The sequence below is a fragment of the Notothenia rossii genome (genome assembly GCF_949606895.1).
Source record: "Notothenia rossii genome assembly, chromosome: 1".
Taxonomy (NCBI): Eukaryota; Metazoa; Chordata; class Actinopteri; order Perciformes; family Nototheniidae; genus Notothenia; species Notothenia rossii.
Genome location: NC_136912.1, coordinates 1,482,375 through 1,545,117, shown reverse-complemented (window position 1 = coordinate 1,545,117; position 62,743 = coordinate 1,482,375). Strand labels below are relative to the sequence as shown.

Genomic DNA, 62,743 nt, shown 5'->3' with positions numbered 1-62,743 from the left:
GTTCATCCCTCTCATCTGCGCATGCCCACTAGCCACCTCCTTTACAGGAGCTACAGCTGGGGCAGCGAATGGGGAATTTGTACTGTTAACATTGTGTGTAAGTGTAGCATTTGTGGAAAGAAAAGACACTCAGGTTTGGATACAGATCAACCTCATTCTTATTAGAAAACGTAGTGATCTGTGCATTATACAGGGAGGAGGCGGATTTTCTCCCCCCGCCAGGCCAGTCAGATCCGTGAAGACGGGCAGGCAGCCAGTCCCCGTGAGTGAGTGCCGGCACGCCGGTTCCACGGGGTGGAGGGCGCCGCGGGCACGAGATCTCCGTACCGGTGTTGTGTCAAATGATGCACCCCCGTCATGAAATACGCCCCTTATCACGGGAACGCGCATTTCTAAATGACACGTTTCCACCTTAAAACGATGTTTAAAACGAAAAGTAAACGTTCAGGGTTTTTATTAATGGTCATTTTCAGACTGTGAGTTGTTTAGTGGTAGCTCATATAGTCTTGATTATTCTGGTTTAACTTTTCGCTCCGTATTTGATGGTAGTGGTGTTGAAATTCATTTGTCATTTCCTTTCCAGTTTTTTTTTTTTTTAATCTTTCTTTTTATTATTATTGTTACGTCCTGTCTGTATAAAAGTGTTTGAAAATGTATTGTTTAATTTTACATACTTGTCATCTAATAATCAAAATATATGTTTATGTTACATAGTCTTTGTCAGCATATTTTTGCCACGCAATGCACCCCTTGCTATCTTACATAATAAAAGTGTCACATACATGAAACTTGCTCCATTTATTGGTACCAGTCCTAGAACCATACCCTGAAAAATGCTTTAGGGTGGGAATAAGAGAACCATCTTTTTGGGTGGGGTGCATTTTATGACAGGCCTGGCCTGCGGAGGTCTCTGAACGCAACGCGGCAACTCTCACGAGGGCCGCGCACCCACGTATTAACGCTGTATTTCCCATTCAACGGTGAAATGCATTTATCGGAGCTATTATACCAGGCAAGGTGTGTTTTCTGACAACAGCACGCCGGCAATAGCATCTCTTGAACCCGCACAGTGCTTTGACAGCACTCGGTTTATTCCACTCACGTGCACACGCCCACCTGCTGGCTCCCTTTACTGGGGTTTACAGCGGGGGCAGGGTGTGTAGGACAGTGTTTCTTCCTCTGGGGATGGGCAAGAATCAGCCACGCTGCGATTACTCCTTATCCCGTGAGCAAGGAGATTGATAAACATAAGATCTCTAGCATCTAAAGCAATATTGGTAATATCAGATTGATTTAATATCAGATTATAATATTGATGCTGTCTCACTGAAACTTGGTTGAGACATGAAGAATATATCAGCATAGATGAGGCCACTCCACCCAGCCATATCAATACTCATATTGCCCGAGGCATGGGCCGAGGAGGTGGAGTTGCAGCAATCTTTGACTCAAGTTTACTTATCAATACTAAACCAAAATTAAATGATACCTCCTTTGAAAGCCTCGTTTTTAGTCTTACGCATCCGACCTGGAAAACTTTGCAGCCAATCTTATTTGTTACAGTGTACCGTGCACCAGGTCCTTATTCAGAATTCTTATCAGAATTCTCTGAGTTTTTATCAGCTTTGGTTCTTAAAACAGATAAAGTAATTATCGTAGGTGACTTTAATATTCATGTTGACGATGATAAAAATAGCTTTACTGTTGCATTTAACTCTATATTAGATTCTGTTGGTTTCTGTCAAAGTGTAAATAAACCAACCCACTGCTATAATCACACTCTCGACCTTGTTCTGACTTATGGTATTGAAATTGAGCAACTATTAGTCGAACCGCATAATCCTGCTTTATCCGACCATTTCTTAGTAACTTTTGAAGTACTGTTACTAGACTACAAAGCATTAGCCAAAAGCTCCTGCAGCAGAAACCTATCTGTTAGTGCTATAGCCACATTTAAGGAAGAGATTCCACCAATACTTAACTCGATAGCATGTCTGCATGTAGGGGAGGAAACTTATACAAAATGTACACCACCCCAAATTGATCGTGTTGTTGATAGTGCTACAGATGCGCTGCGAATAAAATTAGACTCTGTTGCTCCTTTGAAAAAGAAGAAAATAAAACAACATAGATTAGCTCCATGGCATAATGCCCAAACCCGCAAAATAAAGCAAAAGTCGAGACAACTTGAAAGGATATGGCGTTCCACTAAACTTGAAGAATCTTGTTTAATTTGGGATATTACTCTCAATGAATATAAGAAAGCACTGCGTAAAGCGAGAGCAGCCTACTACTCTTCATTAATAGATGAGAATAAGAATAATGCAAGATTTCTTTTCAGCACTGTAGCCAGGCTGACAGAGAGCCACAGCTTGACTGAGCCTTCTATTCCCATAGCACTCAGTAGTAATGATTTGATGTGCTTTTTTAACGATAAAATTGTTACTCTTAGAAACAAAATCAATGACCTCTTGCCTTTGACCAGTATAGTGTTATCAACAGCTCCCGGAAACTTAAGTTCTAATATTACACTAGATAGTAAACTAGAATGCTTTTCAGCCATAAACCTTGAACAATTAAATTCAATGATTCTCTCTTCTAAACCATCAACGTGTATCTTAGACCCGATTCCAACTAAGAAATGTTTCCATTAATTAGCACTTCTTTATTAAATATTATGAATATGTCTTTATTATCAGGCTATGTTCCACAATCATTCAAAGTAGCAGTGATAAAACCGCTTCTTAAAAAGCATAACCTCGATCCAGAGGTTTTAGCCAACTATAGACCTATTTCTAATCTTCCGTTCCTCTCAAAAGTTCTTGAGAAAGCAGTCGCAAAACAGCTGTGTGATTACTTAAAAAACTATGATTTATTTGAAGATTGTCAGTCTGGCTTTAGAACACAACATAGCACAGAGACAGCTCTGGTTAAAGTCACAAATGACATTCTAATAGCCTCAGACAAGGGACTTGTCTCTATTCTTGTCTTGCTCGATCTTAGTGCTGCATTTGATACTATCGACCATGATATCCTATTGCAAAGACTAGAGCACTTAGTTGGCATACAGGGAACTGCTTTAGGCTGGTTTAGGTCCTATCTATCTGAACGCTCTCAGTTTGTACGTGTCAACGATGAATCTTCCATGCAAACCAAAGTTAGCCATGGAGTGCCACAGGGCTCAGTGCTCGGACCTATTTTGTTCACACTATGCTTCCGTTAGGCAATATTATAAGGAATCATTCTGTAAACTTTCATTGTTATGCGGATGATACTCAACTATATTTATCAATCAAGCCTGATGAAATTAATCATCTAAATAAAATTCAAGACTGCCTCAAGGACTTAAAAACGTGGATGACCTTACATTTTTTTATGTTAAACACGACCAAAACTGAAGTTATTGTACTTGGCCCGAAGAATCTACTAAACAAATTATCTAAAGATATACTAACTATGGATGGCATTAATTTGACCTCCAGTGAGACTGTAAGGAATCTTGGTGTTATATTTGATCAGGATTTATCCTTTAACACCCACATAAAATCAATTTCAAGGACCGCCTACTTCCATCGACGTAACATTGCAAAAATCAGGCATATCTTGCCTCAAAACGATGCAGAGAAACTAGTCCATGCATTTTTTACTTCAAGGCTGGATTATTGTAACTTCTTATTATCAGGGTGTACCAAGAAGTCAGTCAAGTCGCGTCAGCTGATTCAAAATGCTTCAGCTCGTGTACTAACCAGAGTTAGGAAAAGGGACCACATTACTCCTGTTCTGGCTGCCTTACACTGGCTCCCTATAGAACACAGGATATCATTTAAAATTCTTCTTCTCGCCTACAAAGCCCTTAATGGGCAAGCGCCATCTTACCTTAAAGAACTCATTATACCCTATTGTCCTACTAGGGCATTGCGTTCCAAGAATGCAGGGTTGTTGGTTGTTCCTAGAGTCTCTAAAAGTACAATGGGAGCCAGAGCCTTTTCTTATCAAGCTCCACTTTTGTGGAATCAGCTTCCAGTTTGTGTTCGGACGGCAGACACCCTATCCGTTTTTAAGAGTGCGCTTAAGACCTTCCTTTTTGATAAAGCTTATAGTTAGGGCTGATTAGATTCAGCCCCTAGTTTTGCTGATATAGGCTTAGTTTGTCGGGGGACATCTTACTTCTTCCTTCTCTCTGTCTATACCTGTGTACTCTCATGTTCCGATTAACCCAGCTTCCCCAAATTTCTTTCTTTTTGGTGTCTATATACGCCGGGATCCGGAGTCATGGATGATCCTGTGGTCCTGTGTCATGGATTGCGAGTCCTGGATCTTGAGTCGTGGCTGTGGTCCTGGATCATAAGTCCTGGATGGATATCCTCGTGGATTCATCTTCCTATTATACACACATGCATTTCCAAACATTTGGACTACCTATGTTGCAAATGTATTATCTTTTCAATTTACACACAGCATCTATTGCACGTCTGTCCGTCCTGGGAGAGGGATCCCTCTTCTGTTGCTCTCCCTGAGGTTTCTCCCATGTTCCCCTTTAAACTGTGGGTTTTCTCTGGAAGTTTTTCCTTGTACGATGTGAGGGTCTAAGGACAGAGGGTCTAAGGACAGAGGGTCTGAGGACAGAGGGTCTAAGGACAGAGGGTCTAAGGACAGAGGGTGTCGTATTGTCATACGTATATTCTGTACAAACTGTGAAGTCCACTGAGACAAATGTAACATTTGTGATATTGGGCTATATAAATAAACATTGATTGATTGATTGATCGATCCAAAGAGCCCTTCCGTAAAGACGGGGGCTCCCAGGATATCAACACGGTCCTCTTTGGAAAAATACCATGCCGTGATATCCCAGGGACATCACACGGCAGGCAGCGGCGGCGGCCTGTGATGAAGTAGGGTCGACCCTATATCATGTGAAGCCACCGAGTACCGGTCCTCGGGGGAACCGGGCCTGGGGAAAGGCTCGTGGACCAAGCTACTTATTCGGCCTTGCGGCCCAATAATCGCTCTGACCTGGTGAGGCGGGGGCATCTCTAGCAATGAGCGAGTAGCCCACACACCCGCCGCCATGATCATCATCCAGGGAGAGTACAGCCCTGGGCGGTGGACTTCCATGGACGCCGGACTCGGAAGGAATGGCGAACGTGAAATGGCACCGCCTCGGCCATATCCTGGTCCCCCAAACACTCGAAGCAGAGGTGTATTGGTCTTTTGTAGAGGTTTTTCATTGCCAGCTAAAATCTTGCCAAGGGCAGCAAATTGGTCAGAACCAGCTGACCACCATCTGGTCACGTTAAATATTTGACCATGTTTATGTGCAAATGAAGAACCTTTTTCCTTAAGTGAGTCTCTTGTCTTTTCTGACTTTATGGATATTTGACTTTATATTAAAGAGCATCTTGCAGGTTTTTATTTTTTCTAAATTTATGCTTAAACTTGCTTGAAAATTACAATTAAAAAAGTGAATGCAGGATTTGATACGTTTTACGAGACATAAGGGCAGGAATTCAGAGGGAAAGGAGCAATTTTGAGCTCTGCTCTTAAAAACTGCTTTTTTTTAAGGTCATACGTCAAACGCATCATATTACATCACAAAGGGTAAACATCTCCGCTCTCTGACCGCGGGTATAGTAGAGTTGCGTTGAGTTGAGCGGTTGTGTTTTAAGGAGCTGGTATTTTTCGGTAGTTTTACATTGTATTTCTCCATTTGTAATCATGGTGCAGTATTGTGTTTGTGCAGGTTGCACAAATACCAGCCTGTCAGGACATCGAGTCCACAGTAAAAAGGACCGGAGCTAGCATTCGTTCCTGGGTGCGTTGTGCATCCACCTCCCTGCAGCACATACTCTCCACAGCTTTATCAGGAAACCGTATTACTTCTCTCTCCCCCCCCCCCCCTTCGCTGCTCTCTCTCTCTCTCTCCCCTCCGGTTCACGGCACAGTAAGACATAGTGTGGAGTTGCATTAGGTAACGCTGTGGTGGCTGCACTGCTCCAGCCGTCTCCTTTGTGTTTGTTTGTTTCCCCCTGTCTGTGTTGTTTGTGTGTGCGTGGTGGCTGTCACTCCTGGCTCCCGGCTCAACCTCCACTCACCTGCTGCAATCAGCTGTGCACCCTCCCCGACTACACACCTGCTTTCCATCAAGCCATTTACAACGGCATATCAACGGAGGCTGCACAACCTTTCTCTGCCAGATCGTCAAGTATCAGCCGTATCTCGCGTCTCCCCTCCGGTACACATCACCGTAGTGTGTGGTTGCATTAGGTAACGCGAGATACAGCTGATACTTGCTCATTAGTTTCTGTTATGGATCAGTATCAACAGTCCTGCCCGTAACGTTACTATATTATCAATGCTACGTTAGTTATGGCCTGATATATGATTGCTAACTTCACAATGTTGTGATGTGACGTTAGCTAACATTCTGTAGCTAACACCGGTCACTCACCAAGATAGCTGCCCAGTTCTCCACTGGTTCTCCTCACACCACAGCTCCATTTCTCTCCGATGGCCGTTATTTCTTCTAATCCTTGGCTGCTCCTGGTCTCTTGGACGCATAGCAGGCTCATAATTATAAGGTTGTGGTCCGTCATATGCATTCGAATATTCATGTTCAACTTCTTCTGTGTCTTCTGTGTCGAAACTAGCATTGGGATCCATGTTTATTAATACGTCACACCGGCCGCTCTCCCCCTTGTGTCCCCCGTGTTAAGTCACACGCGGGAGGTCACGTGCCGAGGCTTTTTTATGCGGAAGTGAACATTTCTTACAAAAACGACGCCAGACGTCACGTAGTGTATATTTCTGTATATTGTTTTGAAAATCTAGTGTATTCATCATTTTCCTACACATTTATTCACAGGTTTCTTTAACCTGGAAGTTGCTCTTTAAATACATAACAATAAGAGTGCAGAACATCTAATACTCTTCACTATGAATCCAGAACAATACAACTGCAGGAGTATGGATAAAGCGAGATGTTTGCATGCATTTTGAGCCGATTTGGGCAGAATCCAACAGAGTGGATCGTGCTGTTTATCCTATGTAATCTATATGTAAAGAAAACAGTCTAAATATTTAACATAAAGCTGTGAAACAGTCTCAATAATTGGCTGCACAAATGTAAGGTTTAATTGGAATAACTCTAATAATAATAGCTCTATTCAGGGTTTTGGATTTTTTTCTAGCTCTATCCCTGATCATTTTCAGAACCTGAAGGCTCTATACGGACTATCTTCTGGTTCTCATTTGGATCCATCCACTATCTCTAGTCTGTCCAGTGAATTACACTTGTGTTACTGGAGCAGGTAAAGCATACAACAGATACTTTCAGCATTATCGGAGCACGAAGTGGAGGCTTGGATGAAACACAGCAGACTTCTAAACAATGAACACCCGCAACTTGGAAGAAATAAAGTTGGGTTTTATGTGTTCTAATATTGCAATGCAAACCCATGATGTAATGACAGTCATTCAGAATAATTGAGTCATTGAATGCTAATTTCAGTAGATTTAATCAAACAAAGCATAAACATATTGGACATGGCCTCAAGACTGTAACCACATCACATTCTGTTGAAATAGTCAATTAATAGCCATATCTTACACATTGCGGTTTTGAATCATTAATGTGGGGATGACAGTTGAACTGGATGATGTAACATTTATGCCATCTGCTGGAAAGAAGACGTATCGCTCTGTTGGATTCGTTTAGACAACAAAAACAGAGTGAAGCTCTCATTTCATCAACAATCTTTGAGTACAGACACCGTCCTGCAGAGAACACACAACCCAACAGCACGTCTTTGGTCTAGCATCACTTTACAAAACGTTTGCATTAAGACACTAAGACTAGCTTGTACCTTGTCCTAGGTCAGTCCACCTTAAATGAGCAGTGGGTGATCAGCAGGTGAAAGGCAGGACACGTATTACATGTAACGGCATTAGGTCATCAGGATACAAAATAGACAAATGTATTCCCTTACAGTTGCAGACGCAGCTGACGGCCAACACACTTGTGTCTTTTGAAACGATTATGCCATTTAATTATTTTGTCACAAACATTGCATCTCTATTCTTCCTCTCCTGTGTGGACCCTCATGTGTGACTTTAAATGATCACTCCGTGAAAAAGTTTTGTTACAGACTGAGCAGCTGAAAGGTTTCTCTCCTGTGTGGACTCTCATGTGTGTCTTTAAATTTCCACTATGTGAAAAAACTTTCTTACAGACTGTACAGCTTTGTGGTTCCTCTCCTGTGTGGACTCTCATGTGTGTCTTTAAATTTCCACTATGTGAAAAAGCTTTCTTACATAATGTACAGCTGTGTGGTTTCTCTCCTGTGTGGACTCTCATGTGTTCCCTTAAACTTCCACCATGTGAAAAAGCTTTCTTACAGACTGAGCAGCTGTGTGCTTTCTCTGCTATGTGGACTCTCATGTGTTTCTTTAAATTTACACTCCTTGAAAAAGCTTTCTTACAGACTGAGCAGCTGAATGGTTTATTTTCAGCACTAGGTCGTGAATCACTGAAAGATTCATGTCTATTTTTCAGTGAGTTTGAGCCTGATGCAGGTTCTCTGGTCTCCTTCCAATCAGCACTGTCTTCAGTGTCAGGTTCAGAAGAGTCTCCAGGTTCAGGTTCAGGTTCAGAAGAGTCTCCAGTGTCGTCCTCAGTCTTTAGTTGTAAACTGCTCTCTGGATCTGAGTTCCTGGCTGGTTCTGGTCCTCGACAGTCATCTCCATCAGCTTCTGTTTCCAGGTGTTCAGTTTGTCTTTGATGAGGCTGAGAGGACTGAGGTTTCTCTTCATCATCTTCACTCTTCACAGGGTCAGGAGTGAAAGTGGACTTGGTGATCTCAGCCTCCTCCACCTCCTGAAGCTGCTCTCCCTCCTCACTGACCCTGAGTTCCTCCTGTTCCTGCTTAATGTGTGGGGGGGGCTCTGGGTCCTCCTGGTCCAGACTGGTGCTCCACTCCTGCTGGTCAGGGAGAAGCTCTTCTTTAACCACCACCAGCTGCTGGACGTCTGCAGGAAACAGGAAACACACAGTCAGAACAAACTGTTAAGTGTTAGCATTTAAAAATCTAATCACCATTACAATGGGAGACATTTTTCAGCCCTAATTAATGCCTTTGTTTTTATATTTTCACATTATCTTTCTTTTTCCCACTTAATGTATATTTTTGTTGTCTCAATTCACCTTATGTAGCCCAGCCCCTTTGAAAATGAAAAAGGTTTTTTTCTTCTGGCGTAGCACTAGCTGCAATAAACAAGGAATTGTATTTGGGATCGTTCACAGATACACTACGCCTACAGTATAGAATTAAAATACTCTGTTACAAATTAAAATCCTGCATTCAAAGCTTATTTAAGTAAAAGTATGCAAGCATCATCAGAACATTTGACGGCACCTTCTTATGTAACAGTAATGATGGTGCAGTAAAATGTTCCCTGTCAGTGTTTAATTTATGATGTTTGATTATTTCGTATGTTGCATTTCACTGTGGTACATGTTCAAAGTTGCTTGTATAAATGATTATAGATGAGGGAACCTGCTAAATATTAAAATATGTGTGTTTTTTATTTACAGTACCAGTCAAAAGTCTGGACACCTTCTCATTGAATGGTTTGTGTTTATTTTAATTTGTTTCTACTTTGTAGATTAATACTGGAGACATCAAAACTATGAAAGAACACATATGGAATTATCTAGTTAACAAAAAAAGTGTTAAAAAATCAAGAATATGATTCTTGGCTTCTCTCAGTCAGCTTCATGAGGTAGACACCTGGAATAGTTTTCAATTAACACGTGCGCCTGGTCAAGAGACAATGTGTGGAATGACTGGCCTTCATAATGTGATTGGGACCATCAGTTGTGTTGTGCATAGGTAGAGTTAGTGCACAGTGGAAAGCCCTATTTGACTGCTGTTGTAATCCATATCATGGCAAGAACGACTCAACCCAGTAAAGAGAAACGACCGTCCGTCCATCGTCACTTTAAGAAATGAAAGCCAGTCGATCCGGAAAATGTCAAGAACTTTGAATGTATCCTCAAGTGCAATTGCAAAAACCATCGAATGCTATGATGAGACTGGCTCTCATGAGGACCCCCCCGGGAAATGAAGAGCAAGAGTTACCTCTGATCAGAGGATAAATACATCAGAGTTACCAGCCTCAGAAACCACAAATTAAAGCACCTCAGATTAGAGCCCACATAGATGATCACAGAGCTCAAGGAGCAGACAATCTTAAAGGTACCATGACATGGGACCTTTAACATCCAATCAGGACAGACTGAAAACTCATTTCTTTCGACTCCACTTCGAGCAATAGAATTACTAACAAAGCACTTTTACTTTTATACTAATAAAGGGCTGGCTTATCTAAAGCCAGTTGAGTAGCACTTGAAAGTTTTGGCTCTATGAAACCTGATGTACTTATATGATTCTGTTTTTTTCAAGTTTGTATCTTCCTGGTCGAATGTACTTATTGTAAGTCTCTCTGGATAAAAGCCTCAGCTAAATGTAATGTAATCCACTGTTCAGAGGAGACGGTGTGAATTAGGCCTTCATGGTCCAATTGCTACAAATATCCACTACTGAGGATGAACAACAAGAAGAAGAGAATAGTTTGGGCCAAGGAACAGAAGGATTGGACATTAGGCCAGTGGAAATCTGTACTTTGGTCTGATGGGTCCAAATTAGAGATTTTTGGTTCCAACCTCCGTGTCTTTGTGAGAAGGTGAGCGGATGGTTTCTGCATGAGTGGTTCCCACCGTGAAGCATGGAGGAGGAGGTGAGATGGTGGTGGGGGGGGGGGGCTTTGCTGGTGTCACTGTTGGTGATTTATTCAGAATTCAAGGCACCCTTAACCAGCATGGCTACCACAGCATTCTGCAGTAGCAGCAAAATATAAATCATTCTGGATTTTTTAACACTTCTTTGTTTACTAGATAATTCTAGTTAATGTGTTATTTTATAGTTTTGATGTCTTCAGTATAAATCTACAAAGCAGAACCAATTTAAATAAATAAAAAACTTAAAATGAGAAGATGTGTCCAAACTTTTGACTGCGTCTAATACTAGTGTATATCTCTCTCAAAATATATATTCAGGACTCGACATTAACGACTGCCCGATGGCCCGGGGCCATCTAGTATTTATCTCGGGCAATGAAGCCTCACCTGCTGGTTGCAGCTCGCGGATCCAGTAATGAGTGACCCGACAGTAAAACTAAACATATCTATAACTAGTTACGGTAGTTTGAGAGGTAATTAAAATAGCTACGTTTGATATTCTAACCTGAAGTGTGTGTTTTGTCCGCTCACCGCTGCATGTGATTATGCAGAGCTGCGTGTCGACTCATCAGCAGCAGCTGATCTCTCTCTCCTGTCAGATTAGACTTCACTCGCGTTTATGTCCATATCGATCAGATCCAGCTAGTTCTAGCTAATGATATGACTACCTGCTTATTAAAAGACACCTAAACAATAAGTGTCGCTATGCAACCGGGTGAGGCCACAAAGTATAGCGCAGCATTATGCATTTGTTTACATGCCCACCGGAACCCCGAGGCATTACCAACAGATCAACGCACAATCAACCCATACAGGACATCTCTTTCTCCACATTAAGTGTTAGACATTAGAATTGACTATTCTTGTCTGTCACATACTCTTCTTGTCTGTCACATAAGTGGAGCAATTTAAGCGGTATTGCGCTAAAGGGAAATTATTTTGACCGAAGAGATTTAGATTTGCCGGCTAACGGGAACTCCGACGTCACCATGTTGTGTGCTTCGCGGATGCACCCGGCTCCTCTCGACTGCTGCTCGGGTCTGCTCGGTCAGCTTCCGGATGAGGAAGCATTCATTCGACCAACTTACAGTAGATAACATTACAAACATTTTTAACAGGGGCCATAATAGCGTAAATAATGTTTGCTTTGGCAGTTATAACTGAATGTAATGTTTTCTACTTTTTTACATCTGGGAAGGCATTTGCAAAAACCTAAAGACCTGCAAAAATCTAAATGTTCCAGGGGGAGGCCCGCCAAACCCTTGGTGCCATTTCGTCCGCGCGCATTTTTCAGGGCAATCTCTATTGGGCTCAGGGCCATCTGTTAATTAGCTTAGATGGCCCACAGGGCCACTCCCAAAATCCTTAATGTCATGCACTGTATATATACAGAATATATTATAAATACATGTTGGCAATAATTGATTGATGAGATTTTACATTAATTTATATGAACGTTTTAATTATTTAATGACCTTTGTACTAGTTCCCCTATTCTTTATCAAGTAACATTTTAGATGTGTTTAATTTATTATTGAACATATTTATTTATTGATTTCATTTCAATTAATCAAAAGTATTTGTTTTTAATTATTTGCTTTTACACATTTAAAGTTGAATAAAGAAGCACATTAAAAATGTATGTCACATTTCACCAACTAGTGCCTACATGTATGGGTAATTTTTAAATCAGTACATTAAATGGCATATTATTCAATCCATGTATTTTTATAAATATATTTATTATTTATTAAATGCTTTTAACTTGTAATGGAGGATTTTCACAGTGTGGTGTTTGTACTTTTACTTACCTGCAGCAAGTGCTGATAAAGGGTCTCAAGTGTTATTAATGTGATAATAAAGTGCTACTGAAGAGTGTAAAGTGTTAATTAAGGGTAAAGGGAACAGACCTGCTCTGTGTATCCGAAGCTGAGGCTGTAAAACAGCGTCCAGTAGTTTCTGGAGTCTCTTGTTCTCCTCTTTGGAAAGAGACAGCTCCTCCTCGAGCTCTGCTACTGTTTGTTCAAACAGAGCAAATATCTCTTCAGCAGTGAGTCGCTGCTTCTTCAACGACAGCAGCATTTGGACTTTACTCATGTTTCCTAGATTACCTTTTCCTGCAGACTCCGTTAAACACACCGTTTCTCTCTCCGTCAAAACTCTCAATCTGACTAGCGTTGCTAACGTGTTTCCAGCTAGCATGCTAAGCTAGCTCCTATAGTCCGAGGTAAACGCTACAGAAAAAAGAGCACAGAGTCCATTCGGAGGTTTATCCAAACACAGAGATGGTGGATCAGTAGTGCTGGAGCTCACACACACTTTCTCAGGAACACACAGAGAGAGAGAACCGTAGCGATGAGACGCCACCTCGATCCAGGTTAGAAAGAGCTGGGAACTTCACTTCCGGTGCGGTTTGAGGACGTCAAAATAAAAGCGGGAAGGGATTCTTCTTTTTGGTTTTAAGAACGATTGGCATCCGGACCATGGTTAGTGCTAGATCGTATACCTGCTGAGTTTTAGGCGGAAGTGACGTAATCATAGGACGTAATCTGCCACCGAGGACAAGAGACGCCCTTTACTTTACTGGCTGCTGCCGTCTTCACACAAATAAACCCCTTACAATCTGTATGATTTAGTTTTCACATGTTTATTGAAATCAATTCGTCCATCTCTTTATATTATAGTATTAGATGTATTATTTTCGGTTGTGTATTTGTGTTTTGAACTTTTTTTTTGGATGTTGCGATTTAATTTCTCCAAGAGAGACAAAAATCACTAAAGATCTGGTGGATATCTGACCAGTATTTCGTCATGGAAGTTAAATCAGAATCATTTCATTATCCTGTGGAGGAAATGTTGTTTTGTGACAGTTGCTAAATTTTAGAACAAACAAAATAACATACTTAATACATAGCTAAATGTATATACACAAGAAGTAAAAGTGTGAATTTCAAGACAATACAAATATAATATAAAGATGAATGTAACTATAGGAAGTAAAATCAAAAATTGGCAATGCAAGATAAAATAACCATATGAATATAAACGTATAAAACAAACAAGAAATGAAAGCAGAAATGTTCAATATGATTTTAAATAACAATATTTATGTTGAAATAAGAAGTGAAAGTAAAAGAGGGCAATACAACAAAGATATATTAAAATACAATTAAAAGATGTACATTAACATAGGAAGTAAGAATAACAATGTGCAATACAAGATAAATAAAAAGGCTAAAAGGATAATTTAACCTTATAGAGTTAAAGTAAAAATGTTGCAATACAAGTTGTAATTAAATAGAATAAAAATATGTATGGATAAATAAGTTAAAGTTAAAATGTGCAATAAAATAACAATATTTACATAGAAAGTCAAATTCCACGTTGTACAATATATAACAATATGTGATATAATAATAAAGATATGAATGCCGAACTGTACAGTTAAATGTTTTACAAAGTTCATTTCAAATTCATGCTGACCCGGAAGTTCAACCTCATAGCTTCTGCAAAGCAGCCTACCCTTTTTGTGAATGGGTGCTTTTGTGGCACGGTTTTCACAGGTAGGTTGGCCATCTCCTTCTTCCTTTTCTTAGGTGTGAACGTCAGAGGAAGGCTCTGATCATGTGGAGTGTGTAGCTTCACATCTTCCAAGATCTCGGTCAGTTGGTCATTTAACGTTTTAAGGTAATCTTCATCTTGCAGATGGTATGTTAAGTCAGTAATCTCACACAAGACACTGGCACATTCCCTTCTTTGTTTAACCTTTCTTGGTCTTTTCCTTTCGGGCAAAGCGTTACAAGGTGACTGCATTTCCACTGATATCGGTGTATATGTATGATCTGTGATGTTTGATCTGCCGCTGCCATCCCTATCACAAGAAGTCTGTCCCAGACATGCATTATCCAGGGAGAAGAGGGGGTTATCCCTGTAATTAGATGCCAGTTTCTCCGAACCCCATTCATGCACATGATTCAAAACAGCACAGAAGTGCTTGCAGGGTAACTTGTGCTTTGCCCAGTCTTTGCAGGTGCACGATGGCATGATGATACTTTCACCAAAGTTGATGTTGTGCTGTGTGCAAGGATGACTTTGGCTTTTGACATGGAACATGCCATTGCCCTTTGCAACAACGTCATTCGCTTCATAAAACTGGGCTTCTGTAAGCCTTGACATCACATGGTCTGCTACACTTCTTGGTCTGTCTTTTAAGAAGTTTGGCATGTTCTCATTGTACCTTCTGTAGAATGAGGAGTACTTGACGTTCAGTTCAATGTACCTTCAATAAGAGAAGAGAACCATATCTTAGAAGTCTCTCTGTGACAGTTTGCTTTCTCTGACATAACATATGGTATTTGATAATACAATTGTCTCAGAAACATGCAACAATGAACAACATCAAACAAATATGTTGGAAACGAAGCTATCGAACATTACATTTATATATATATAAAAATGTGTGTGTGTGTATAATCATAGTAATTATTTTTTAGCTCACTTCCGATATTTCCTTGATAGGAAGTCAGTTACCAACACTGAGCATTTCACTGAGGCTGCAGTTCTTATAACCTTCAAGATGAGAATACTTTAGGGTTTCATTTTGTCTTTCCACCCCATTGTTGGTGTAGATGGCCACCTTGAGATCTTCCTCCCGAAACACGTGCACCTATCTCAACACAGGACAAAAAAAGAAAAAACAATTCAAAGGAAGACTTCAAATTCAACACATTATATAATAAATATAATATAAAAGTAACTATAATATTTCAACTTGATACACACCTTAGCCTCTGGGAGCCACTTATTTGAAAACCACGCCCTCACTTTGTCATTGTCTTTACAGACTTTGGCCTCCTGCAGGTTGCAAAGGCATGTGCTGAACTCCTCTGGAGTTGAAGCAGCTGCAATGCTTCTCAGAAGCGGTAGGAGACTGTCTTGTGCGTTGCTCACTCCATGATCTTTCTTCCTGCACCATTCAACCCAAGCTTTCTCCCTATGGAAGTCGCAGAGAAGCACCTTCGAACCTGGATCAAATATAAGAGATATATTACCTGCACCATGTTGTCATTTTATTTTGTCGCGTTGCTACCACATAGAATACGCGACAAAATATAGGCCTGCTTTTTATACATCTGTCTGTCAGTGGAGGTGATGACTTTATTATATTTTGAAGTAGATTGTTGCATACATTTGCATGTAAATGATTATATTTTGGAAGTTGGTGGAATACTATGTAAAATGTATCCTTTTTTTTAATTAACGTTTCATATTCTGTGAATTAACAGATTTCTACAGTTACTGCAATTTCACCTTGAAACTCTTCCTCCAGGGCACCAATCTCTACCTCTGAGAAATCAACCATGAAGCGGCTAGGGCTCCAGTCAGGGTTCCACTCCTTAAACACCTGGAGGGCTTCTTTGACATCTGCTGTTGTCTCACTCTGGGTCACAAAGAGGTCAACCACTGCATAGCACACATTTGTACGTACACATAGGAAGAAGAGGGGAACAGAGTAACAACACGTCCGGTAAGTAGCATCAAGCAGGCACATCTGTTGTCCATACAGGTGGAGAAGCCTTCGCTGCCCGGCTGTCTGGTAACAAAACAGCAGCTTTGTGACAGTTCCGTCCTCCTGTAGCTGGCTTGGCCTGTACTTGATTTTGCAGTCATCAACTAACCATCTGGGGGTCAGAAGCTGTGAATGAAAGTGTAACTGGACATTATCATCTTGTAGCCTCATGACCCAAACATTAGGAACATTTGTTGTCATATCAGGGCAAAAACAGTTTTGAAGTTTTAGTTGCATTTTGAAAAATGGTCATACCCTGCATATGAACCAAATACTGCTACTTTTTTTGCTTACTTACACCTGCATTCAGAGGACAATGTATCATGTAAAAAACTGACCATGCTTGGTGAAGTCACAAACTCTGTAAGTTGTGCATTAACCACCCACAAAAATGTGCATGGCTAGAATAATATGAATACTGTTCTACTCTCAGTGTATTACCTGCAGATTGACCTGGTCATTTTTGGATTCACGTATTCCCTCCTTCGTTCTTGATAAGATATTCCTGATATCCTTGGAGGTGGCTGCTCCCCCCGGAACAGCTCATTTACAAAATTGAACAGGTGACGTCTAATCTCGCTGAGCATTCTGGCACCAGTCAAGGTGAGCTTCACTATTTGTTGTTCAACTCCGGAATCCATCGGTTCACGCAGTTCAGCTACCTGTACATGACGTTGAACAGGGTAATTATAGATGTTTAAATCTTTCTAAAAAAAGTCCTCTTTGTACAGCACAAATTGTACCTCACGTCTTGTTTCTTACAGCAGCTAAAGGAATAGATGTTGCATGGTTACCTCTCCAACAGTTGGGTGGTTTTGATGGTCACTTTCTGGGGTGAAGCACGTGTGGTACTCCATGACCACTTCAACTGTTGAAGGATCAGCTGCAACTACAGCCTTTAGTGCTGCGGAGAGCTCCCTCCTCTTTGTTTTACTGTTCTCTGCAATCTGGGGAACATAAAAATGACATGGCAATTGGGATCATGACACGAGAACAATTATAGCATTGAACGCACTTATGCTGTGCTTGTGCTGTACCTTGAAACCAGGAAATGTCATGACCTGACTGACAGTTATCTGGGCAGGGCAATCCATCTTCTTCGTATTTTGTACAAGATGGCGTCTTGCATTGAAGACATGGTCTTCAAGCTAAGAGAAAAAAGGTGTATAGAAATACAATATTAATTTATGTAGACATTTTCAAGGTCTGTAGTATAGTGGGACATTATGTCATTACCCCTGCATCTGTACTGTTTGCGTCCATTTATTTTTGCAGATATCCCCTGTTAAAATAAGTAAACAGGAAGAATTTGGTGCCAGGTCATGACCGTGAGCTGGTTGGGTTCTGTAGGTGAACAAAGGAAGGATATCCCCCTTTATTTTGTCTCAGAAGAGGCCATTGAATTGTGTTTCCTATTCCTCTAAAGTTTAAACGACTTATGTATTTACATAATGCTGATTCCTATGTTGTTATGTGTCACAGTGTTATGTGTCATAGAATGCCATAATGCATGTCATATTACGAATAGTTGTTTAATTTTGCTTTACCAAATATTTAAAGTTGTTAATGCATCTCAATTCATAAATATACCGCTTGTTTCTCTTTTTGTGCATGTTACTTCTCCTTTTGCAGAGTACACCTGTCCTTTCCCTGGTGGCATCCATATATCTTGGTGCCCACGAGTTGGAATGGCACCCCATCATATGGTACACATTTCAACTGCCAGTATATCTTTTTCTCTGGTGAAGGTTTCACGTCTGTATTGAAACATTTGTGAGAAAAATACATATTTTATCCATAAAATCTACATTAACACTGGTCAGTTTAGATTTGGAAAGAGACTCGGAATTTGAAATGTCTTAAGTAACTTTACGCCTGATAATTCAACCTGTTGCTGAATGTACAGTAAAGTTTCACGTATTTTTTGCTTTTATCAATCTATGGGTTATGTAGAAAGCTGAAACTACCAACCTATAATTCAGTTGTTGTAGGCATTAAAACACAGAACTCCAAAATAAACATTTTAGTGGTGTGAACGCTCGTGAACTGTCAACAGGAGGGCGGGGGAGCCTCGCTGCGGGGAAACTGTGGACCTCTGTCAGCCGTTTAAAAGATGAATAAATTAACGGCTCGAACCGAGCCGGCCGGCACCGGCCCGCTGACGACCGGCCGTTCAGTGAGCCTCTTATACTACTTAGCTACTTATATACAAAAATACTTATTCTTAGCCTATATACTTATACATTATTATACGTATATACTTATTTGATTACTGACACAATGTAGGCTACTTGGTCATCGTTGTTTCTTACATTTCCGATCTAACCTTACAAACGTACTATTTTCCCCGAAAACCTGTTCCTTTTTGTAAACAATATACTTTGTGATCGTTGTTTCTTCCACGTCTGCTAACGCTTCCTCGAAATCCTTCAGTGTTTGAAATATTTTATGTAAAAGCATCCTGTTTGTTGCGCTTTGGCATCCTTGACAGACTTGTCTTTCTGTTGTCTGTTGGAGCGCGAGCGCAACAAAAGTTGCCGTCTCATCCACGACCACTATTACGTCACTTCCGCCGCATAAAACCCAGCAGGTATACGATCTAGCACTAACCATCCGGACCATGGATGTATAAGCTGTGTCCCAATTCCCAACTTGGGTCCTCTGCGGACTGCGAAATGAGACGGTCTACGGAGCATGTCCTTGTACGTCACCGGCAGTTACCCCTACATTTTGCCGCCCCCGTCACCTAGCAACCAGCTGCAGTCACAAGTGCCGGTAATAATTTCTGACACTAGGCAAAATATTTTCAAACTGTTTTCAAACTGTTTTCAAAACTGTTTTCAAAATTGTTTTCAAAAGTGTTCAATATGGAGTCAGATCTAGCTGTACTTATTTTGGTGCTATATAATATGTATAAATTATTTTCCCGAGGTCGCAACAGGCGCACCATCTACTTCCGATTAATGGAAGACCATTTCCAGTTAATGATACATATATCTATTATCATATGATAATAGATATTATATAAATATATATGTACTGTATTTTTAACTGACAGTAATGTTAATATTAGGCTATAATACATGTTTAAAATGTTATTTCTCAGGTTGAGTATAGCTTGTGTATGTATATATATATATATATATATATATATAGACATATATATGTCTATATATAACATGTCTATAGAGATATATTTATACACAAACACAGAATATATGTATCTGTATTTTTAGCTAACAGTAATTTTAGTAATTTTAGTAATTTTAGCTAACAGTAATGTTATTAGCATATAATACTGATACAAATTTAATTTCAGGTTGAGTATAGCTTGAGTGTATATATATATATATATATATATCAGTATATATATATATAAATATAAATATATATAGTATATATTTTTGTAAAAAGATCAAACAACTGACAAAAGAAACTCTGGCTTTGGATATGTCATCTCTCAGTAAATGGGAATGGTTTAAATTTAGTGTGAGACAGATTGCGATAAATTCCAGTAAATACTCCTCTAGATTAAAGAAACAAAAACAACAAGAGATGACAAGTGAAATTAATAATATATACCTTAACGCTGAGTTATCATTGGATGAGCAAATTAAACTGAACAATTTACAAACTCAATTAGACAATATGTATTTGGAAAAAGCTAAGGGAGCTTTTATTCGTTCGAGAGCCCGATGGATTGAGCAAGGAGAGAAAAACACTTCTTATTTCTTCAATCTTGAAAAGCAAAGACAAGTGAAAAAGAAAATCCAAAAACTGAGTGTTAATGATGTCACTATTGAAAATCAAGACCAGATAAACGAAGAAATTACTTTTTTATAGCAATTTATATAACTCAAAGTTTTCTAAAGAAAATTGTGATAACTTTTTTAGTAAAATTACAGAATTCAAAAAGACAATAGATGATCCTTTTAAACAGAATGTGGACGATCGACTAAAGATTGAAGAATTAGATAGTGCATTACTGCAAATGTCTGGTGGCAAATCACCAGGGCTGGACGGTATAACCATAGAGTTTTACAAATGTTTTTGGTCAGATGTGCGAGAAATGCTTTATAAGGCTTTCACAGATTGTATTTCAGCAGGAAACCTTTCGCCAATCATGAAACATGGCCTTATTACCTTAATTCCAAAACCAAATAAAAATAATCTTTTGTTGGATAATTGGAGACCTATTACCCTACTATGTAATGATTACAAACTGTTAGCACAAGTTTATGCTAACAGGTTAAACTCAGGTCTGAAGTAGATGAATGTCAATCAGCCTTTATAAAGGGCAGAAGTATTCATAACCATACCAGACTGATATTTGATATGCTCGATTACCAGGAGTTTATTGATACTGAAGGTCTCGTACTATTTCTGGATTTTTATAAGGCTTTTGATACTGTTGAACATTCCTTTTTAATGGAAACTCTGACATTTCTGGGTTTTGGTGAACATTTCTGCAACATAATTAGGATGCTCTATTCGGACATCTATAGTTCTGTGTCTTTGAACCCTGGAATGAGCCTTAACGTTTTACGTGGTATTCGACAGGGTTGCCCTATTTCCCCCAAATTATTTATTCTGACCACTCAAGTATTAACAACGCTTATTATAAAGAATCACGAAATATTAGGCATTACCCTCTTTGACAAAGAATTTAAAATTAGTCAATTTGCGGATGACTAAAGAATAAATCCATGCTAAAGGAAACTCTTAACACAATTTCAATTTTTTCAAAAGCATCAGGGTTATCTCTTAATCTTTCAAAATGTGAATTACTCCCTATCCATTCATGTGATTATTCCATTATTGACTCTATTAGAGTGGTACCTGAAGTGAAATATTTAGGAATAACATTATCTAAAAATTATATCAGGAGAGAAGATCTTAATATTTGTAACCGTATCACAGATAAGAAGAAATCTCTCAGTCGTTGGTTAACTAGAGATCTTACTATCTTTGGTATTTTTGAGTTCTTCTTACTAAAGCAGAAGGTATATCTAAACTTATTTATCCATGCCACTCATGTTTTGTCTCTTCGGCTAATATTAAAAAAAACAACTCAATTATTTTCCAATTCTTGTGGAGAAATAAAACTCACTACATTAAAAAGTCACAGCTTGTTAAAGAATATGATAAAGGCGGAATTAAAGCTTTAGACTTTGAATCGATGATTGGAACAATTAAAATAAAATGGTTGAAAGCTTTTTTGTCCCAGCCAGAATCCATGTGGTTCCATATTCCAAAGGCCATATTTAAACGTCTCGGAGGGTTTGATTTTATTTTAAAATGTGATTTTGAGGTTAATAAGATTCCGACCAAATTGTCAAATTTTCATAAGCAGATACTTCATTATTGGAAAATGATATTTACCCACAATTTTTCTCCTAATGGATCTACTTTATGGAACAATAGAGTGATTATTATAAACAGAAAATCCTTGTTTAGGAGTGATTGGCATGAGAGGGGTATTTTGTTTGTTAATGATTTACTAGATTGCAATGGTAAACTGCTAGATGTTTTGTCTTTTTCAACTAAATACAATATAAAGTGTACTGCTAAAGATTATAACAACATCTGTAAAGCAATTCCTGTACCACTTATTGAAATGATTCATAATACTTTACTCTACTCAAATGTTGTATCAGTTTGACCTAATTTAGAATTTATTGGTGATACTCTTAAGAATAACAAATCTATTAATGCTTCTCTGAAATCCCACATTTTTCACAATTTCAACAGAGGCTTATTTCCACAAGGGACCGATTTAGACACTTTATATGTATTGGAAAAAGCTCTATCTCATTTTATAAAATGGCCTATTTCTCCTAAAGCAAAAGAAACTCATTTTAAAATTGTTCATAAAATCTACCCGGTTTCTACTTTTTTAAATTCAAGATTTAAATTTGAAGTGGAACAATGTTCTTTTTGTAATTTATCTGATGAATCATTGGAACATTTATTTTTCTCATGCCCTTTTTCTGAATTGTTTTGGTCGAATGTGAGAGATTGGTTGTTACTTAAAATAACAAATATTCCAGCCTTCAAAATATTTCACATTTTATATTATATTGATAATTTGGACTCTCCCATATCTGATTTGGTAAATATAATTATTATTTTGGGTAAATACCATTTACATTGTAGTAAATGGAGAGGAGGCAAGCCCTCCTTTCCCTGTTTCATACATGAGTTCAAGTCTTTTTTTCTGTCCCTTAGGAATATACAATCTTGTAACATGTCTATAAAGATTTGCAATGACATTTCCAAATGGTTATTATTTTAAGTAAGCTTAATGCCTCTTAAATGTTTTTGTGCCTTTATGCTTTTCTCTCCCCCGACTCTTATTGGATGTATTATTTAGGTTTTTTTTGTCTTATTGTGAATTAATGTCTTGCACTTATGTTGATAAGTTGATGATATCCTCACCGAGCTTTTGTATGTTTTAAAAATGTTCAATAAAACATAATATATATATATATATATATATATATATATTTGTATATATAAGTTAATAATTAGTGTGAACTTCCGTTTTTTTCAGAATAAAACTGATTTAAATTAAAAAGTGTATTTAATTCAAATTACGCCATATCCATATTGATTTTCATTTCTAACACTATACAGATATTTGATTTGTTCACTGCGACCTGTTTAGCTTAATGATGTTTGTTTATTTTCCCTTTATGAGTATTTTCTGTTAGTTATAATAGTTTTGTTTTGAAAGAATAGTTTTATTATTGATCCAGTAGTAGGTGTTAAGGCAACGTCCGGATGCCAATCGTTCTTAAAACCAAAAAGAAGAAATCCTTCCCGCTTTTATTTTGACGTCCTCAAACCGCACCGGAAGTGAAGTTCCCAGCTCTTTCTAACCTGGATCGAGGTGGCGTCTCGTCGCTACGGTTCTCTCTCTCTGTGTTCCTGAGAAAGTGTGTGTGAGCTCCAGCTCTACTGATCCACCATCTCTGTGTTTGGATAAACCGCTGAATGGACTCTGTGCTCTTTTTTCTGGAGCGTTTACCTCGGACTATAGGAGCTAGCTTAGCATGCTAGCTGGAAACAAGTTAGCAACGCTAGTCAGATTGAGAGTTTGACGGAGAGAGAAACGGTGTGTTTAACGGAGTCGGCAGGAAAAGGTGATCTAGTAAACATGAGTAAAGTCCAAATGCTGCTGTCGTTGAAGAAGCAGCGACTCACTGCTGAAGAGATATTTGCTCTGTTTGAACAAACGATAGCAAAGCTCGAGGAGGAGCTGTCTCTTTCCAAAGAGGAGAACAAGAGACTCCAGAAGCTACTGGACGCTGTTTTACAGCCTCAGCTTCGGATACACAGAGCAGGTCTGTTCCCTTTACCCTTAATTAACACTTTACACTCTTTAGTAGCACTTTATTATCACATTAATAACACTTTAGACCCTTTAGCAGGAATTCAGAGGAAAAGGAGCCGTTTTGAGCTCTGCTTCTAAAAACTGCTTTTTTTAACGTCATACGTCAAACGCGTCATATTACGTCACATGGGGGGGCAACTTTCTCGGACTCGTTCTCTGCCCAATCCGCAGTAGTAGTTTGTAGTTGGTTTGAACGGTTGTGATTTAGTGAGCAGGTATTTTTTCGGTAATTTTACATTGCATTTCATCATTTGTAATCATGGTGAGCTGGAGTTTGTGCAGGTTGCAGCACATACTCTCCAGAGTCTAGCAGGAAACCGTATTACATCTCTCCCCCCCCCCCCCCCCCTTCGCTGCTCTCTCTCTCTCCCCTCCGGTACACGGCACCGTAAGACGTAGTGTGGAGTTGCATTAGGTAACGCTGTGGTGGCTGCTGCTCCAGCCGTCTACTTTGTGTTTGTTTCCCCCTGTCTGTGTTGTTTGTGTGTGCGGGGTGGCTGTCACTCCTGGCTCCCGGCTCAACCTCCACTCACCTGCTGCAATCAGCTGTGCACCCTCCCCGACTACCCACCTGCTTTTCATCAAGCCATTTACAACGGCATATCAACGGAGGCTGCACAACCTTTCTCCGCCAGATCGTCAAGTATCAGCCGTATCTCGCGTCTCCCCTCCGCTACACAGCACCGTAGTGTGTGGTTGCATTAGGTAACGCGAGATACGGCTGATACTTGCGCATTAGTTTCTGTTATGGATCAGTATCAACAGTCCTGCCAGTAACGTTACTATATTATCAATGCTACTTTAGTTATAGCCAGTGATATATGATTGCTAACTTTACAATGATGTGACTGACGTTAGCTAACATTAACTGTAGCTAACGCCGGTCACTCACCAAGACAGCTGCTCTGTTCTCCACTGGTTCTCCACACACCAAAGCTCCATTTCAGGGAGGTCACGTGCGGAGGCTTTTTTATGCGGAAGTGAAAATGAATGAAAATGTCTCACTAAAACGACGCCAGATGTCACTAGTGTATTTTCTGTATATTTTTTGGAAAATGTAGTGTATTCATCATTTTCCTAAACATTTATTCACTGGTGTCTCTAACCTGCAAGTTGCTCTTTAAAGCATTTCATATCTTTAAGTGTATCTTATTTAAGTAAAAGTATATAATATTAGTATTATTAGACACATGTACTTTATTATAATAATTCAAATGTATTACGGAAGAGCAAACCTACCAAAATAAATATATTTATAAAAATACATGGATTGAATAATATGCCATTTAATGTACTGATTTAAATATTACCCATACATGTAGGCACTAGTTGGTGAAATGTGACATACTGATACTTTAGTTTTAATGTGCTTCTTTATTCACTTTTTCTTTTTAAATGTGTAAAAGCAAATAAAAACAAATACTTTGGATTAATTGAAATGGCGCGAGAATAATTCATAAAGAAATCAATCAATAAATATGTTCAATAATAAATTAAACACATCTAAAATGTTACTTGATAAAGAATAGGGGAACTAGTACAAAGGTCATTAAGTACGTAAAACGTTAATATAAATTAATGTAAAATCTCATCAATCAATTATTGCCAACATGTATTTATAAATATATATTCTGTGTGTGTATATATATATATATATATATATATATATATATATATACACACACACAGAATATATATTTTGAGAGAGATATACACTAGTATTAGACGCAGTCAAAAGTTTGGACACATCTTCTCATTTGAAGTTTTTTATTTATTTAAATTGGTTCTGCTTTGTAGATTTATACTGAAGACATCAAAACTATAAAATAACACATTAACTAGAATTATCTAGTAAACAAAGAAGTGTTAAAAAATCCAGAATATGATTTATATTTTGCTGCTACTGCAGAATGCTGTGGTAGCCATGCTGGTTAAGGGTGCCTTGGATTCTGAATAAATCACCAACAGTGACACAAGCCCCCCCCCCACCACCATCTCACCTCCTCCTCCATGCTTCACGGTGGGAACCACTCATGCAGAAACCATCCGCTCACCTTCTCACAAAGACACGGAGGTTGGAACCAAAAATCTCTCATTTGGACCCATCAGACCAAAGTACAGATTTCCACTGGCCTAATGTCCAATCCTTGTGTTTCTTGGCCCAAACTATTCTCTTCTTCTTCTTGTTCATCCTCAGTAGTGGATATTTGTAGCAATTGGACCATGAAGGCCTAATTCACACAGTCTCCTCTGAACAGTGCATGTTAAAGGTCCCATGTCATGCTTTTCCGGTTATTACCCGCCCCCTTGTGTGTTATGTATCTTTTTCTGCAAACGGTCTGCAGAGTCACAAACCCTCAAAGTACACCCTGTAGCGAGTAAAACTCTAACACAGAAAAGATGTGTTTATTGTTACGACCCGCCCTCTACTCCATGGTAGTGAATCGTGGAGAGACCCGCAACATCAAATAATACACGCAAAAACCAGTACTTGATAACGATCATTTATTGAAGTACAGCCGTTTACTCACACAAGCAATCCGGCATACGAAAGGAGGTCTGGAGGACTGGAGGGGAGCACGTAACTTCTATGCTGCCCCACAATGCCTCGTTGGAGATTTTTCTTTTTGCATTTTTTCCTTCCGGGGCATACTGACGTAACGAAGTCCAAATGGACAAATCCGCGGAGCTCCGCACTAGGGATGCCAGAAACTGACCATGATCAAATTCGAAAATCGGACAGCCCTGGCGAATATTAATAGATTATTAATATATTTAAAAGAACTTGCATCTTACTTCATTTGCACTTGTCAGTTCGAAGTAGTTCCACGAGGTACTCTTCTTTGAACGTACCGCTTTGTTCATCTTTAGTTGTGTTGTTCTCACTGTTCTGTATATCGGCAATAAATCAATTGCACGTGTGACGGAGAGGGGGGGGCGGGGTCGGTGTGTAGCAGTGCATTCTACGCAGAGTGCAGCAGTCTGCACTCTGCGCAGCCTGCGCTGCTGGCTTCCTCCAAGTTCACAGTAAAACAAACTGGTGGTGTGACCAATGGTCATTTACAATTATTAATACTATTACTATTATTAGCATTAGTCTATATTTTGGTTGAAACTAAGCCAGGAAAAAAAAGAAAAAAAGATATAAATAAAATCGAATTAAAAAAATAATTTTCGATTATAGAGACTGTAACGAATATTCAAAAAATCGAATAATCGCTGGCATCCCTACTCCACACACACACACACACACACACACACACACACACACACACACACACACACATTCACTCAACCTTATATTTTCTCAGCCGCGGTGCTGTCTCGCAGACCCCACGCAGCAACCAGGGAACTACACCAGTAATCCAGCTCACACTGTCTGCTCCTTGAGCCTCAAAGGGCGGAGCAGCGAGCCCCGCAACGTCCCCTCAACATGGCATCCAGACCCCACGCAGCATTCTCATCTGTTTGTCATTACTGGTGTCATTTTCTGGTTGCTAACAAACGCCATTGTAAAACATAAACACTGATATTCAGCTGTAACGGTGGTGGACTCATCAAAACAGAGTGGGCGAGCTGACCAGTCAGAGCACAGTGGGCTCATAGGGAGGGGGGGGCAGGAGCTCCAACAAGGCGTGTAGGACAGAGTGAATACACATACTATACAGAGATGCTGTATGAGAAACCAATGTGAGTTTGGAACATTGAACAATGTGAATCTATTCTAGTAGACCTCAACAATGGAATTATGATCAGTAGAAATGGCCATGTCATGGGACCTTTAAGATTGTCTGCTCCTTGAGCTCTGTGATCCTCTATGTGGGCTCTAATCTGAGGTGCTTTAATTTGCGGTTTCTGAGGCTGGTAATTCTGATGTATTGATCCTCTGAGCAGAGGTAACTCTTGCTCTTCCTTTCCCGGGTGGGTCCTCATGAGAGCCAGTCTCATCATAGCATTCGATGGTTTTTGCGATTGCGCTTGAGGATACATTCAAAGTTTGACATTTTTCCGGATCGACTGGCTTTCATTTCTTAAAGTGATGATGGACGGTCGGTCGTTTCTCTTTACTGGGTTGAGTCGTTCTTGCCATGATATGGATTACAACAGCAGTCAAATAGGGCTTTCCACTGTGCACTCACTCTACCTATGCACAACACAACTGATGGTCTCAAACACATTATGAAGGCAAGTCATTGACTCTTGACAAGGCGCACGTGTTAATTGAAAACCATTCCAGGGGTCTACCTCATGAAGCTGACTGAGAGAAGCCAAGAATCATATTCTTGATTTTTTTAACACTTTTTTGTTAACTAGATAATTCCATATGTGTTCTTTCATAGTTTTGATGTCTTCAGTATTAATCTACAAAGTAGAAACAAATTAAAATAAACAAAAACCATTGAATGAGAAGGTGTCCAAACTTTTGACTGGTACTGTATATAAAAAACACACATATTTTAATATTTAGCAGGTTCCCTCATCGATAATCATTTATACAAGCGCAACTTTGAACATGTACCACAGTAAAATGCAACGATATAATCAAGAAACATCATAAATTAAACACTGACAGGGAACATTTTACTGCACCATCATTACTGTTACATAAGAAGGTGCCGTCAAATGTTCTGATGATACTTGCATACTTTTACTTAAATAAGGTTTGAATGCAGGATTTTAATTTGTAACAGAGTATTTTAATTCTATACTGTAGGCGTAGTGTATCTGTGAACGATCCCAAATACAATTCCTTGTTTATTGCAGCTAGTGCTACGCCAGAAGAAAAAAACCTTTTTCATTCTCAAAGGGGCTGGGCTACATACGGTGAATTGAGACAACACAAATACACATTAAGTGGGACAAAGAAAGATAATGTGAAAATATAAAAACAAAGGCATTAATTAGGGCTGAAAAATGTCTCCCATTGTAATGGTGATTAGATTTGTAAATGCTAACACTTAACAGTTTGTTTTGACTGTGTGTTTCCTGTTTCCTGCAGACGTCCAGCAGCTGGTGGTGGTTAAAGAAGAGTTTCTCCCTGACCAGCAGGAGTGGAGCACCAGTTTGGACCAGGAGGACCCAGAGCCCCCCCCACACATTAAGCAGGAACAAGAGGAACTCAGGGTCAGTGAGGAGGTGGAGGAGGCTGATATCACCAAGTCCACTTTCACTCCTGACCCTGTGAAGAGTGAAGATGATAAAGAGAAACCTCAGTCCTCTCAGCCTCATCAAAGACAAACTGAACACCTGGAAACAGAAGCTGATGGAGATGACTGTCGAGGACCAGAACCAGCCAGGAACTCAGATCCAGAGAGCAGTTTACAACCAAAGACTGAGGACGACACTGAAGACTCTTCTGAACCTGACACTGAAGACAGTGCTGATTGGAAAGAGACCAGAGAACCTGCGTCAGGCTCAAACTCACGGAAAAATAGACATGAATCTGTCAGTGATTCACGACCTAGTGCTGAAAAGAAACCATTCAGCTGCTTAGTCTGTAAGAAAGCTTTTTCACACAGTGGAAGTTTAAAGGAACACATGAGAGTCCACACAGGAGAGAAACCCTTTAGTTGCTCAGTTTGTACAAAAGCTTTTTCACAGAGTGGAAGTTTAAAGGCACACATGAGAGTCCACACAGGAGAGAAACCACACAGATGTACAGTCTGTAAGAAAGCCTTTGCAATGAAAAGAGATTTAAAACGACACATGATAGTCCACACAGGAGAGAAACCTTTCAGCTGCTCAGTCTGTAAGAAAGCTTTTTCACAGAGTGGAACTTTAAAGGAACACAGGAGAGTCCACACAGGAGAGAAACCACACAGATGTACAGTCTGTAAGAAAGCTTTTGCAATGAAAAGAGATTTAAAACGACACATGATAGTCCACACAGGAGAGAAACCTTTCAGCTGCTCAGTCTGTAAAAAAACTTTTTCACGGAGTGATCATTTAAAGGAACACATGAGAGTCCACACAGGAGAGGAAGAATAGAGATGCAATGTTTGTGGCAAAACGTTTAAATGGCATAATCGTTTCAAAAGACACGAGTGTGTTGGTCAACTGCTTCTGTAACTGTAACGGCCCGTCTACACTACAGGCATCGAAAAATGCTTTCAACGCTTCGCCCATTCACTTGAATGGAGTGACGTAGAAGATTTTTAATCTTCGCCGAACTGCATTGTGGGGAGCATGGCATGGCTTTGCAAGCCTCACGAGCATCTATCGGCATCAAAAGTTGAACAATGTTCAACATTTGAGGCTCGATGCTTGGCATCAGCCAATCATATCCTGTTTATGCAAATCCCGCCAGTGCAAGCGCTAGCCAATCAAACCGCGTGCAAGCTGGGAGAGCCAGACCGCAGTTAATTTCCTCATATTCCAAACGAGATATTACGGTAGCAAATCACCCAGTTCTTTACGACCAGAACTATTTACCGGGATACAAACCGGAGGAACCAGGCATGGAGGGAGGTGGCAGAGACAGTGGGGGAAACTGGTAGGTTTTTCGCCTGTTTGAAGAGTTTATATCCAGTTTACTTTGTTTTAACATTGCTATTGCTTTGTATGTCGGGGGCGGGAGATTCATGTGATTGGTTGTTGGTCGCGTTGCTCGCAAAAAATCGCCAAGGTTCAGACAAGCCCAGCTTCAAGATTTTTTTATGCCTGTAGTGTAGACGGGCCGGGCCGTAAGGGAATACATTTGTCTATTTTGTGTCCTGATGACCTAATGCCGTTACATGTAATATGTTACTCCCTAAGCCTGATTTCACCAACCTGCAACCGATTCAGTAATAATCACAAATGTTCATTTCTTTGACCCCTTGACTCAACTATTTCTTGTTTAATAATCGTTACATCTCCTCAGGACCAAGTTCCCGTGTCCTGCCTTTCACCTGCTGATCACCCACTGCTCATTTAAGGTGGACTGACCTATACAAGGGACCAGCTAGTCTTAGTGTCTTAATGCAAACGTTTTGTAAAGTGATGCTAGACCAAAGACGTGCTGTTGGGCTGTGTGCTCTCTGCAGGACGGTGTCTGTACTCAAAGATTGTTGATGAAATGAGAGATTCACTCTGTTTTTGTTGTCTAAATGAAGCCAACAGAGCGATACGTCTTCTTTCCAGCAGATGGCATAAATGTTACATCATCCAGTTCAACTGTCATCCACACATTAATGATTCAAAACAGCAATGTGTAAGATATGGCTAGTAATTGACTATTTCAACAGAGTGTGATGTGGTTACAGTCTTGAGGCCATATCCAATATTTTAATGTTTTGTTTGATTAAATCTACTGAAATGAGCATTCAATGACTCAATTATTCTGAATTACTGTCATTGCATCATGGGTTTGCATTGTGATATTAGAACGCATAAAACCCAACTTTATTTCTTCCAAGTTGCAGGTGTTCATTGTTTAGAAGTCCGCTGTGTTTCATCCAAGCTTCCACTTCGTGCTCCGATAATGCTGAAAGTATCTGTTGTATGCTTTACCTGCTCCAGTAACACAAGTGTAATTCACTGGACAGAGACAAGAGATAGTGGATGGATCCAGAGGAGAACCAGAAGATAGTACGTATAGAGCCTTCAGGTTCTGAAAATGATCAGGGATAGAGCTAGAAGATAGCCAGTACAAAGCCAAGAAAGACCCAGTAGAAAGACAGGAAGGAGCCAAAAGAGTTTGTATTTTTTTTATATTCAATCTCTTCTCTTAAGATATAAGAACTTCCTATCTCAATATGTATCCCTTTATTCCAATTAAACCTTACATTTGTGCTGCCAATTATTGAGACTTTCACAGCTTTATGTTAAATATTTAGACTGTTTTCTTTACATATAGATTACATAGGATGAACAGCACGATCCACTCTGCTGGATTCTGCCCAAACCGGCTCAAAATGCATGCAAACGTCTCGCTTTATCCATACTCCTGCAGTTGTATTGTTCTGGATTCATAGTGAAGAGTATTAGATTGCAAACTGGAAGCTGATTCCACAAAAGTGGAGCTTGATAAGAAAAGGCTCTGGCTCCCATTGTACTTTTAGAGACTCTAGGAACAACCAACAATCCTGCATTCTTGGAAGGCAATGCCCTAGTAGGACAATAGGGTATAATGAGTTCTTTAAGGTAAGATGGCGCTTGCCCATTAAGGGCTTTGTAGGCCAGAAGAAGAATTTTAAATTCTATCCTGTGTTCTATAGGGAGCCAGTGTAAGGCAGCCAGAACAGGAGTAATGTGGTCCCTTTTCCTAACTCTGGTTAGTACACGAGCTGCAGCATTTTGAATCAGCTGAAGCGACTTGACTGACTTCTTGGTACACCCTGATAATAAGGAGTTACAATAATCCAGCCTTGAAGTAACAAATGCATGGACTAGTTTCTCTGCATCGTTTTGAGGCAAGATATGCCTGATTTTTGCAATGTTACGTAGATGGAAGTAGGCGGTCCTTGAAATTGATTTTATGTGGGTGTTAAAGGATAAATCCTGATCAAATATAACACCAAGATTCCTTACAGTCTCACTGGAGGCCAAATTAATGCCATCCATAGTTAATATATCTTTAGATAATTTGTTTAGTAGATTCTTTGGGCCAAGTACAATAACTTCAGTTTTGGTCGTGTTTAACATAAAAAAATGTAAGGTCATCCACGTTTTTAAGTCCTTGAGGCAGTCTTGAATTTTATTTAGATGATTAATTTCATCAGGCTTGATTGATAAATATAGTTGAGTATCATCTGCATAACAATGAAAATGTACAGAGTGATTCCTTATAATATTGCCTAACGGAAGCATATATAGTGTGAACAAAATAGGTCCAAGCACTGAGCCCTGTGGCACTCCATGGCTAACTTTGGTTTGCATGGAAGATTCATCGTTGACACGTACAAACAGAGCGTTCAGATAGATAGGACCTAAACCAGCCTAAAGCAGTTCCCTGTATGCCAACTAAGTGCTCTAGTCTTAGCAATAGGATATCAAGGTCGATAGTATCAAATGCAGCACTGAGATCGAGCAAAACAAGAATAGAGACAAGTCCCTTGTCTGAGGCTATTAGAATGTCATTTGTGACTTTAACCAGAGCTGTCTCTGTGCTATGTTGTGTTCTAAAGCCAGACTGAAAATCTTCAAATAAATCATAGTTTTTTAAGTAATCACACAGCTGTTTTGCGACTGCTTTCTCAAGAATCTTTGAGAGGAACGGAAGATTAGAAATAGGTCTATAGTTGGCTAAAACCTCTGGATCGAGGTTGTGCTTTTTAAGAAGCGGTTTTATCACTGCTACTTTGAATGATTTTGGAACATAGCCTGATAATAAAGACATATTCATAATATTTAATAAAGAAGTGCTAATTAATGGAAAAACTTCTTTTAACAGCTTAGTTGGAATCGGGTCTAAGATACACGTTGATGGTTTAGAAGAGAGAATCATTTAATTTAATTGTTCAAGGTTTATGGCTCAAAAGCATTCTAGTTTACTATCTAGTGTAATATTAGAACTTACGTTTCCGGGAGCTGTTGATAACACTATACTGGTCAAAGGCAAGAGGTCATTGATTTTGTTTCTAAGAGTAACAATTTTATCGTTAAAAAAGCACATAAAATCATTACTACTGAGTGCTATGGGAATAGAAGGCTCAGTCGAGCTGTGGCTCTCTGTCAGCCTGGCTACAGTGCTGAAAATAAATCTTGCATTATTCTTATTCTCATCTATTCATGAAGAGTAGTAGGCTGCTCTCGCTTTACGCAGTGCTTTCTTATATTCATTGAGAGTAATATGCCAAATGAAACGAGATTCTTCAGTTTAGTGGAACGCCATATCCTTTCAAGTTGTCTCGACTTTTGCTTTATTTTGCGGGTTTGGGCATTATGCCATGGAGCTAATCTATGTTGTTTTATTTTCTTCTTTTTCAAAGGAGCAACAGAGTCTAATTGTATTCGCAGCGCATCTGTAGCACTATCAACAACATGATCAATTTGGGGTGGTGTACATTTTGTATAAGTTTCCTCCCCTACATGCAGACATGCTATCGAGTTAAGTATTGGTGGAATCTCTTCCTTAAATTTGGCTATAGCCCTAACAGATAGGTTTCTGCTGCAGGAGCTTTTGGCTAATGCTTTGTAGTCTAGTAACAGCACTTCAAAAGTTACTAAGAAATGGTCGGATAAAGCAGGATTATGCGGTTCGACTAATAGTTGCTCAATTTCAATACCATAAGTCAGAACAAGGTCGAGAGTGTGATTATAGCAGTGGGTTGGTTTATTTACACTCTGACAGAAACCAACATAATCTAATATAGAGTTAAATGCAACAGTAAGGCTATTTTTATCATCGTCAACATGAATATTAAAGTCACCTACGATAATTACTTTATCTGTTTTAAGAACCAAAGTTGATAAAAACTCAGAGAATTCGGATAAGAATTCTGAATAAGGACCTGGTGCACGGTACACTGTAACAAATAAGATTGGCTGCAAAGTTTTCCAGGTCGGATGCGTAAGACTAAAAACGAGGCTTTCAAAGGAGGTATAATTTAATTTTTGTTTAGTATTGATAAGTAAACTTGAGTCAAAGATTGCTGCAACTCCACCTCCTCGGCCCGTGCCTCGGGCAATATGAGTATTGATATGGCTGGGTGGAGTGGCCTCATTTATGCTGACATATTCTTCATGTCTCAACCAAGTTTCAGTGAGACAGCATATATCAATATTATAATCTGATATTAAATCATTTATCAATATTGCTTTAGATGCTAGAGATGTTATGTTTAAGAGACCACATTTAATCTTCCTGTTTTGTTGCACTGTAGTAGTTGTTACATTTACTTTTATTAGGTTATTATGTATGACACCTCTATTAGGTTTTACCTTAAATTGTCCTTGGGCAGACACACACACCGTTAATATTGGATATTTTATTGGGTTCGGGATTCCTATGGATGACTGCCTAGGAGAGAGCGCAGAGAAGCGTGTAAGACTGCGACTCTGCCTCCTGGTCTCAACTCCAGTTTGTCATGGATTAAGTCCACAAAGCCCTGAAATGTTTGCCGAAATGAGATCTGCACCTTCCAAATTAGGATGAATGCCGTCTCTCTTAATCAGACCAGGTTTTCCCCAGAAGGCTGTCCAATTATTTACGAAGCCCACATTGTTTGCTGGGCACCACCAAGAGCACACCAGCAGTTTCAGCAGAGGACATCTCTACCGCAGACACGGACACAGTGTGATCTTGGGCTGCCACATTGCCTCACTAGGTGAAACACCACACCGAACCATCAGACGGCAGAAGATGGCCTGGAACTGGCGTGCAGATGGATTGTTATTCCAGCCACCTTGCATGGAAAATAGGCACACAATACATACATTACTCATGTCATTTTCAGAATGTATTGGAATTAAAAGAACATCAACCCTACCTGACGCTCTGATGGAATTAAATAGGAGCTCCAAGTGATCCTGGCTGAACCTGTAGGTGAGAACATACCGCTGAACTTGGAGCAGTTCAGGAATCATCAGCATCAACGTGTCGATGTTAATGACAAATCAGATGACTGACAAGTACCTGCAAAAGAAAAACATTTTATTACTCTGATCATGGCAAAACATATACAGTATACTTGTAGGACACTTAGCTAACTAGGAACAATGTAATTGCAGAACTGGGATAACTTGAGAACAAGAACACATGCAAGAACACATGCAATACATACCATTTTGACACCTACATGTGCTTGATGTTGTGTAATACGTACCATTAGAAGCATCTGGGACCTCAAAAACACTGAATACAAGATCATTCAAATAGAAACAAAACTGCAGATTGAAAAACATTGAAACAAGAGAACATCTTTTCAACATACATACCCTCCTTCTGACAGCTGCAAAAATTGATGTTGTGTTATAGAGAGGCGAAGTCCCGCCCATCTACTTCCGACCCATGGGACCTCGGAAGCGGAAAATTATACATTGACGTCGATGGAGAGAGAAAAGTCATCTTTCGATCCCATTTGAATTGTGCCACGAATGACACATATGATGTTTGTCAAATTAAAAGAACATTTTGCAAGTCAAAAAAATAAAAATGTGTCGTAAAACTGTGAAGTCACAATTTTTTTTGTGTGAAACCGCTCAGTGAACTACAGGTCTCTGGTCTCGCACAATACGCGTCACCATCACAAAGATGGCTGTCACGTTAGTAAATTTCTCCTGTTTCTTTCAGAATGAGGCGAAAAAGTATAAAACGAGGTGAAAATCACTACAAGTCTGGGCATGTTGAGAGCTGTACATACACGAAAGGGAGCGGTTCTGGCCAGCATGCGGGACCGGCTTTACAAGGTTCAAACTTTCAGTGAGTAATATGAGTGCAATGTTTAATGTTAATGTCAGCTAGCTAACAAGGTACACTAACGTGTTTTGTTTTTGCAACTAGTTTTCTCCTTAAGAACTTTGTGGTGTCTGTGTATGCTGTGGATAACATTAGTGTTCACAAGAACAAGATACACTCCCGTGTTTTGTTTTAGTTGCTCTTCAGATTGAAGCGGCCAGTTTTATATCGACTATATGTGTGATCTCCTTTTTACATCTCGTTGTGTCATTTGAGTTTATTTGCTGTGTGTAGATTCAAGGATTTGGGTTATCTTGTCCAGGGATGCAAACTTGTCACCTTTCGGCGAAATTCTCCGTTTTGAATCCAAAATAGGTCGTTTGTGTGATTCATGTAGATCTGCAATAAAAATATTTTGGGGTATGGGAGGGGGTCTGGGACCCGGATTAATGTGTGGCCGCGAGCTTTTTTTATATATTATAATGAAGTGCGAGCTGTGTGCTCGAGTCTTCCTGCCTGTCGGCTCTGCTCATGGATGTATAATAAGGCTCTGCTGCTCGGCGATGATGGTCTAGCTTCAGCAGCTACATTACCTACGGTGCGTTCGTTAATATTAACTGTGCGTCCGGAGTCACTGTGGCACAGACTGGACCGCTGGTGAACAGCTGTTAGAACGGGCCGTTCAGGTGTTCACAGTAGAGCTCCCTGTCGGAGCGGCAGAGCGTGATGTGCACTGAAAAGTCTTTTTTTCCCATCGCAATATTATCGTTGAGCTAGCTAACTAGCATACATTGTCACTATCTGCTAACGTTAGCTTTAGCCTTTGTTTTCTAATCGTTTTTTTCATAGGCTATAAACAGAGGTGGTATAAGTATATATCTTGCCCTTGATTAAAAGTAGAAGTACTCAGTTCTTGTACTTGAGTAAAAGTAGATGTAGCCTACTCAGATCGTGTAGGCTACTTGAGTAAAAGTAGAAGTAGCCTACTCAGATCATGTAGGCTACTTGAGTAAAAGTAGAAGTACTCAGATCTTGTACTTGAGTAAAAGTATAAGTACCAGAGTGTAGGAATATTCTGTTACAGTAAAAGTCCTGCATTCAAAATGTTCCTCAAGTAAAAGTAGAAAAGTATTATTATCAAAATATAGTGAAAGTAGCGACAGTAAAAGTAGTCATTTTGCAGATTGGTCCATTTCAGAATAATAGATATGATATGTTTTATAATGATTGATCATTAAAGTGTTATCAAGGCTGGTAAAGGTGCAGCTAGTTTGAATGACTTTGTATACTGCAGGGTAGCTTTTGGATTTACTCCAGGTGGAACTAAAGTCTGATTTAACACTTGATTATATTTCACTTAATTAATCCAGATCTGTGAAGTAACTAAAGGTATTAAATACACGGAGTGGAGTAGAAGTACAGCATGTACCTCTGAACTGTAGTGGAGTAGAAGAACAAAGTAGCAAAACATTGAAATACTTAAATAAAGTACAAGTATCTCAAAATTGTGCCCAAGTATAGTACTTGTTGAGTTTATGAACTTAGTTACTTTACACCATGTGGCTATGAAGATAGAAAGACTAAGCCTTGCACAGAGGCATGAAAATACATTTTCAAAATGCTCAACAGTGCTGCCAAAATTATAAACTGCATGCTACACAATTAAAATAAATGCTTTTATATATTTCTATTAGATGTGACTCTTTGGCGTTTCTGTTATTATTAACTGCTTTAGTTGTTCTGCTAAAATCCTCTGTTATTCCTCATTTTAAAGCCGATATTCTGTGGGGTCAGGGGGCTCGGATCCTTGTCACCTTTTTCATACCTGATGAGTTTGCATCCCTGTTGTCAATTTGTTTGGTTATCTAGGCACAGCTGTGTGTGACTCCCTCTGGTACACTGGTATGTGTTTTCCTAATGTAGAGAGCATTGATTCATTAATAAACTACACACTGACTATAGATCCTGACCAAATCCTTTTTTGTTGATCAAATGTTTTTCAAAAATGTATTGTATATTATATAACAGCTGCACATCACAGACCGGAGTCTCTGCTACTGTGGACCACAAAGGAGGCGATCATCATCCCCATCCCCAAAGACCCTGCATGGCATGGAAATCTCCTCCTCCTGGAACAATTCTACACCCAGCATATGCTCCCTGTGTTGGCCAGTAGAGAGGAGGACATTTAAATAAACATACTCTGAACACCCTCGGACTCTGCGTTGTGTTTCGTATGTGTGATGGGGTGTTATGCAGAGGGGAGGGAAACAGGACACAGCAGATTGGGATTGTGGTGGAGATGCTGAGCAGTTATTTCATTGTTGCATGTAATTATTATTATACTGCGTGCTTCTTAGTGATTCCATCTTTCGCTGTAACATAGATCTGCTACATGGATGTCAGTGCAGTCCACAATAATTTTGCAATTGAAGGCAAAATGAATTTATTATTGACTCAGAATGAAGCAAAACTTCATGTCATACAATACATTGACTTTATTTGTAATTGTGTAAAAACATATGAGCATTGATTAGCAAGCAGGACCTGCAGGAACAGAACGGTGATGGATGGAGCTGGGGAGAGAGAAGAATAAAGAAAACAGATCAACTTTATTATCGGATATTAAAAATTCAATTTCAAAACAAGTTGCCGCTCCTACAGTTTTCTAGTATGTAAAGATGATTTCACATGACCAATGCAAAATATCACACTCAATACATGTGTGTCTCTGGGGGGTGCATTGTGCCTTTGATGTATATAAATAATATACCATAACCAAATACTATTGCGTACAGTGGAAATCAGGTTGCCATAGCAGGTCAGTGTGCATGTTCCTCAGGGTCTCAGCAGTTACAGGTGAGGTAAAGAAAATAAAAGAGAAAAAGGTCAGTAACAACACTTTAAAGTAACAACACTGAATAATTATCTCTTTTAATAATTTTCTCTCAGTAATCACTCAACTACTGTCTTTCCAACAAACAGATTGACTCACTCTCACTATCATCACAATGAAACATGTCCAGAAGAATGTCATGCAAAGCAGTAGCGTGGCGTGGGGAAAAATTTAGGGGAAGCCAATTTTTTTGGAGGGGGGGGGGAGGGGGGTGGTCAATAACGTAACCAGATGAGTGATTTCATTTTAAAGTTCCACCTCACAGCAGAACCCCCTGGTACACGCACAGCTCGATCAACTTCAGACAGTAGTGCTGATCTCTTACATGAACGTGAGAAAAAATTGTGGAAGGCATCGAGATTGGCAAAAAACAGTTTGGCTGCTTGAATGTTGTTTGTGCCTTAGCATAACAGTGGATGAATAGCGCATTGGGGCAGTGTGCTTTCACTAAAGCCTGAACGCCACCGTGCTGTCCGCTCATGCAGACATGAGCTCCGTCATAGGTCTGACAAATCAATTTGTTGGACTGTAGTTCCCGATGGCTCTCATGACAACTGATGTTACAGCTTTTGCGTCTCTTTCTAAGCCGACATCAAAAAAGCAGAGGAAACGTTCACACACACTGCCTTTTTCATTCACGTATCTGATTATGATAGTGAGTTGGCACTTATTGGAGATGTCTGATGTGTCATCCACTTGTACAGCAATGAAAGGACAAATCTTTATTTCTTTATCAGTCTCATCCTGGATACAAGGAGCTATGCTCTCAATGATGTCATTTTGTATGGAGTTTCATCTGCTTTAATTTTGAGTTGCTGCTGTAGCGGAAGTTTAGTGAAGTTATGCTTAATTAAGTATGCCAAATCTCCTCCCTCCATCATGCTTCATTTGCTTGATCATTTCTAACGGCGGTGATGACAGTTACAGTACTACGTAGTAAAACTGATGTCGATGCGATTTGATTGGATTGTGAGGAAAGGGATTTTGCCTCACAATCCAATCAAATCGCCAGCCTCCAGGGGAAGCCGGAGGCGGCCTGCTTCCCTTGGCATGGCCCTGACCAATCACAGATTGGCAGGGGCATGAAGTGGGCCTCATCTGATTGGTCAATCCCTCCATTTTTTTTCACCAAGGGAAGCCAGATTTGGCTGGCCTCCTCTCGCAACACTGAATGCAATCTACTGTTTCACCATAACATCTAGAGGGGCGCTGTTTCACTCTTTGTAAAATACTCAATGAGAATGGGAGAGAGACGGAGAGACGGTCCGGCAGGAACACACAGTAAAGGAGAATTACCGAAACAAAACAAAGTGTTTTTATTTATTTATTTAAATTATAACTACAATCAGAAAAAACAGGGGAAGCCTGGCTTCCCTTGGCCTCCGGGAGAAAACGCCACTGATGCAAAGCTGCCTGCCTTCCTTCCTTCCTTCCTTCCTTCGACTCTCCCTGAACTGCCTGATCTTTTAATGTTCAATGTTAACCATTTGTGCAGATAGCATGAAGTAGAAAAGATCCCCGATGCTAATGTGGCGTTAGCCTACCTCCCGCCCTCTTAGCACATGGTGGAGGGGGCGATAGGCTACTCTTCAAATGTTTCACAAAATACTTACCATCATGACTACTCTTACTGTTTAACATTTTGGTTTACTTAATGTTAAGGCTAATACAAATGACAAAGCTAAGTAATGTAATGTAATGCTAACTAACGTGCTCGCTACTAGCTAGGTAGCTAACTTGACTATGTTCCATGCAAAACATGTATATTACCTGATATGTTTGGTCCTGGTCCTGGTCCTTTCACCAGACGGGAAGCGATAGAACGAGCAAGTGGTATGATCACTTTTGTGTTTACAACCTGGTACAAAGCACACAGGCATCTTGTAAAAGTGAATTTATTGGAGCAATCTCTTATATTTATTGGAGGGAATAAATCAGTTATGAGATGTTCTTCTTCTTCTTTGCTTTAATTGCGAGTCGCAACAACCAGTCTTGGAGCATTATCGCCTATGACATCACTTACGCGACCCAGAATGCGATTTGGGATTTGTAGTCTTTCTAGTTGCGTATTATTCATAGTCTTATATTTTAACAATTTTACTACAAACTGTGACTTTTTTTTACATGGAAATGATTGTTTAAGATTGACAAACATCATATGTGTCATTCGTGGCACAATTCAAACGGGATCAAAAGATAACTTTTCTCTCTCCATTGACTTCAATGTATAATTTTCCGCTTCCGAGGTCCCATGGAGGCTCCCGGAAGGGGAGGGACTTTGCCCCACTATTTAAACATTCCCTGATAAACGTTATTCAGCGTAAATAAATGAGTGCTAATCCCAGTGTGTTTAGTGTACAACATCACATGTCATTTCACCTTCGATTCACTGTTTGAAAACGTAGCATTTCGCCACATGCTAATGCTAACCGGAAATGAAGAATGTTCAGAATAAAAGTGTTAATAGTTAGTTAGTGTGAACTTCCGGGTTTTTCAGAATAAAACTGATTTAAATTAAATAGTGTATTTAATTCAAATTACGCCATATCCATATTGATTTTAATTTCTAACACTATACAGATATTTGATTTGTGCACTGCGACCTGTTTAGCTTAATGATGTTTATTTGTTTTCACTTTTTCCTTTATGAGTCTTTTTCTGTTAGTTATAATAGTTTTGTTTTGAAAGAGTAGTTTTATTATTGATCCAGTGGTAGGTGTTAAGACAACGTCCGGATGCCAATCGTTATTAAAACCAAAAAGAAGAAATCCTTCCCGCTTTTATTTTGACGTCCTCAAACCGCACCGGAAGTGAAGTTCCCAGCTCTTTCTAACCTGGATCGAGGTGGCGTCTCGTCGCTACGGTTCTCTCTCTCTGTGTTCCTGAGAAAGTGTGTGTGAGCTCCAGCTCTACTGATCCATCATCTCTGTGTCTGGATAAACCTCTGAATGGACTCTGTGCTCTTTTTTCTGGACTGTTTACCTCGGACTATAGGAGCTAGCTTAGCATGCTAGCTGGAAACACGTTAGCAACGCTAGTCAGATTGAGAGTTTGACGGAGAAAGAAACGGTGTGTTTAACGGAGTCTGCAGGAAAAGGTGATCTAGTAAACATGAGTAAAGTCCAAATGCTGCTGTCGTTGAAGAAGAAGCTACTCACTGCTGAAGAGATATTTGCTCTGTTTGAACAAACGATAGCAGAGCTCGAGGAGGAGCTGTCTCTTTCCAAAGAGGAGAACAAGAGACTCCAGAAACTACTGGACGCTGTTTTACAGCCTCAGCTTCGGATCCACAGAGCAGGTCTGTTCCCTTTACCCTTAATTAACACTTTACACTCTTCAGTAGCACTTTATTATCACATTAATAACACTTTAGACCCTTTATCAGCACTTGCTGCAGGTAAGTAAAAGTACAAATAAAATAAATAAATAAAAACAAATAGGTTGGATTAATTGAAATGGCGCGAGAATAATTCATAAAGAAATCAATCAATAAATATGTTCAATAATAAATTAAACACATCTAAAATGTTACTTGATAAAGAATAGGGGAACTAGTACAAAGGTCATTAAGTAATTAAAACGTTAATATAAATTAATGTAAAATCTCATCAATCAATTAATGCCAACATGTATTTATAATATATTCTGTATATGTGTATATATATATATATATATATATATATATATATATATATATATATATATATACACACACACACACACAGAATATATATTTTGAGAGAGATATACACTAGTATTAGACCCAGTCAAAAGTTTGGACACATCTTCTCATTCGAAGTTTTTTATTTAAATTGGTTCTGCTTTGTAGATTTATACTGAAGACATCAAAACTATAAAATAACAAATTAACTAGAATTATCTAGTAAACAAAGAAGTGTTAAAAAATCCAGAATATGATTTATATTTTGCTGCTACTGCAGAATGCTGTGGTAGCCATGCTGGTTAAGGGTGCCTTGGATTCTGAATAAATCACCAACAGTGACACCAGAAAAGCCCCCCCCCCCCACCACCATCTCACCTCCTCCTCCATGCTTCACGGTGGGAACCACTCATGCAGAAACCATCCGCTCACCTTCTCACAAAGACACGGAGGTTGGAACCAATAATCTCTAATTTGGACCCATCAGACCAAAGTACAGATTTCCACTGGCCTAATGTCCAATCCTTGTGTTTCTTGGCCCAAACTATTCTCTTCTTCTTCTTGTTCATCCTCAGTAGTGGATATTTGCAGCAATTGGACCATGAAGGCCTAATTCACACAGTCTCCTCTGAACAGTGCATGTTAAAGGTCCCATGTCATGCTTTTCCGGTTATTACCCGCCCCCTTGTGTGTTATGTATCTTTTTCTGCAAACGGTCTGCAGAGTCACAAACCCTCAAAGTACACCCTGTAGCGAGTAAAACTCTAACACAGAAAAGATGTGTTTATTGTTACGAACCACCCTCTACTCTGTGGTAGTGAATCATGGAGAGACCCGCTACATCAAATAAAACACGCAAAAACCAGTACTTGATAACGATCATTTGTTGAAGTACAGCCGTTTACTCACACAAGCAATCCGGCATACGAAAGGAGGTCTGGAGGACTGGAGGGGAGCACGTAACTTCTATGCTGCCCCAGAACGCCTCGTTGGAGATTTTTCTTTTTCCATTTTTTCCTTCCGGGGCATACTGACTAGGGATGTCCCGATCACCTTTTTTTGCTCCAGATCCGATTCCGATCATTTGATTTTGACAATTTGCCGATACCGATTTTTCCCGATCCGATCTTTATGCAATGCATTAAGAGAAAAAAAATAAAAAAGCATTCAAGTTGTCCCTAAAGGTTATTTTTTTATTTAAATTGGATATTCTATCCAACATGGATATAGCTTCTTTCTTTCACAGCAGCATTGGATCAGTTCAGTTGTGCAGCATTGGATCACAACAAAATAAAGCTTATCAGTACTCGTTAGCTGACTGCTACAATTAGACACTGCGCCCACTCTGTAGCCAGATTTGAGAGAAATAAGCAGGTCTATGAAAACAAGCCCCAAAGAAGCAACACATACATGATGTTGTGTAATTTGAAACCAAAACTAAGGCCTCAGGATGACTTTAAGACTTGAACATGGTCATTTTTGTTTTGTAACATTGAATACAAAATATTTTAAAAAAAATCCCGATCTCCGATTTTTTTCTCTCGATTCCGATCTTTTGAAAATCACGTGATCGGCTCCGATCCCCGATCACGTGATCGGATCGGGACCTCTCTAATACTGACGTAACGAAGTCCAAATGGACAAATCCACACACACACACACACACACACACACACACACACACACACACACAACCTTATATTTTCTCAGCCGCGGTGCTGTCTCGCAGACCCCACGCAGCAACCAGGGAACGACACCAGTAATCCAGCTCACACTGTCTGCTCCTTGAGCCTCAAAGGGCGGAGCAGCGAGGCCCTCAACGTCCCCTCAACATGGCATCCAGACCCCACGCAGCATTCTCATCTGTTTGTCCTTACTGGTGTCATTTTCTGGTTGCTAACAAACGCCATTGTAAAACATAAACACTGATATTCAGCTGTAACGGTGGTGGAGTCATCAAAACAGAGTGGGCGAGCTGACCAATCAGAGCACAGTGGGCTCATAAGGAGGGGGGCGCAGGAGCTCCAACAAGGCGTGTAGGACAGAGAGTGAATACACATACTATACAGAGATGCTGTATGAGAAACCAACGTGAGTTTGGAACATTGAACAATGTGAATCTATTCTAGTAGACCTCAACAATGGAATTATGATCAGTAGAAATGGCCATGTCATGGGACCTTTAAGATTGTCTGCTCCTTGAGCTCTGTGATCATCTATGTGGGCTCTAATCTGAGGTGCTTTTATTTGTGGTTTCTGAGGCTGGTAACTCTGATGTATTGATCCTCTGAGCAGAGGTAACTCTTGCTCTTCATTTCCAGGGGGGTCCTCATGAGAGCCAGTCTCATCATAGCATTCGATGGTTTTTGCGATTGCACTTGAGGATACATTCAAAGTTCTTGACATTTTCCGGATCGACTGGCTTTCATTTCTTAAAGTGATGATGGACGGTCGGTCGTTCCTCTTTACTGGGTTGAGTCCTTCTTGCCATGATATGGATTACAACAGCAGTCAAATAGGGCTTTCCTTTGTGCACTAACTCTACCTCTGTACAACACAACTGATGGTCTCAAACACATTATGAAGGCAAGTCATTGACTCTTGACAAGGCGCACGTGTTAATTGAAAACCATTCCAGGGGTCTACCTCATGAAGCTGATTGAGAGAAGCCAAGAATCATATTCTTGATTTTTAACACTTTTTTTGTTGACTAGATAATTCCATATGTGTTCTTTCATAGTTTTGATGTCTTCAGTATTAATCTACAAAGTAGAAACAAATTAAAATAAACACAAACCATTGAATGAGAAGGTGTCTAAACTTTTGACTGGTACTGTAAATAAAAAACACAAATATTTTAATATTTAGCAGTTTCCCTCATCTATAATCATTTATACAAGCGCAACTTTGAACATGTACAGCAGTAAAATGCAACATACGAAAGAATCGAGAAACATCATAAATTAAACACTGACAGGGAACATTTTACTGCACCATCATTACAGTTACATAAGAAGGTGCTGTCAAATGTTCTGATGATACTTGCATACTTTTACTTAAATAAGCTTTGAATGCAGGATTTTAATTTGTAACAGAGTATTTTAATTCTATACTGTAGGCGTAGTGTATCTGTGAACGATCCCAAATACAATTCCTTGTTTATTGCAGCTAGTGCTACGCCAGAAGAAAAAAAACCTTTTTCATTCTCAAAGGGGCTGGGCTACATAAGATGAATTGAGACAACACAAATACACATTAAGTGGGACAAAGAAAGATAATGTGAAAATATAAAAACAAAGGCATTAATTAGGGCTGAAAAATGTCTCCCATTGTAATGGTGATTAGATTTTTAAATGCTAACACTTAACAGTTTGTTCTGACTGTGTGTTTCCTGTTTCCTGCAGACGTCCAGCAGCTGGTGGTGGTTAAAGAAGAGCTTCTCCCTGACCAGCAGGAGTGGAGCACCAGTCTGGACCCGGAGGACCCAGAGTCCCCCCCACACATTAAGCAGGAACAGGAGGAACTCAGGGTCAATGAGGAGGTGGAGGAGGCTGATATCACCAAGTCCACTTTCACTCCTGACCCTGTGAAGAGTGAAGATGATAAAGAGAAACCTCAGTCCTCTCAGCCTCATCAAAGACAAACTGAACACCTGGAAACAGAAGCTGATGGAGATGACTGTCGAGGACCAGAACCAGCCAGGAACTCAGATACAGAGAGCAGTTTACAACCAAAGACTGAGGACGACACTGGAGACCCTTCTGAACTTGAACCTGGAGACTCTTCTGAACCTGAACCTGGAGACTCTTCTGAACCTGACACTGGAGACTCTTCTGAACCTGACACTGAAGACAGTGCTGATTGGAAAGAGACCAGAGAACCTGCATCAGTCTCAAACTCACTGAAAAATAGACATGAATCTGTCAGTGATTCACAACCTAGTGCTGAAAAGAAACCATTCAGCTGCTCAGTCTGTAAGAAAGCTTTTTCACAGAGTGGAAATTTAAAGAAACACATGAGAGTCCACACAGGAGAGAAACCACACAGCTGCTCAGTCTGTAAGAAAGCTTTTTCAATGAATGGAAATTTAAAGGCACACATGAGAGTCCACACAGGAGAGAAACCACACAGCTGTACAGTCTGTAAGAAAGCTTTTTCAAATAGTGGAAATTTAAAGGCACACATGAGGGTCCACACAGGAGAGGAAGAATATAGCTGCAATGTTTGTGACAAAAGATTTAAATGGCATAATCGTTTCAAAAGACACAAGTGTGTTGGTTGTCAGCTGCTTCTGTAACTGTATATACATATTCCAAACGAGATATTACGGTAGCAAATCACCCAGTTCTTTACGACCAGAACTATTTACCGGGATACAAGCCAGAGGAACCAGGCATGGAGGGAGGTGGCAGAGACAGTGGGGGAAACTGGTAGGTTTTTCCAGTTGCGATTCTAGAGATTTATACATGGGGTGGCAGAGGGGTGGCAGGCATATATTGTAGGGTGGCAATTTTTTTAGGAAGCCCACCTTACTTTGTACTTTAAATGCACCCATATACAACAGTTTTGTCAACACCCAAGTGTGATAAATTCAATATTTGGTCTACATACATGAGCATTCCACTTTTTAGTACATTAAAACAGTGTTTCCCTTGGGATTATTGTAGCAGCAGAAATGTTGCTCATCCCAAGCAAGCCTTCTGGGGGGGTATCCGGGGCATATCCCCCGGGTCAAAAATGTTGAACATTGTTAATTCAATCTAATCAATCTGAGGCACTTTGAAAGCAAAATCAAGCCATAGGAATGATTTAGAAATTTGAGGACTTCCCAGCACTTTACAAAATTCCAGCATTATCCTAGAAGCAAAGCCCTCCCTCAAAGGCCTGCCTGCCAAAGTGTTTTGTGAGTGCATGTGTACAGAATAGGTTAGACAGGTTTGTGAGAACAATTTCTGTGTGTGTTAAAGTCACAAAATATATACAAGTATTTACATTATCAGTTATTGATGAAATTTCACATTGTAAATGCAACCAAAAAAATACAAAGCAGATTAGAATGTTTTTTGACTCCGTTACATATATCATCTGATTGCTACAGAAGCTGTATGCGACGATTGCTATGCTGTGCAGCAAATCTCTTCACAAACTCATCCAAATTTAAATCTTTCGCACGTTTAGACTCAATACTGAGAATTGCTATACTTGCTAGTCTGTTCTCAGTCATGGTAGAACGCAGGTGATTCTTGATCAGTTTAAGAGCTGAAAAACTCCTCTCACATGCTGCACTGGTAACAGGCAATACCACAGCTATTTTACATAACCTGAACATCTCAAAGAATACCTCCTTGTATGGTTCCAAAAAATTAACAAATTCTATTAAACTGGACGGACTTTTTCCATGTGTTGCTTGTCGATCTAACAACCTTCTAGTCTGGTGCAGTTCATGTTTCAGATCCTCTACATTTGACCCATATGCATTTGCTAATAGAAAAACTGCCTCCTCATTTAAAAAGCTGCTGCTGGATGGATTTAGGGCCTGGACACCCTGCATGATGTCACAGTTTACGCTAGAGAATCGTCTTCTCATTTCACCAACCATACAATCAATGATGGGATAAAATACCTTGGTGATAAAAGACCTCTTACTGTCCGATTCTGTGTGTTGTCCTAATGTTGACATGATAACACTACCTTGAAGTCTTTGTGTTATTTGCCTTGCCCTTTTAAAGGTGTGAGTCGTTGAAATGTCAGACTTTTTACAGGTGGCTAGTACCTCATTCCACAGCTCATCAAAGTATGTCTCACTGCGATAGTCTTCCAGATTCTGTCTGAGGGTCGCAATTAACTCTACAGCTTTAGTAAGGTCAATCTGTGTTGACTGAAGCATCTCTGACAAAAAGTGTGTGTCCTTTAGTACCTTTCTAAATAGTACAAGACATCCAATAAAATTTAGATCGATCTGAACTAGTAGACCTCTTGCTTCAACCGCTCTGTCCGGATTGTCCTCCTCTGAAATATCTTCCAGTACTTGCATTACAGCAGGCAACCTATCCATGACATTGCGACAAGCTGTATGTCTGCTGGCCCATCGAGTCTCGCTGAGACGTGAGAGTTCCCTTACTTGACCATCATACATCTCTCTCTGCACATCCAACCATTTAGGATGGACATAAGATCCTGACATAAAAATATACAGTCGCTCTAATAATGAAAATAAATTTCTTGCATCAGGAACAGATTTCACACTGTCTACCATCACTAGGTTTAAGCAGTGGGCACTGCAATGAACGTAGAATGCATGCTTGGCTACTTCTCTTATTCTGGCTTGGACACCAGCATGCTTCCCACTCATAGTTGAAGCACCATCATAGCCTTGCCCAACTAGGTTTTTTTTATATTCCAGCCCATACTTCTCTAAACAGCCAATGATCTTCTCTGTTAAACTGGCAGCATCCAGTTTATCTGCCTCTTGAAACTCTAGAAAACTCTCCTGAACTACACCATTATAATAGTACCGAAGAACAAAAGACATCTGCTCCATTTTCTTTACATCTTTTGTTTCATCAACAAGAACAGAAAATTGTGCACTCTCTTTAACCTCTTTGATAATCTCCTCTTTAACCATATCTGCTAAACACTGCAGTATTTCATTTTGTATCAGGCTACTTGTGTATTTTGCATTTTTTGCTTGATTTTCCATTCGTTTTTTTAAAAACGGATCATGCTTGCTCAGGAGATCCAACAATTCTAGGAAATTTCCTCTATTGTCCGCCTCGGATGATTCCCGGTGACCACGCTGGGAAATGTTTTGAGTGGCAGTTAACAACAGGACTTCACCAAGTGTGCGTATATATTTCTGGTTTTCGATTACTTTTTTACTTGACTCCTCTTCCATCATTCCTAACATTGATGAGTTTCTGTCTAGCATTTTCTTATTCTCTGTCCATGCAAACATAGCATTAACATGGCTCTCTGATTTAGCATGTGAACAAAATCCACTGTCCTTAAATGTAGCTTTCTTCCAGTTAGAATAACCATTCATAGAGGTAAACACAGTCCTAGAGGCATTAGGTAAAGAAAAGTGTCTACAAGCAAAGCAATATGCTGCGTCTTTTGACTGTGAGTATTCCACCCAGTTATGCATTTTGTACCAGTCAGCATGGAAACTTCTCCTTGCACAACCTTGCATCGTCTTGGGAAAGCTCTCCAGCGATGGTTGTGTCGGCCCATCCCCTCTGTGTTTGGAAATGTCTGGAAAAAGATAAAATAAGGAGGGAAAGTTACTCTATAATAACTACCCTGATAAGCCCCAAGATGTATTTAACTTCATTGATACATTGATTAACTACATTGATTCATTGATACATTGATTGATCTACATTGATTCAAATCATACATGGCATTTACTGTACTGTGGCTTTGATAAAATGTCACTAATTCTGTGCTGATATATGTATTTGATCCAAATGGTAAATGGACTGCACATATGGGACTTCATTTGCAACTAACGGTACCCAACACACTTTACAATGGCCTCTCATTAAGCCATTCTCACACACATTCACACCAATTGTGGTAGCTTTTTTTCAAACGTAAGGAGCTAACACTTGAATGGAACCCCCCACCCACCAAAAAACATACCATGAGGACCAGCTGTAGCTGCACAATCTTCCACTTCTGTCTCAGACTGTCTCTCTGCACAGTCATCATTGACACTTTCTGGCTCTGGCTCAGGCTCTGGCTCTGGATCAAGGCACTCCAAGGTCTCTGTTGGGGTATTTTTTTGTTGTGTAGGAGAAAAATAAAATAAAATAAGATACTATAGGTAGCAATAATAATAATAATAATAATAACCCTGATGGTCAATGTCACACTTATAGCACTTTATTTGCATTTAACAGTACCCAAATCACTTTACAATGGCTTCTCATTTACCCATTCACACACCAACGGCAGTGGAGTTTCTCAAACGTAAGGAGTGAACACAACTGGACCATAACACAACAACAAAAACATACTGACCAGCTACGCAGATCTTTTCCACCTCCATCTCAATGAACTGGCTCTCTGCATTGGCAGATTCTGCCTCGGGCTCGCTCTCTCCTGCTCTTTTCTGATCTGTAGCCTATTTTACACAAAAAGTAGGCCATTAACAAAATACATTAGCCCTAATGTTACTGCACTGTAGCTTCGTTTAAAATATCACTACTTGTGGTGGTATATTGAAATATAAGATCACATTTACTGGGCTGTGACAAAAAGTGGAAATCCTGAAAATAGAAATACTGTAGCAATGTAATTAACTAAATTGTTAACTGGGACACTTCCTAAGTTCTTTTAACTGACCACACAAACTGTGGTAATCTATACGATTTTATGTTAAGTTTTGTAGTGTAGTAGTGTATCCCTTATTTTAACCTAAATTAAGCAAATTTAAAATACCTTTCATTACTCTTATAGTAAATGCAATGAAATCACAAATATCCCCCTTTTATATAAAAGTAGAAAGTGTTTACTATGTAAATATTAAATGAAATTACAGTCAAATAAAATATTTCAAATAAAAGGTTTCTCTCTGCATCAATGAAATTACCTACCTAATGCATATTTTGCATTACCGAAATGCTTTACTCCTTTAAATAAGCAACCTCTGCTATGCCACCTTAATAGTTAGCCAGCTTTTTTGTAACATAAAGAAAATAAAAGGAAAATATAGCACTGGGCTACAATACCACGAGGACCAGCTGAACTAGCTAACTAACCTTCCCGCTCTAGCCTCAAGCTTCGAGTGGCAGAGGCTGTCTGCACTTGGACCCTCATGCTCCCTCACATCACTAACCTGCTTCTTTGTGAGGATGAAGCTCCTGATGTCACCCTTCCTCTTTGTGGTTGACGACATGGCCTTCCTATAATTGAAACAAGTCATATTCAAACATAAATTAAAGTTTTTATGTTAAACATACATTAAAGTTTACATGTAACGTTAAGGTTCGCCTTTCTGATGCTACACACAGAAATTCTGCTAGCCTTAGCCACCACTAGCATACTAGCTAACGCCAAATAGCAAACTTGTTAAGAACGTTTCATAGAACTACAATGATATGAAATGCCACAACATCACTTGGTTTCAGTTCAAAATGTCAAAGGCTTGCCAGTAGCTGGCTAGTTATCAACGTTATTCAGTTAGCTAGCACCAGCTAGCTAGTTACCGAACTGGCTTCAAAAGCTATCTTGTGGCTAACCGTGACATGAGGTAAAACGTAGCTAGGGGTTAGCCACATAATAGCTATCTAGCCTCATCACTCGGTAGTTAATTCTGAAATCGATAACAACACAGCATATTCATCCAGAAACTACCAGTTACTAGTACCATATCTCTAATAATAATAATAATAGTTTATTTTGTACAGCGCCTTCCATCTATGAGGAATTATAAACGTTTCGAAATCACATTACACTTTGACGTTACCCACCTGTGAACAGACTCCATCTGACAGCTTGTGTCTGCGCTGAATCCACGTCAAGGCAAAGAGATTCTGCGATATGGATGCAACCATTCGTGGAGGGGGGGGGGGGGGGGGGGGGGGTGTGCACCAACAAGTTTCTTTTTCAAATTTGACATTCTGCAGTTTGACACCGATTTTGGATTGTTTTGAATTTGTTTTGATCTTAAAACGATATTAATAATAATTATCCAATAAATCATCAGTTGGTATTTTTTGACTGGGGTGGCAGGTGGGGTGGTAGACCCCTTTTCAGGGGCGGCGGCTGCCACCCCATGCCACCCTGGTAGTTTCGCCACTGGGTTTTTCGCCTGTTTGGAGAGTTTATATCCAGTTTACTTCGTTTAAACATTGCTATTGCTTTGTATGTCGGGGACGGGAGATTCATGTGATTGGTTGTTGGTCGCCAAGCTTCAAACACGCCCAGCTTCAAGATTTTTTTATGCCTGTAGTGTGGACGGGCCGTAAAGGAATACATTTGTCTATTTTGTCTCCTGATGACCTAATGCCGTTACATGTAATACGTTACTCCTAAGCCTGATTTCACCCACCTGCAACCGATTCACTAATAATCACAAATGTTCATTTCTTTGACCCCTTGACTCGACAACTTTCTTGTTTAATAATCGTTACATCTCCTCAGGACCAAGTTCCCGTCTCCTGCCTTTCACCTGCTGATCACCCACTGCTCATTTAAGGTGGACTGACCTTTACAAGGGACCAGCTAGTCTTAGTGTCTTAATGCAAACGTTTTGTAAAGTGATGCTAGACCAAAGACGTGCTGTTGGGCTTGTGCTCTCTGCAGGACGGTGTCTGTACTCAAAGATTGTTGATGAAATGAGAGATTCACTCTGTTTTTGTTGTCTAAACGAATCTAACAGAGCGATACGTCTTCTTTCCAGCAGATGGTATAAATGTTACATCATCCAGTTCAACTGTCATCCACACATTAATGATTCAAAACAGCAATGTGTAAGATATGGCTAGTAATGAACTATTTCAACAGAATGTGATGTGGTTACAGTCTTGAGGCCATGACCAATATGTTTATACTTTATTTGATTAAATCTACTGAAATGAGCATTCAATGACTCAATTATTCTGAATTACTGTCATTACATCATGGGTTTGCATTGCAATATTAGAACGCATAAAACCCAACTTTATTTTTGCAAATTTGCGGGTGTTCATTGTTTAGAAGTCCGCTGTGTTTCATCCAAGCTTCCACTTCGTGCTCCGATAATGCTGAAAGTATCTGTTGTATGCTTTACCTGCTCCCGTAACAAAGTGTAATTCACTGGACAGACAAGAGATAGTGGATGGATCCAGAGGAGAACCAGAAGATAGTCCGTATAGAGCCTTCAGGTTCTGAAAATGATCAGGGATAGAGCTAGAAAAAAAAATCCAAAACCCTGAATAGAGCTAGAAGATAGCCAGTACAAAGCCAAGAAAGACCCAGTAGAAAGACAGGAAGGAGCCAAAAGAGTTTGTGTTTTTTTATATTCAAGCTCTTCTCTTAAGATATAAGAACTTCCTATCTCATTATGTATCCTTTTATTCCAATTAAACCTTACATTTGTGCTGCCAATTATTGAGACTGTTTCACAGCTTTATGTTAAATATTTAGACTGTTTTCTTTACATATAGATTACACTCTCCTGGATTCTGCCCAAATAGGCTCAAAATGCATGCTAACATCTCGCTGTATCCATACTCCTGCAGTTGTATTGTTCTGGATTCATAGTGAAGAGTATTAGATGTTCTGCACTCTTATTGTTATGTATTTAATATAAAGTCAAATACCCATAAAGTCAGAAAAGACAAGAGACTCACTTAAGGAAAAAGGTTCTTCATTTGCACATAAACATGCTCAAATATTTAACGTTGTGACCAGATGGTGTCGCCCTAATCCGTGTATCTACGGTCCATTTGTTTTTCATTATTACACAAGTTACCGGAAGAGCGTCTGAGAGGCCTTTTTGTTTTTTACCTTACTAAATGGTCATTGGAGCGAGGGGCGGGGCGAAACTCGCTGAAGTGATTTCAAAACAAAAGCCCTCGTTTGCTTGGAACGGTGATAATATTATAAACAAGAGGAATCAAGGTGAATTTAGCGATCACAACGAAAACAGCCAATACACATATTGAGCCCAGAAAATGAATGTTATTAAGGGCTGTAAATATAATAGGCCTTTGTCTAAAATGGAGAACAAGTCTTTGTTCTTTAGTGTGAAAGTGAAGCGTCTCTGGCTGTCCGTCACTTTGGATTTGAGTTCAGTTTCGTTGTTTGTATAAAACTCCCCCACTACTTGGACTATTCCTTGCACCCCTCTAGAATAAGCCCGAATGGTCTCAACCATATTGCATCAGTAACGTGCACTTGTTATTATAACAAGATCGCAAGGACACTGGTAGCGATCGGAAAATTGAGTGTTGTTCAGTTTGTGTGTTGTGGAACATGCGTGTCCGTGCATGAAAATATACCACACACCCAATTACAATTGCATGTTCAATTCACTACCCTGGAAGTTGATACAGTTGTTAAAGTTGGAACAGCCTGTGGACAGCCGTTCTTCCTTGCATGTCAGTCGCCGACACCTTCTTACAGAGGACAGGCACATCTAGCTGCAGCACGACCCGTATATTTCCGCACGCCGTGTTCTCAAGACATATTTTTTTTTACATTTTCAACATGGTGGATAAATCCTTATATGCTCCCGGTAACACACTGAACGTCAACTTTGCCTCCTTATTACACTCACCCCTACTTTAGTGGGAACAATGAGTCTGCGTCTTTGATGCACACAGGAATAAACAAAGATCATCCTCTGGCTGCAGCCTTTACCGGTACTTGCTTTTGATCAAAGTCAATGCGGAAGACCTGCACTCACACAGGTAGGTGGAGGTGAAGGGAATGAGCACTTTTACAGCCTTTTTGGCGAGGTGGGGGAACTCGGTCTCCACAGACAACCACAAGTGGGCAAGTGTCACTTTACTGGTCTTTTTCTCGTTCTTTTGTGTCTCACGCTGCGCCTCCCCTGAAGCTCTCTTGCGCCCCCCAGGGGAGGCGCGCCTCACACTTGAAAACCGCTGCATTAGAGGTTTCTCAATACTCTAATTTCCCCTCCTCGACTGCTTTCCTCGACTCCTATCCTCGATACTTAGTCCCGCCCACAGCGAGCGGAGGACTGAGGAGGGGAACCGAGGAGAGAGGAGGGGAAGCAGCAGGCGGTTAGAGAAATGAGAACTCCTCTCCTCTGAGCGGTCATTTTAAAGGGACGTCCATTAATGATGACAGGAGGCACAGCAGCCCTCTGTCTGATGGACAGATGTGTTCATGACCACTTATTTATTTACTTTTAATTAATTGACAATGCGGTATAATGAGACAATAACAGTCTACAGATGCGGACATATACACACACAGATATTTATATAAATATATACCATTTCAGAATCAAACACGTTATTATGAGAGTGCTCTCATACTTAACACAATCAGACTGGATATATATATATCCCCCCCCCCTCTCTGGTCGCTGAAATGGGGAATTGAAATTACGGTCCAAAAGTTGTATTTACAAGTATTAAAAGTCAGCATAGGACACCAAACCAACTGAGACCTGTCTGTCCGCCGCATCTACGCACACACTGTACAACACACACCTACACACTGTACACACCTACAGCTCCTAAAGCATTATCAGGCTACAGCCGTTGTGTATTTTATTATGTGAAGCACTAAAATATCGACTCTTTGTTTGTAGATATCTACTAAACTAAAGCAAATAAAGAGAGTAGGCCTGTTACACTGAGTGATATATATTTTACACACTGCTCTGCTTTCTGCACGGACCTCACAGCTATTCCCTTGTTAAACATCACGTTGTGATGAAAGCAGTTACTAAAATAATATCCAGGGGATGCATGCAGAGCTGTCATTGGCTGAGATAAGTCCGGCCGTGCGTCACGCCTCCACCGTTCCCGGAAATGCATCCGTGGAGGACCCATCAGTGTCTCCTCGGTTAGAGCTCCTCCAGAGAGCCTCCTCGATGCTCGATGCTTGGTCCTCGATGTGCATTTAGAGAAATGAGATGTCCTTCAACATGGCGCGCTGAAATCCATTTCCGGGTCACAACCGGAAGACAGAGGAGTGGAGGAGTCAAGGAGGGGAAATTAGAGTTTTGAGAAACCTCTACTGCAATCAGTTGAAAGCTATTTGCGTCCCTTTATGAAGCTGAAGGAGCCTAGGAGCACAACTGCACGCCACGGGACCCTGACCAAGCGTCGTTCCTGGACGATTATGGAATGAGATTGTGTTGCTCAGACGCTCTTCCGCTAACTTGTGTAATAAAGAAAAACAAATGGACCGTAGATACACGGATTAGGGCGACACCATCTGGTCACAACGTTAAATATTTGACTATGTTTATGTGCAAATGAAGAACCTTTTTCCTCAAGTGAGTCTCTTTTCTTTTCTGACTTTATGGGTATTTGACTTTATATTAAATACATAACAATAAGAGTGCAGAACATCTAATACTCCTCACTCTGAATTCAGAACAATACAACTGCAGGAGTATGGATACAGCGAGATGTTTGCATGCATTTTGAGCCGGTTTGGGCAGAATCCAGCAGAGTGGATCGTGCTGTTCATCCTATGTAATCTATATGTAAAGAAAACAGTCTAAATATTTAACATAAAGCTGTGAAACAGTCTCAATAATTAGCAGCAAAATGTAAGGTTTAATTTGAATAAAAGGATACATATTGAGATAGGGAGTTCTAATACCTTAAGAGAAGAGCTTGAATATTAAAAAATACAAACTCTTTTGGCTCCTTCCTGTCTTCCTACTGGGTCTTTCTTGGCTTTGTACTGGCTATCTTCTAGCTCTATTCAGGGTTTTGGAATTTTCTTCTAGCTCTATCCCTGATCATTTTCAGAACCTGAAGGCTCTATACGGACTATCTTCTGGTTCTCCTCTGGATCCATCCACTATCTCTTGTCTCTGTCCAGTGAATTACACTTTGTTACGGGAGCATGTAAAGCATACAACAGACACTTTCAGCATTATCGGAGCACGAAGTGGAAGCTTGGATGAAACACAGCGGACTTCTAAACAATGAACACCCGCAACTTGGAAGAAATAAAGTTGGGTTTTATGTGTTCTAATATTGCAATGCAAACCCATGATGTAATGACAGTAATTCAGAATAATTGAGTCATTGAATGCTCATTTCAGTAGATTTAATCAAATAAATTATAAACATATTGGACATGGCCTCAAGACTGTAACAACACATCACATTCTGTTGAAATGGTCAATTACTAACCATATCTTACACATTGCTGTTTTGAATCATTAATGTGTGGATGACAGTTGAACTGGATGATGTAACATTTATACCATCTGCTGGAAAGAAGACGTATCGCTCTGTTGGCGTCATTTAGACAACAAAAACAGAGTGAATCTCTCATTTCATCAACAATCTTTGAGTACAGACACCGTCCTGCAGAGAGCACACAGCCCAACAGCACGTCTTTGGTCTAGCATCACTTTACAAAAGGTTTGCATTAAGACACTAAGACTAGCTGGTCCCTTGTATAGGTCAGTCAACCTTAAATGAGCAGTGGGTGATCAGCAGGTGAAAGGCAGGACACGGGAACTTGGTCCTGAGGAGATGTAATGATTATTAAATAAGAAAGTTGTCGAGTCAAGGGGTCAAAGAAAGGAACATTTGTGATTATTAGTGAATCGGTTGCAGGTGGGTGAAATCAGGCTTAGGGAGTAACGTATTACATGTAACGGCATTAGGTCATCAGGACACAAAATAGACAAATGTATTCCCTTACAGTTACAGAAGCAGCTGACGACCAACACACTTGTGTCTTTTGAAACGATTAGGCCATTTAAACGTTTTGTCACAAACATTGCATCTCTATTCTTCCTCTCCTGTGTGGACTCTCATGTGTGACTTTAAATTTCCACTCTGTGAAAACACTTTCTTACAGACTGTACAGCTAAAGGGTTTCTCTCCTGTGTGGACTTTCATGTGTGCCTTTAAATGATCATTCCGTGAAAAAGCTTTCTTACAGACTGAGCAGCTGTGTGTTTTCTCTCCTGTGTGGACTCTCATGTGTTTCTTTAAATTATCATTCCGTGAAAAAGCTTTCTTACAAACTGAGCAGCTGAAAGGTTCCTCCCCTGTGTGGACTTTCATGTGTGCCTTTAAATGTCCATTCAGTGAAAAAGCTTTCTTACAGACTGAGCAGCTGTGTGGTTTCTCTCCTGTGTGGACTTTCATGTGTGCCTTTAAATGTCCATTCAGTGAAAAAGCTTTCTTACAGACTGAGCAGCTGTGTGTTTTCTCTCCTGTGTGGACTCTCATGTGTTTCTTTAAATGATCATTCCGTGAAAAAGCTTTTCTACAGACTGTACACCTGTGTGTTTTCTCTCCTGTGTGGACTCTCATGTGTTTCTTTAAACTCCCTCTCTGTGAAAAAGCTTTCTTACAGACTGTACAGCTGTGTGGTTTCTCTCCTGTGTGGACTTTCATGTGTGCCTTTAAATGTCCATTCAGTGAAAAAGCTTTCTTACAGACTGAGCAGCTGTGTGGTTTCTCTCGTGTGTGGACTCTCATGTGGTTCTTTAAATGATCATTCCGTGAAAAAGCTTTTTTACAGACTGAGCAGCTGAAAGGTTCCTCCCCTGTGTGGATTCTCATGTGTGCCTTTAAATGTCCATTCAGTGAAAAAGCTTTCTTACAGACTGTACAGCTGTGTGGTTTCTCTCCTGTGTGGCCTCTCATGTGTTTCTTTAAACTCCCTCTCTGTGAAAAAGCTTTCTTACAGACTGTACAGCTGTGTGGTTTCTCTCCTGTGTGGACTCTCATGTGTTCCTTTAAATGTCCACTATGTGAAAAAGCTTTCTTACAGACTGAGCAGCTGTGTGGTTTCTCTCCTGTGTGGATTCTCATGTGTTTCTTTAAATTTCCATTCAGTGAAAAAGCTGTCTTACAGACTGAGCAGCTGAATGGTTTATTTTCAGCACCAGGTCGTGAATCACTGACAGATTCATGTCTATTTTTCAGTGAGTTTGAGCCTGACGCAGGTTCTCTGGTCTCTTTCCAATCAGCACTGTCTTCAGTGTCTTCAGAAGAGTCTCCAGTGTCGTCCTCAGTCTTTGGTTGTAAACTGCTCTCTGGATCTGAGTTCCTGGCTGGTTCTGGTCCTCGACAGTCATCTCCATCAGCTTCTGTTTCCAGGTGTTCAGTTTGTCTTTGATGAGGCTGAGAGGACTGAGGTTTCTCTTTATCATCTTCACTCTTCACAGGGTCAGGAGTGAAAGTGGACTTGGTGATCTCAGCCTCCTCTACCTCCTCATTGAACCTGAGTTCCTCCTGTTCCTGCTTAATGTGTGGGGGGGGCTCTGGGTCCTCCGGGTCCAGACTGGTGCTCCACTCCTGCTGGTCAGGGAGAAGCTCTTCTTTAACCACCACCAGCTGCTGGACGTCTGCAGGAAACAGGTAACACACAGTAAGAACAAACTGTTAAGTGTTAGCATTTAAAAATCTAATCACCATTACAATGGGAGACATTTTTCAACCCTAATTAATGCCTTTGTTTTTATATTTTCACATTATCTTTCTTTGTCCCACTTAATGTGTATTTTTGTTGTCTCAATTCACCGTATGTAGCCCAGCCCCTTTGAAAATGAAAAAGGTTTTTTTCTTCTGGCGTAGCACTAGCTGCAATAAACAAGGAATTGTATTTGGGATCGTTCACAGATACACTACGCCTACAGTATAGAATTAAAATACTCTGTTACAAATTAAAATCCTGCATTCAAAGCTTATTTAAGTAAAAGTATGCAAGTATCATCAGAACATTTGACGGCACCTTCTTATGTAACAGTAATGATGGTGCAGTAAAATGTTCCCTGTCAGTGTTTAATTTATGATGTTTGATTATTTCGTATGTTGCATTTTACTGTGCTACATGTTCAAAGTTGCGCTTGTATAAATGATTATAGATGAGGGAACCTGCTAAATATTAAAATATGTGTGTTTTTTATATACAGTACCAGTCAAAGGTTTAGACACCTTCTCATTCAATGGTTTGTGTTTATTTTAATTTGTTTCTACTTTATAGATTAATACTGAAGACATCAAAACTATGAAAGAACACATATGGAATTATCTAGTTAACAAAAAAGTGTTAAAAAAATCAAGAAAGGGCTCGACATTAAGGACTGCCCGATGGCCCGGGGCCATCTAGTATTTAGTTCGGGCCATGAAGCCTCATCTGCTGGTTGCCCGATCGGGCAATCTATTATGCCAGTATCATGCAGCTTGCGGCTCCAGTAATGAGTGACCCGACAGTAAAACTAAACATATCTATAACTAGTAACGGTAGTTTGAGAGGTAATTAAAATAGCTACGTGTGATATTCTAACGTGAAGTGTGTGTTTTGTCCGCTCACCGCTGCATGTGATCATGCAGAGCTGCGTGCCGACTCATCAGCAGCAGCTGATCTCTCTCTCCCGTCAGATTAGACTTCACTCGCGTTTATGTCCATATCGATCAGATCCAGCTAGTTCTAGCTAATGATAGGACTACCTGCTTATTAAAAGAAACCTAAACAATAAGTGTCGCTATGCAACTGGGTGAGGCCGCAAAGTATAGCGCAGCATTATGCATTTGTTTACATGCCCACTGGAACCCCGAGGCATTACCAACAGATCAACGCACAATCAACCCATACAGGACATCTCTTTCTCCACATTAAGTGTTAGACATTAGAATTGACTATTCTTGTCTGTCACATACTCTTCTTGTCTGTCACATAAGTGGCGCAATTTAAGCGGTATTGCGCTGAAGGGAAATTATTTTGACCGAAGAGATTTAGATTTGCCGGTTAACGGGAACTGTGACGTCGCCATTTTGTATGCTTCGCGGATGCGCTCGGCTCTTCTCGACTGTTGCTCGGGTCTGCTCGGTCAGCTTCCGGATGAGGAGGCATTCGTTCCACCAACTTACAGTAGATAACATTACAAACATTTTTAACATTAGATGAAGGTATTTGCCTTCATCAGATGGAAAGTGTCTTGACCAACAACTTAAGTATTTCTTATAGCTATGCAGGGCATGCAAGCGAGCAAACACAAACAAGTGAAATGAAGAATAAAATTGAAATTGTACAATATAATATTGTGGTGGTTCATCTTATAATTCAGTCTAGAGAATGCACTAGACAGCATCTAAGACCTGCAAACATCTAAATGTTCTAGGGGAGGCCCCCCAAACCCTTCGGCCGCCGCATTTTTCAGGGCAATCTCTATTGGGCTCAGGGCCATCTGTAAATTAGCTTAGATGGCCCACAGGGCCACTCCCAAAATCCTTAATGTCATGCACTGTATATATACAGAATATATTATAAATACATGTTGGCATTAATTGATTGATGAGATTTTACATTAATTTATATTAGCGTTTTAATTACTTAATGACCTTTGTACTAGTTCCCCTATTCTTTATCAAGTAACATTTTAGATGTGTTTAATTTATTATTGAACATATTTATTGATTGATTTCTTTATGAATTATTCTCGCGCCATTTCAATTAATCCAAAGTATATGTTTTTATTTGCTTTTACACATTTAAAAAGAAAAAGTGAATAAAGAAGCACATTAAAACTAAAGTATCAATGTATGTCACATTTAACCAACTAGTGCCTACATGTATGGGTCATATTTAAATCAGTACATTAAATGGCATATTATTCAATCCATGTATTTTTATAAATATATTTATTTTGGTAGGTTTGCTCTTCCGTAATACATTTTAATTATTATAATAAAATACATGTGTCTAATAATACTTACATACTTTTACTTAAATAAGATAAACTTAAAGATATGAAATGCTTTAACTTGTAATGGAGAATTTTCACAGTGTGGTGTTTGTACTTTTACTTACCTGCAGCAAGTGCTGATAAAGGGTCTAAAGTGTTATTAATGTGATAATAAAGTGCTACTGAAGAGTGTAAAGTGTTAATTAAGGGTAAATGGAACAGACCTGCTCTGTGTATCCGAAGCTGAGGCTGTAAAACAGCGTCCAGAAGTTTCTGGAGTCTCTTGTTCTCCTCTTTGGAAAGAGACAGCTCCTCCTCGAGCTCTGCTACTGTTTGTTCAAACAGAGCAAATATCTCTTCAGTAGCAGCAGTGAGTTGCTGCTTCTTCAACGACAGCAGCATTTGGACTTTACTCATGTTTCCTAGATCACCTTTTCCTGCAGACTCCGTTAAACACACCGTTTCTCTCTCCGTCAAACTCTCAATCTGACTAGTGTTGCTAACGTGTTTCCAGCTAGCATGCTAAGCTAGCTCCTATAGTCCGAGGTAAACGCTCCAGAAAAAAGAGCACAGAGTCCATTGGGAGGTTTATCCAGACACAGAGATGATGGATCAGTAGAGCTGGAGCTCACACACACTTTCTCAGGAACACAGAGAGAGAGAGAACCGTAGCGACGATACGCCACCTCGATCCAGGTTAGAAAGAGCTGGGAACTTCACTTCCGGTGCGGTTTGAGGACGTCAAAA

At 39.8% G+C, this 62,743-nt stretch overlaps 4 protein-coding genes across 5 annotated transcripts; 1 reads left to right on the top strand and 3 right to left on the bottom strand.

Moving 5' to 3' along the window:
* Positions 1-7,500: 7,500 nt before the first annotated feature.
* Positions 7,501-13,239, bottom strand: LOC307015931 (uncharacterized protein). The gene is made up of 2 exons (XM_079644901.1): positions 12,709-13,239; positions 7,501-9,027 (listed from the first exon to the last, which is right to left on the bottom strand). The coding sequence occupies exons 1-2, from the start codon at positions 12,998-13,000 to the stop codon at positions 8,075-8,077; spliced, it is 1,245 nt and encodes a 414-aa protein (XP_079501027.1). The 5' UTR covers positions 13,001-13,239; the 3' UTR covers positions 7,501-8,074.
* A 9,951-nt stretch (positions 13,240-23,190) lies between these two features.
* Positions 23,191-48,383, top strand: LOC307025007 (uncharacterized protein). 2 transcript variants are annotated; one of them, XM_079659583.1, is made up of 2 exons: positions 23,191-23,713; positions 46,044-48,383. In XM_079659583.1, the coding sequence occupies exons 1-2, from the start codon at positions 23,527-23,529 to the stop codon at positions 46,934-46,936; spliced, it is 1,080 nt and encodes a 359-aa protein (XP_079515709.1). In that variant the 5' UTR covers positions 23,191-23,526; the 3' UTR covers positions 46,937-48,383. The 2 variants fall into 2 exon arrangements, with proteins under 2 accessions (XP_079515709.1, XP_079515710.1); XM_079659584.1 differs by lacking the exon at positions 23,191-23,713 and adding an exon at positions 42,075-42,276.
* Positions 47,913-52,144, bottom strand: LOC307045125 (zinc finger MYM-type protein 1-like; the record flags this gene model as incomplete). The annotated part of the gene is made up of 6 exons (XM_079690660.1): positions 52,113-52,144; positions 51,479-51,545; positions 50,662-50,764; positions 50,281-50,406; positions 48,866-49,890; positions 47,913-47,924 (listed from the first exon to the last, which is right to left on the bottom strand). The coding sequence occupies exons 1-6, from the start codon at positions 52,127-52,129 to the stop codon at positions 47,913-47,915; spliced, it is 1,350 nt and encodes a 449-aa protein (XP_079546786.1). The 5' UTR covers positions 52,130-52,144.
* Positions 52,145-57,390: 5,246 nt separating this feature from the next.
* Positions 57,391-62,413, bottom strand: LOC307045121 (uncharacterized protein; the record flags this gene model as incomplete). Its single annotated transcript, XM_079690648.1, has 2 exons — positions 57,391-59,656; positions 62,221-62,413. The coding sequence occupies 2 exons, from the start codon at positions 62,411-62,413 to the stop codon at positions 58,083-58,085; spliced, it is 1,767 nt and encodes a 588-aa protein (XP_079546774.1). The 3' UTR covers positions 57,391-58,082.
* Positions 62,414-62,743: the final 330 nt, after the last annotated feature.

Bases quoted from the DNA above. Each gene is read 5' to 3' on its own strand.
- LOC307015931 (XM_079644901.1), bottom strand. From the start codon at position 13,000: ATGCTAGCTGGAAACACGTTAGCAACGCTAGTCAGATTGAGAGTTTTG. The intron at 9,028-12,708 runs GTCTGTTCCCTT...TGTTTCCTGCAG, and splicing joins GCTTCGGATACACAGAGCAG to ACGTCCAGCAGCTGGTGGTG.
- LOC307025007 (XM_079659583.1), top strand. From the start codon at position 23,527: ATGAGTAAAGTCCAAATGCTGCTGTCGTTGAAGAAGCAGCGACTCACT. The intron at 23,714-46,043 runs GTCTGTTCCCTT...TGTTTCCTGCAG, and splicing joins GCTTCGGATACACAGAGCAG to ACGTCCAGCAGCTGGTGGTG.